General features: G+C 41.8%; 1 protein-coding gene and 1 long non-coding RNA gene across 6 annotated transcripts; one reads left to right on the forward strand and one right to left on the reverse strand.

Moving 5' to 3' along the window:
• Positions 1 to 3,771: 3,771 nt before the first annotated feature.
• Positions 3,772 to 56,789, reverse strand: GRHL1 (grainyhead like transcription factor 1). 4 transcript variants are annotated; one of them, XM_077844160.1, is made up of 16 exons: positions 56,692 to 56,789; positions 52,527 to 52,713; positions 49,729 to 49,799; positions 47,090 to 47,480; positions 46,009 to 46,085; positions 44,427 to 44,583; positions 44,123 to 44,234; positions 43,058 to 43,152; positions 23,213 to 23,371; positions 15,740 to 15,791; positions 14,296 to 14,435; positions 12,751 to 12,788; positions 10,527 to 10,618; positions 10,111 to 10,196; positions 6,607 to 6,671; positions 3,772 to 5,450 (listed from the first exon to the last, which is right to left on the reverse strand). In XM_077844160.1, exons 1-16 carry the CDS (start codon positions 56,772 to 56,774, stop codon positions 5,336 to 5,338), a joined length of 1,920 nt encoding a protein of 639 aa, XP_077700286.1. In that variant the 5' UTR covers positions 56,775 to 56,789; the 3' UTR covers positions 3,772 to 5,335. The 4 variants fall into 4 exon arrangements, with proteins under 4 accessions (XP_077700286.1, XP_077700285.1, XP_077700288.1 ...); XM_077844159.1 differs by having other exon boundaries at positions 15,704 to 15,791; XM_077844162.1 differs by lacking the exon at positions 56,692 to 56,789 and adding an exon at positions 56,027 to 56,215.
• LOC144281275 (uncharacterized) lies at positions 44,118 to 50,461 on the forward strand. 2 transcript variants are annotated; one of them, XR_013349815.1, is made up of 3 exons: positions 44,118 to 44,274; positions 44,355 to 44,510; positions 50,182 to 50,461. It is a non-coding gene; the product is annotated as an uncharacterized LOC144281275 (long non-coding RNA). The 2 variants fall into 2 exon arrangements; XR_013349816.1 differs by lacking the exon at positions 50,182 to 50,461 and adding an exon at positions 45,780 to 47,794.
• Positions 56,790 to 60,948: the final 4,159 nt, after the last annotated feature.

Genomic DNA, 60,948 nt, shown 5'->3' on the forward strand with positions numbered 1-60,948 from the left:
GTGCCCAGCAAAGCTCTCCAGCTGGTGATGGGTGAGCAGGGTCACAAAGGATGGAGATAGGAGCGCCTGGGTGGCTCAGTCTGTTGAGCGTCTGACTCTTGACTTCCACTCAGGTCATGATTCTGCGGTCGTGGGATCAAGCCCCGTGTCAGGCTCCATGCTCAGTGTGAAGTCTGCTTCTGATTCTCTCTCAAATAAATAAAATCTTTACAAAAGAAAAAAAAGAATGGAGGTAAATTCTCCAGCCAAGACAGGGAGGAGACCCTGAGGAAGCAGAAAAGACATGGGCACCAGTCAAGAGGAGTCGCGAACGAAGGGCAGGACTTCTAAGCTCGGGGATGGGCTCTCGGGCTGGGGGCTTGAGGACACAGCAGGCAGGCAGGATGAGCCATTTGTGGTTTATCCTGACAGCGTCTGACCCACAGCTGAGGGAGCCCGATAGCCCAGAGGGCCCGGAGGTGGGTGAGCTACAGGCTACAACGGAAGCTATTGCAACATGGAGACGAACGAGGAGGAACGGAGGAAGATACGCTAGCCCCAAAGGTCCGGCTGGAGGTGGGGGATGACAGAGAAGGCAGTCAGCAGGGACCACGGTTTCCGGCTTGGCGGTCATCACGGTGGGAGCCCCGGGAGGAGGCACATGATCGAGAAGGATGAGGTTCCTGGAAGCTCAAGTGTCTAGCGGTGAATGTCCAGGAGGTGGTTAGATCCAGAGCTGAAGGGAGGGCTCTAGATTGGAGAAAAGAATCTGGGAGTTGTGGCTGTTCAAGTGCCCGAGATCAGAGGACTGAGGAGACCACAGACTGGCCCCTGGGGACAGGGACACTTCGGAGCAGGAGTGGGGTCAGCAAAGGGGTAGCCGGAAGTGGGAGGACCAGGGAGTGTGCTGCCAGGTAAACATTCTTCCCTCCCTTCTCTGCCTCACTCCCCCCCTTTCAGTTTCCCCAAAGGCCTAATTTCTCTTCGTGAGGCTGTGCTTGAGAGAGGGCTCCCATCCCGGGGCCATGATGGTTCACCAATGGACATTAAGTGGGGATGATCCAATTGGAGAGAAACCCAGGATTTTTGCTGGGAATCCTGCATCTAGGATTTCTTCCACTTCCAGACTTGAAGCAGGGGACACGTAGTTTAAGGAATTGCTGGCAACCACCTGGAGACCACAGAGAGCCAAACTTAGGATGAGGACCCCAAAGGAGGAAAGAAATTAGGTTGCTGGTGACACCGAGCTCCAAGATCGAGCTTTGCCACTTTTTGTTGACTTCTGTGTTATGGAAGTAGTACTTCCCTCATTGTTTAACCGGCTTAGAGTATTTCCAACACCTGCAGCAACCCAAACCTTCCAGAGGACATGCCTGTCATGAAAGCCACAGTAATCGGAAAGGTTCTTCAATGGCCAGTGCCCCAGAGATAAATCCAGCAATCAGGTACCCGGTAAGCGGGGAAAGAGATTCCAGGGAAACAGCACAGGACAGTGGAAAGAAATGGTTTGGAGTCAGATGAGCATGTCTGTCTCTTCCTAGTGGTGTCATCTCCTGAACCTGAGTGTCGTCTGCAGGGTAGGGCTATGTCCCCCTTTCATTAGATCCTGTGAGGATTAAAGGGTGTTGTCAAGGAGCTGGTACAGCGATAAGTGGCAGGGCAATGTCGGGTTGCAGTGAACCGAAGTGCACAAGAAATGAGAGCGGAGGGATCCCTGGGTGGTGCAGCGGTTTGGCGCCTGCCTTTGGCCCAGGGGTCGATCCTGGAGACCCGGAATCGAATCCCACGTCGGGCTCCTGGTGCATGGAGCCTGCTTCTCCCTCTGCCTATGTCTCTGCCTCTCTCTCTCTCTCTCTCTCTGTGTGACTATCATAAATAAATAAAAATTAAAAAAAAAAAAAAAGAAATGAGAACAGATTATCTCCTTCAAGGGCAGAGGCACACAATTGGCAGAAAATGAAGTTAGCAAAAAGCCCCCGAACGTGCAGTTAGGCTCAACTTCGCTCACACAGAAAAGCACAAATCAAAGCAGGAAGATGTCGGGAATCAAACGCTCGTGCTCAGTAGGAAGGCGTGTAAATTGGTTTCGCTGAGGGCGACCTGGCAGTGTCTATAGAACGTTTACTGAACATATTCTGATTTGGCATTCTTCCGCCAAGAACTCATCCTATAGTTTCCCTTTACAAGTGTGTAAGGACAGACACGTCAGCCTGTTTCCTGCAGCAATGCTTGTGATGGCAAAACCTGGCCTGGACATCCGTCAGTGGGCTCGGATTAGGGAAGAACACAGAGGTGAGTACAGTGCGGTCATTAAAAACATATCTGAAAGATAGTGGTGAATGGGAACCCTTGCAAAAAAAAAAAAATAGTACACTATTTGTGAAACAGCATTAATAGCACATGAGTTTGCAGCAAGGACTCCTGCACGGCCGTGGAGAAATTATTGCTGGTTATCTATGGGGAGTGGGATTAGGGAGGTAGGAAATTTCCCCGAGAAATCTTCCCATGGAGCTCAATATTCATTCTAATGGCTTGGTTTTTCTTCTTTCTTAGCATGTGTTAGTTACATTTATAATATGACGATTAAGACAAAATTCGGCTACGAGAGTTGAAGGGGGTGATGGCTGAAGAAGTTGAAGGCCAAATGTGTGGGAGGCAGGAGAGACAAGAAGGGAGAGAAACCATCTGTGTGCCTTCTGTGCCCGGAGAGGCAGGAGGCGTGGGTCCAAGCTCTGACGACACCCTGCACTGACCAGGGGGCCTCCACCTGCTACATACTGGGGACCGAGATTTGCAGGGGAGATGCACACAGTGCTAACACTGGATGACACTGCTGTACTGCTTCCTTACGAGCAGGGGGCTAGAAACCGTGCCCAGGAGTGCACTCTGCACCATCCCACCAAGGCACAGTCCTGCGTCTGCCTTCTCCTGGGGTTCCTTCCCTACCCTGTCTCGTGGGCCTCAGGAAAGCACCTCTTCTTGAGCACACTCTCTTAGGGACTTCTGCTCTGTTCACTTGATGTAGGCAATGTCTACCCTGGGGCCTGCTGGTCCAGGTCGAGGCCATACTGTTTCATGAGCTTCTGACTTGTAAACAGTCTCTCTGCTGTCAAGGGAGAAAGAAACACAGCTGAATATGGGAAGTTCAGGGGAGCAGAAGGGAACCTGTGGAGCTCCTCGGAGCTTCGGTGAACGTGGAGTCCAGCAAAGGCTCCAAGCTGGGCTCTGGCACCACCGAGTGACGAGGAGTGGAATCTGCCCCGAGATTCTTGACCTGTGGCCCGAGGATTAGAGTGGAAAATGAAGAGATGTCACAGGAAATCTATCAGGGAGTTCACTTCATTAATTTGATCATGTATTCATTAGAAGTTTCTATTAGCGTTTGTCATATTTAGGCCTTGGGTTACCTGAATAAGCTCACAACTGCTGTTTGATTTAGAAAGTCTGGTGAACTGAAACATTATTGGTCAATTTTAAATCAAACATTTTCTGTAAAGCTTTTAAAAACTAAGAACACTGAGGATCTTAGGTCTGAAAGTGTATACCTTTAGCTTTAGTGGTTAAATTTTCATTACAAGCTGAAAAATTATTCAGAGCTCCCTTATTTAAGAGCTTGGGTCATTTCAGACATCCATAAGGAAAAATCAAGATGAAGGAAAACACAGGAGTATCCATTTGAGAAATGAGAAGAAAATGCTAAGGAGATTCCTTTCAGCTCTATTAGTTTAAGATCTCACATTCTGTATTACTAATGAAAGGATAACGTCAAACGGAGCAAGAAGAAATGACATGTTATGAAATAGACATATAAAATTTAATCCCTTTGGTTTAAAATACATCTTCAATGATACAATTAAAAACAATAAAGACAAAAACTTATTTCATAAACAAAATATAAAATAGTTATGACCCGTGTCCCATATCTTATCTTAGAAAACCAGCAATTTAGTTCACATACTTCATTAGAATATTTTAATGTAAAAATGTCACCATCAATCCTACTTATACAAATGACCTATTCTAGCTCCCTGAACCTAGATACCCGTGATTTTGTTATAAAATTACACTTTAGTACTTTCATGTATTTAAAAATGTGTACAAAATGTTCCCCTGCCATAGTAATACAGTATCATAAACTCATGAATGCTTTCTAGAATTGTTAGCATACAAGTCAATCAAAGCATGAAGGCTCTGAAACATGATAAAATAGAAATCATTTCCTACAAGAGGAAGATGAGAAAGGACTCCACTTTGGGTCGTATCACCTAGTACACAACAATTGCGTGTGTTTTGTCATAAGGACTGTGTGTTCACTCTCTTAGGTAGGTAGGATTGACATTAGCCTACATAACAGCTAGTAGTCGCAGTAGTGTTTTTTCCTATACTTCATTTGTTAAACAGTGCAGAAATCCGAGTAACACTCTCAAGAGCAAACAATCTATGCCATTTGAGAAGGTTTTGCTATGCTCTGGGATGACTGCTGTTTAGGAAAACACATCTTAGTGAGTTCCACTAGGCACAGTACTCAATCTGCTTGGTATACATTATCAAAAATAACTTAACCTTTCATTTAGGGGAAGTCTTCAAGGTAGACCTTATTGCATCTCTTCACTATATGTACAGACACCACCTTTATATATTATTTATTTGTATTAGACATGTATATACACATTTACAGACACAGGCCTTCAAAAATGTATTGCACTTATATACAATGCAGCGTTAGCTTAACTGATTCATACTGTAACCCATTTTTCAGTTCTTCATAAGAAAGGCGGTTGATATGTTCAAGAAAATTGCAAAGGAAGATTCAGTAACATGCCCTATTTGAGTAAACATTTTCTGGAGGCTGAGAGGCTGAGGGAGAAAGGGCGCATCCTCTCCTCTTTGGACGCTACTCCCGCTAACCTGAGGCAGGCAGAGTTACACTGAGCTCAGGCAAGGGCACGAAATCCTTAAACCCAAGCCCGCTGCCTTTTCTGACTTGCGCTAGTGAGCAGGCCCACCGACACTGAAGAGGCAAGGTACATATCCCAATATTTTTATAAATAATGTAGCAGATCTTCCAAAGGTTCCCAGAGAGTCTATTAAATCTTAGAACAAAGTTTTCACTTTTAATCCTAAGTATTTATATCAGAAAATTCAAACATAATGGTGTATGGATTTCTGTCATCTGAAAACGCCAATGTAGATGTGGAATGCTATCTATAAGCCACATGCAGCACCGTCTCCAACTCGAGAGGAGTCCCTTCCGTTGACATCCACCCATACCTGCGATGTACCTGCAGCTTGCCAAACAGTAGGAGCTACGTCACACCTTCCCTAAGCTCGCTGGGAGTGGCAGGCCAGTGTGCCCTTAGATCTCGGTGAGAGTGAGTCTGTAAGACCCCCCCGCTTCTTCAATCTGCAGCTGGAAGGTATCTTCATTGGAGTAATGCTTCACGATGTTGTCGTCCATGTTCACCAGAATACTGGAAGAGGAGAAGCAAGACAGGTCTACTCACTCCTGCCAGCTTGGAAGTCAGGCAGACCCCAAGGCAGCGTGGCTGCTAACCAGCTGCAACATGAGAGGTGCCTTCTTCATACAGCCTCCTGTAGCCCCGATTCCCTCATCTATGAAATAGAGGTAGTCTCAGGGCCTGTCCTGTGAGACTGTTTGAGGACTACGTGAGGGACTCAAGTAGAGTTCTTATAAGAGTGTCGGGCCAGCGATAAAACAAAGCACACTATCTTATTTACTGTTATTACTGCAGCATGTAGGAATCACTCATAAACAGGAGCTATTACGATGCACAAAATAAGTCTACAGAAGCACTTCATTGATCCAGCTTTAGAAAGTATACCAGTAAAATTAACCGATGGGATCTGAAGCCACAGCTCCCTGACCAATGATCTTCCCTGGTAAGTTATCCTCAAAGTTTAACTGAACTATTAGTAAGTCCAACCCTTCCCATTGGGTTCACCAATTAGGATTTGCTTTAGAATGAAGTCAAACGATTCTTAAGCCATACTCTGCTTATCCATATCAAACAGCATAGTCACTTAAATGAAACGGAACTAAAATATTGATTTCTAGACAAAGAAGCAATGTTCTACGATTGAAAATGTGAACAAGGGCAGGAGAATACAGTAGAAGGAGCATAAGTTGAACCTGAACTATGGCCTTGGCACTAACCTGCTACTTGATCCGGGACATACCTCAGACATTCCTCAGCTGCCTTGTCTATAAACTAATGAATATCACACCCAGCTCAGAGGATAATGTGAAAATTAAATAATATGTGAAGTATCTGATCCAGTGCCTGACTCATGACAGGGGCTCAACAAATGGGGTAGTGCTTGTTGTTATCCTTACTAAATTTCATAACGTGCTCTGGAATTTGGAGCTACTTCGCAGCTGCTAAGCAAAAGAAGAGCAAATAAAAATTGTATTTGAAAAACAAAGTCCACAAAGATGTCTTAGAAAGGTAGATCAATGTTGTGTGGATAATTTAAGGAAAAAATACATCCTTGCATTCACGTTTCTGTAACTTTTTCTAGACTGAGCACAAATGCATGTGAATCGCATTAATGTCACATAATATTAACATTATTCAGAGGTTACTAGGAATGCCAATTAACACTTACCCTTTTTTACATTTCTTGAATATTTTCCCAATCTTATCATGGGGCACATCATATTTGTCTGAGATCTAAAAGAACAAAGAAAAATAATTACAAAATGCTGATCTCAAGGCTTTATTTTTTTTTGTTTTGTTTTGTTTTTTTTTTGATCTCAAGGCTTTAAAACACAAACTGTAACTATAAATACTGTGGTACAATCACTTAGATTTCTTTCAAGAATGCATGTGCAAAAACATGCATATCCCAGGGAGGGAGTGTCACCTGCCTCTGGAGGGAGCTGCGGTCAGGTGCTTGACATCTTTCCCTAGCTTACTGATGCCTCTCAGTGTATTGTATGGTCATCTTTTTAAAAAATGACTACTTTAGGGATCCCTGGGTGGCGCAGCGGTTTGGCGCCTGCCTTTGGCTCAGGGCGCGATCCTGGAGACCCGGGATCGAATCCCATGTCGGGCTCCCGGTGCAGGGAGCCTGCTTCTCCCTCTGCCTATGTCTCTGCCTCTCTCTCTGTGTGTGACTATCATAAATAAATAAATAAAAATTTAAAAAAAAAAAATAAAATAAAAAAATAAAAAAAAAAAATAAAAAATGACTACTTTATAAGCAGTTTTAGGCTTACAGGAAGATTGTGTAGAAGATACACAGCTACTCACTGCCCCACAGCCCCCCCAGTACTAACATCTCGTATCAGGGTGGTGCTTTTGTGATCATGATAAGCCCACATCGCTACAATATTATGAACTAACACCCATAGTTTACAGTCAGGCTCATACCTTACGGGCTGTGAGAAATGAATAATGACATGTACCCACAACCATCACAAGTACTTTAAGTGCATAAAGACCCTGCTTTAGGGTCAGACACATCTAGTTTGAATCAGCTCTGATTCACTTTCAACACGAATAACTGTTGGGACCCTCAGCCTCCCATCATCAGGAAAGTGAGACTCTCTGTGTGCCACAGGACTGCTGCAAGGATTAATGCGTGTTCAGCACAAAGCAGGAGTTAACTTCAGATACAGAATTACGAGAAGGAAAACATTTTAATGTCCCACAGCCCAGAAGAAACATAAAAGTCCCTGATCACAAACCAAGACCTGTGCTACTGTCAGTTCTAACTAGAGCTTCTCTGAGAGCAGTGAAGACTTCGCAAAACCCCAAAGGCCTGGCTGACGTGGCTGCGGCTGCTGGGGTATGGCCCTCAGGCCCTCCTGAGCCTCAACTCTCCCACCCTCCCTTTTATGATCTGTGAGGATCCACACAGCAGTGAAATTAGTGCGGTATCAAGTGTTTAGGTTTCCTTTTAGAAGACAGAGGCTATCTTTAAGGAGACAGAATGAATTAATCCAAGAATAAGCTAATTCAGTCTACACCAAATGCTTTATCTGGAGTTGTGCAAACTACCCCCAAACGGGGGTTACTGCCAAGCCTCCATCTTACAAGACCAAAATCAGAATAGCACTGAGAAAGGGGTCTTCGGAAGCCCAGCCTGCAGACTGCCTTCCAGCTAACAAAAACACCCATTTCAAACCAAATCTAAGCTCCCAATATCCAAACAAATCCATTTTTTTTCTATCACTGAAAATAATTCCTTGTGGATCTGTGAAGCACCGATTAGGAAACCCCAGTCCTGAGAGACACATGACACTGACAAATTTTTTACGGGTTGTGAGCACATTTTATTTGCACAGTAAGTCTCAATGTTTTTCATTTCTTTTCTCTCCATAATTAAGAATTTGTGCACTTCTGAAAACATGAGGCAAGGTTATCAGAAGACAGGGTAGACAGAGTAATCTAGGAGAAACTGCACAATGCTGAGAAACAACAGAAAAGCAGAGGCTAATAGTGGTGTTGGCTTTGGCAGGGAAGGGAATGTGTTCAGAGATGCCTGGGAGCTCAGGGACCCCGAGAGACCATGGCTCCCCCAGTCTATTGTCCCCTCACCCTACTTTTTCTTCATTGCATTTATCAGTGCCTGGAAAATTACTTCCTAGTTTCTCTGCCTATTTTATTGTCCCTATGTTTCTAACTGGACCCTAAACTCTATTGGGCAACGTGTCACTTACTCCTGTAACTCTAGTAGCTAGAACAGAACCTGATACAAAGCAGGTGCTTAACAAACATTTGCTAACTGAGTTCAGCATGCTACAGTTGTCCAGGAAACCAAGGGAAACACATTTCTAGCCCAGCAATGCACATGCTTTGAGCTCAAAGATGTCTATGATTTAGGGGGTTATTCCTAGGATACATTGCTGATTCCTTGCCCTGTATCCCAAAGCAAAGCCAAAATGGCCTTCTTCTCATGATATCTCTTGCTGAAATTCCAGAAGGGCAGGCTGGGGTCAGCTCAATGCTGAGGTCTTAGTGGGAAGGATTATGGTTATCACTGGCTATACGTCTACACTTTCTCAAATAGGCTTTGGGTAAGGACTGGTCATTCCCCAGGATCAGGAGTTTCAAAAGCAGACCAAGGAACCACTGTTTTTATGCAGGAAGTTTTTAAAGATTTCTATTTGATTAATTATAAGTTTTGTTAGCTTCTAATGATTTGTTAAAGTGCAATTTCCCTTTAATCAAGTATATTAAAGCTTTGGGTAAGGACTGGTCATTCCCCAGGATCAGGAGTTTCAAAAGCAGACCAAGGAACCACTGTTTTTATGCAGGAAGTTTTTAAAGATTTCTATTTGATTAATTATAAGTTTCGTTAGCTTCTAATGATTTGTTAAAGTGCAATTTCCCTTTAACCAAGTATATTAAAGCTATTTCAAGGGTGCCTGGGTGGCACAGTCGGTTAAGCATCCAACTCTTGATTTTGGCTCAGGTCATGATCTCAGGGTCCTGGAATCAAGCCCTGAGTCACACCCTGTGCTCAGCAGGGAGTCTGCCTGAGATTCTCTCTCTCCCCCTCCCTTTATCCCTCCTGCTTGTGCTGCCTCTCTCTAAAATAAATAAAATCTTAAAAACAAAAAACAAAAAACCCCAAGAACCAAATTAACAAAAAACCTTATTTCAAAGATCATCACAAAAGCACTCAATTCAGTTGATAAGACATTACTCAGAAGTCACTATATGCCAGCTAGCGTACTGGGTGCGGTGGTGTGAGGCCCTGCGGTGATGGCCTTGCAGATGACTGAGGTCTACACAAGATTGGATGAAACATGGGCTGTATCACAGGCACAGGCCTCAGAGATTTCAGTATAACTAGGAATCTGGGTCTTCTGATAAAATTTGTTTCAATGGAATTCTACTTAAGTTTAACTTTCTAGGGATCCCTGGGTGGCGCAGCGGTTTAGCGCCTGTCTTTGGCCCAGGGCGCGATCCTGGAGACCCGGGATCAAATCCCACATCGGGCTCCTGGTGCATGGAGCCTGCTTCTCCCTCTGCCTGTGTCTCTGCCTCTCTCTCTCTCTCTCTCTCTCTATCATAAATAAAAAAAAAAAAACAAAAACAAAAACAACAAAAAAAAAAAGTTTAACTTTCTAAAAAGGGTTTCCAAGTTTATACTACTTACAGCCTCCATCAAGCCTTTCAAAGATGGAGTCTTGAGCATCAGGGCATCAAAGACTTCCTCTGACTCCTTTCGCACGTAGAGCAGCACTAATTCCCAGCCAGGAGTAAGGAGAGGGGAAGAAAAAGGACAGAGTTATTCATATAAGCAAAATAAGAGAAAAATCTGGATACTTGTTAAAATAGAGAGAGACATCCACATCAAGAACAGTAAACAGGAACCAGTTTCAGATGCAGCTTGAAGAATACAGCTTCTTTTAAGTCTGCTGTAAGTCCAAGCTTCAAGCCAAGAACTGGTCTAATGGAAGAATATTCAAGAAAATCAAGCTAGACAAGATTTGTTTGAGCGATTCAGGCCTTTGATAGATTCAGAATTCACCTCTATTTGACAACTCCCACAAGAAATGTAAACCAACGCACCTCTCTTTGGTTCTTCTATCCGAGTCAGCTTAGCAGGAGGTGGAATTGCAAAATCTTCCTCTGATCCATAGGGACCCCTTTTTAAGTTAGATCTGCAGGCAATCCAAATGATGTGATTAGTGACTTCAACTTAAATCACTTGCAGAAACAAAAAAGAACTTTACTGTCTATCACTCAAGTTTAGATTTAAAATGACCGTTCTTTTATCTGGTCCAGCTTCCTTAGTTGTGGATGAAAATCTGAGGCCAAAGGAAAGACACAGACTAACCAGCTCATACTATTTAATGGCAGAACTGGGACTATACTCAGGTCATCTGCCAGATGCCCTACCCCAACTGCTCTTACACTAGATCAAACTGGCTTCTTAGGAATGGAGGGCTTCTTTTCAGGAAGCATTTTATGGAGGTAGGATTTGAGAGAGAGATATATAAACAAAGGTGGTAACAAAGGAGAGAGAGAACATGTCAACAGCATGGGAAAGTGTGGCCAGCAGAGCTAGGCTAGATAAAACAGAATGCCCCATAGGAAGATAAATCCAGAAGGGCAGCCAGGAAGTTAGAGTGAATATCTTAATATCTTGATCATCCGGCTGTAAGGAATTTTAGACTTGTGCTGCAGGCTTTAGGAAATCTTTCAAAGTTTTGTGAAATGGGAATACTGTAATCAAAGTGTGAGGTAAAGACTGGAGGAGACTCCAGGACCCACAAGCAGAAGAATCTCTGAGAGGACTCTGGGGACGATCACAGCATAAAACTCAAAAGGATCTGAACACGGCTGCGTCAGTACAAATAAAAAGAGGAAACAGACACCAGTGTGTCTGAAGAAAGAAGTTATGGGGCGCAAGCTCCATGCTGTGAGGGGGTTCAGTGTGGGTGAGCAAGAGACTAGTATAGTAAGTGAAAATGAAGAAAGTGAGTGCTTGGTTGTGAGCAGAACAATCACTTCAAGAATAGAGGCTGGGCCTTAAAATACTGTCTGTCTGAGTTTCCAGCACATACCAGGCCTCCCATGAAAGCACCTGCAGGCAATGTCTGAGCGCACAGAGGAGCATGGCCTTCAGAGAAAAGGCTCCCTATGTAACACAGGTCTGAAAGGGGAGTCCCAAAGATGGGATCGACCCCTCAACATGGTGGAGCACTGATAAGGGTGGCTGCCGGTGTGGGCAGTCAGGGCCCACATGGGCCGGGGAGAGGGGTACCCACATGTCAGGGGCAGCAGCACCTCCACAGCAAGGAGCACACCCAGGGCCGGGTTCCTATTCCAAAAGGAACCAGGATTTCTTGGAGAAGAAGCTGATCCTCAGGTTGGGGAAGGGAAAGCACAAGTCCCTGGAAGACACTGTGCCTGAATGCGATGGAGTGCTCAAGAGGGAGGGGAGCACCCCAAAGGGACTCAGGAACAACTTGAAGGACTCCGCTGACCCTCGGGGACAATTTGAGCAAATGATAGCTATGATTTGCAACAGGAGTAAAGCTGGACACTATGAGTCCATACGATTAATAAAGAAAAAAATGAGTAACTTGAAAGTCTGATGAAGAATGAGATTTTTACAAAGCTTACAAAGCACCTCCCCGCAGACCACTTCTTACAAGAGGAGGACAAGTGCCCTCGCAGTGGAGAGGCCTGGGAGACACCACCTTGATCAAGTGATCAAAGTGAACAGCATTAGCAGGAGGTAAGTCAAAATTATGCCACCTGACAGGACACACTGAGAACGCAGCATTATGTCCATGACATTCCTGCCAAGATGCATAATTACCTGAATCTAATCACGAGAAAACAACAAATAGACCCAAACTGAAGGACATTCACAAAGCAAGTGACTTGTAATCTTCAAAAGTATTAGGTCAGGAAAGTCAAGGAGACATTGAGACTGTTCCAGACTGAAGGAGATTAAAGAGACAACTATCTACACGGTGTGAGTCTGAACTGGATCCGTTTCTGCCATAAAGGACGTTATTGGAACAACTGTCAAAACTTGAATGGGATGTGAGGACTGACAGATACCAACATCTTGTTAATATCCTGGCTTTGTTATGTAGGAGACTGTCATCCTTTTTAGGAAATACACACTAAACTGTTTAGGAATGATGGTCACTGAGTCTGCAGCTTACTTTCAAATGGCTCGAAAAAAATGAGTTCTTTGTATTGTACTTGGAATTTTTCTGTAAGTTTGAGACTGTTTAAAAGAATTTATTAAAATAAAATAAAACATAAACCTTACCCTTCACCCTCCAATTCTTCTGAGGCAATAGGAAGGACCTAAGACCAAAAAAAGAGAAAAAAAACAAAGAACAGATTGCTTTTCTAGCATATGCTCAAAATATTTCAAACCGTAAGTAACTTATTTCTAAAATGAAAACAATTTTAGGGATCCCTGGGTGGCTCAGCAGTTTAGCGCCTGCCTTCAACTCAAGGTGTGATCCTGGAGTCCCAGGATCAAGTCCCACATCGGGCTCCCTGCATGGAGCCTGCTTCTCCCTCTGCCTGTGTAGCGTCTCTGCCTCTCCCTCCCTCCCTCCTTCTCTCTCTCTCTCTCTCATGAATAAATAAAATAAAATCTTAAAAAAGAAATTTTTGAATTTGTCTAGTCCAGTACAAAATCCCTTAGTCTTGTTTTTCAGTAACCAGATTCTTACAGGTATCTTGAACTCTAAAGCAGGAGTTGGCAAACGAGGGCCCATGAGCCAACTATGGCCCAACGCCTATTTATATAAATATTTATTGGAATATAACCACACTCATTCACTGGCAGGTTGTTTATGGGTGTTTAGGCACTACAATGGCAGAGTGAAGAGTCACAACAGATACTATGTAACTCCAAAAGCCTAAAATATTTACTATCTGAGCCTTTACAGGAAAAGTTCACTGATCCCTGCATACCCCAAAGCTTCTCATTAGAAACTGGATACATGGTTGGGGTGCCTCAGTCGATTAAGTGTATGACTCCTGACTTCGGCTCAGACCATGATCTCAGGGTTGTGAGACAGAGCCCTATGTAGGGCTCTGCATTCAGTGACGAGTCTGCTTGAGAGTCTCTCTCCCTCTGCCCTTCCCCTGACTCACATGTGTGCTGTCTCTCTCAAATAAATAAATAAATCTTAAAAAAAAAAAAAAAGGAAAAGAAACTGGATACATTGGCAATACCCTCCCAACCCCAAGAACTGTAAAAAAATCATTAACCCGTATAAATCTGTGTATGGCAGACTATCTTCATATATTTTTGAGCTCTGCATAGAAAGCTCTGCATAAATATGCTCCACTCTATCCAAGCTGCTATCTGTACTAAGCTTCTGCTCAAAGCAGGCACGGCTAGTTGTGAACTTTTACATTAATTGCCAAGATAGGGCCATCTATGTGCCAACTATGATTCAGTAACTGGAACCATGAAAAGAGCCTTCGGATGTTCTTTCTGATGTTAAAGTGACCTACCCTAAGTATTCCTCTGGCTTTTCCCTCCTGCTCAGAACCATGTGAGGTAAATCCACAAGATCACAGATTCAGACTCTAAACTATATTACTATTCTAGCATTTTGAAAATGAACTAAGACATAAATACATACATACATACATAGTGAGGTTGAAAGGTTCGGTACTTCATTTTCAGCAATAATGCTTATACCTAGTTTACTGCAAGGACAGCATGTCACCCCAACTGAGTATTCCAAAGTGACCCATAACACTGGTCAAACCTCACTAAATTTTGGTTTCTGTTTACCATGAATGTCAAAGACTCCCTTGCAGCCACCCTGGGGTCCTGGTTACCTACGTGAGTACCCCGCTGAAGGTTGGCAAAGTGCACATCCGGAATGAAGAGGACAGGCTGAGTATCAAGATCAATAAAGGGCTTGAAAACCGTGATATCCATTCGTTTGTGAGATGGAAGCAGTGGCACTTTAACATCAGAAACTGGAAAAAAAAAAAAAAAAAGAAAACACCATAGTCAACCACTTACATATACATAATGGATGCAGGCCATAGAGATTTAGAATTTAGAATTCTCTTCATAGAATTTAAATTCTCTTCAAATTTAAGAAACTTAAATTGTAGCACTATATAAGGTACAGGTCATGTTGCCTAAACTAAGAGGAACATCACAGTTCATGTGAAGAAATATGCTGCTTGTATTTATACTAAAATCAACCAAACATCTTAGCAAAATGAAAAAAGGCTATTTTTAAACATACACAGAAAATGTGGAACAGAGGCAAAGCATATTTCATTTTTGTCTGAAAGGCTAAGACTTATAACTGTATAAACATCATTCAGAACTAATTTCACCTTAGCTACCCCCTGATTAAATAATTCATATTCTAACAGCAATGTACTCTTCACCTTGAGAACATACACCTTTATATTTCCAACTTAACCTCACAACTTAACCTCAGAGAGGATCATAGTAAGCGTGACTGTCTAGGCTTTTTATTAAATTATAGACTCCTCTTTCTCCTGTCATTTGCCCTGAAGTCCTCAGTGATGAACTCTCCTGGTTAGCTCTCTCTGAAGTGATATTGGGAGTCCGTACTTTGATGCTAGTTGGAGAACCTAACGTGCTGGGCTGCAGAGCAAATGTCTGCTGAGCCAGATACTAGCAGCCCACATACCACAGATGAAATACTACTGCCACACTGAACAGCATGGCATTCTTCCCCCTTAAAGCTGGGAGATACAGGATTTTGTGAATATGAGTACTGGTCACATAAAAAAAATAAAAAATAAAGAAACAAAGCTTTCCTGATGAAATGTCCAAACAGGAGAGCCCTACAGATTCTGAAACATTAGAATACTATACATAAGAAAACTGCACTCATTTAGAAGTAAGATATCCTAAAGTCTCAAGAGCATTATTATTATTCTTAAAAATCTAGACAAGTCCCAATTTTATCATCAGTTATTCAGACTAGAGGATATGTTATTTTTCAGGACTGGAATCAGTATCCCAAACTAAAGCTAAGAGCCAAAATAGTCTGAACTCTGGAAAAACTCAAGAATCCTTTTCTGTAGTTCCCCAAGAAAATTTCTTAGATCAGCCATTCATTTGATTTTGCCACTGGTAAAGGAAGGAATGCTAGCACCTCACACATTAAGTATCTACTACTGTATCTTTTACGTGAAAACTCTAGTCACCATTCTGAATGGAAAGGTCTGAAACACTTGGTGGAAACATTTCTACTTACAGGCATTCAACTGGGAGCTGGGGTCAGTACACTTGCCTTTTCTTTTGCTTTGTTTTCGTTCTTCATCCCTGATTTTCCTTTCAGCTCCCTATATGTCAAGAGAAGACAAGGCACAACTCTATTTAACTAATTCTCTTTAAAATAGTTCATTCTTATCTAATGGGGGAAAAAGATCTCCCCTTTGGAGATGAATTCCCTTAATTATGATATTTATGGAACTTATCATAGTAGTTGCCTCTAAAAGTCCATGTTTTTTTTTTTTTTTCCATTCCCAACCCCCCAGCTTTCTTTAAAGAGTGGAAGGGGAAAGGGGTAAAGGGAGGAAGAGAGATTCTTTTTTTTTTTTTTTGAGAGAGAGATTCTTAAGCAGGCTCTATGCCGAGAGCAGAGCTGTACTTGGGGATCAATCTCACAACCCTGAGGATCATGACCTGAGCCAAATTCAAGAGTCAGATGCTTAACCAACTGAGCCACCCAGGTGCCCCTAAAAAGCCCGTTCTTAAAACTACACTTAAATATGTGAAATCATAGGGAAATAACATTTACTTAAAAAACGAAAGCAAAACTCCCCTCAACAATGGATGTGATCAGGTTAAATGAAAAGCTGAGAAAATCTGCTAATGTACTACACTGCCTTCAAAAACATGAGTGGCTGTTCCCTTTGTCTAGTAGAGAAGTTGAACCTGCTTTGAGTGTACTTTCCTATATGGGCAATGTTATCGCTGAAAACTAAGATTCTGTCCAAGGACTTGGCATCAATCAACTGACAAAAATGACCAACTATAACTCCCAAAAGCTAATATTTAAGTAGAAATCTGAATAATCATTTAAAAGAGAAAAAAGTATACTCCCAACCCTATTAAGAGAACATATGTACACAATATATATCAACTATACAAAGAATGGCAGTGCCTTGCAATTGAACCCACAAAAATAAAAAACCATACTATATGACCTATAATCAAGTATAATAAAAATATAACTATTAATCATTTTGTTTCACCTGTTGGGATTTTTTTTCTGGGTAGTACAGGTTTCTTCACAAAGTTACCCAGTTAAGTATGAACAAGTAACTTGTTTTTCTGCAAATAAACTCCCTGATATCAAAGTGAAGCAATAAAAATCATCCCACATATCTTGGCACTATTATATAATAAATATAATAAAACCACATTTTGAAAAACAGAATACAAACCACCTTCTGCCTCTTATAGAAGGTGTAAATATACTAACATATTGGTAAACATACAACCTGCTTTTTTTTTTTTTTAAAGATGTTTTAATTTTATTTTATTCATGATAGAGAGAGAGAGAGGCAGAGACACAGGCAGAGGGAGACGCAGGCTCCATGCTGGGAACCCGATGCGGGACTTGATCCTGGGACTCTAGGATCATGCCCTGGGTCAAAGGCAGGCACCAAACCTCTGAGCCACCCAGGGATCCCCTACAACCTGCTTTTATACAGATTGCTCTGTTATGCTGATGCAAACATCATATTCTTGACACAGAAAAACAGGTTGATATCCCCAATCTCCCACCCATTACCATATAGTTGGTCTGTATCTCTCTCAATTCTTTCCAATAGTCTAACAATTACTTCATTTGGAAGGTAGTTTTAAAAACTAAGACATTAGAAAAAAAATGAAAAAAAAAAAAAAACTAAGACATTCCCCTCCATATTTATCAGCTACATCCATAAAGAATAAAGAACTTGTGCTTCTGTAAAGATGGGACTGGACTATCAAGGACCAGACTCAGCCTCTACCCTGAAACAACTTCAATATAAAACAGACAGATGCATGAGGATTTTTAAGGTTAAGGCCACCAGGCAACAAAGAACAGGGATCCATGAGAGAGAGGAAAAAAGCAAGATGTGAGCTCTTCAGGGGCTGACTGCCTTCACAATTCCCAGGCTGTAGCACAGGGAGGGATGTCCAGAGATCTGCTCCATCCAGGTTCCCTGGATAGAGAAATGAGTTGAAAATCCAGACAGATCATGGAAGCAGGACGAAGTAGCAATGCAGAAAGAGTTACATGAGAAACAACCCCAGAGATCTTTGGATGGTCCCCTTGAGTAGTCAGTATAGTACTGAGAAAGAAACAGGTATAAGGTTGGTCCCCCTAAGGTTGAGGGAAAGCCCTCAGAAAAGACTAGAGGACAGTGACTGAAACTCACACAGGGAAAATAGTGCCTCTTCCACTGGAAAAACTTCAAATCCCCAGGGTAATTGGTAGAACAGTCAGGAAAACCTCAACTCAGTAGTGGAGAATAATGAGCTGATACTGAGCACTATACCAGACTCACCTATCAGACTGTAGAAGTAAGACTTGAAAGGATCAAAATGTTTCCAAGTAACCTCACAACTTCACTAGCTCTCTCAGGACAAAGCTCAAGAAGATTCATAAGATTATAAAACCACCTAGAACTAGACAACATAAAACTCACAATGTCTATCTCATTAGGTTACTGGGCAAGTAAAGAAAGAAGCAGGAAAACATGAATGTATGAGGATACCAAACCACTGAAACCAACCCAGAAATGACACAGAATTCAGGCAAAGACATTAACATGGTTATTATAACTGTATTCCATATGTTCAAAAAGTTAGTGGAAAAAAACACATATTAAGACACAAAAGATGTAAAACAGACCCAAATTGATCTTCCAGAGACAAAAATTACAATGTCTGAGATGAAAAATACTCTGGATGGGATTAACAGCAGTTTAAACAGGGTGAACAGAAACACTGATGAACTTTAGGACATTACAACAGGAACTATCCAAAATGAAACACACAGAGAAAAAGTAATCCTAGAAAGTGAAGAGCAGAAAAAAAAAGAAAAGAAAAAGAAAAGAAAAAAGAAAAAAGAAAAGAAAGAAAGTAAAGAGCATCAGTGAGCTTGTGGGGACTTTAAGCAGCCATACAAGTACATGTATAACTAGCATTCCCAAAAGAGAATGAAAGAACAGCCATGTTTCAGGAAACAATGCCTGAAAAATGTTCAAATAGGTTGAATACTAAACTCAGAACATGCAGCTCAATAAACTCTAAGTACAAGACACTTAAAGAGACACATCAAATTGTTGAAAACCAGCAAAAAGAGAAAATCTAAAAAGAGTCATAGAAAAATAGACACATGAGATACAGAAGAACAAAGATGATGATGGCAGATATATCACTAGAAATGGAAGCTTGGGGCGCCTGCATGGCTCCATCAGTTAAGCATCTGACTCTCAATTTTGGCTCAGGTCATGGTCTCAGGGTCGTGAGATCGAGCCCCACATCAGGCTTTGCACTCAGTGGGGAGTCTGCCTGAGATTCTCTCTCCTGCTGTCTCTGCTCCTCCCCTAGTCATGCTCTTTTTCAATAAATTAATACATAAATAAAATCTTACCCTCCCCCCAAAAGTAAGCCTGACAACAGCAGAGTTATGTCTTTCAAACATTGAAGGAAAAAGTAGTCAGCCAGAATTTTATACCCAGCAAAAAGATCTTTCAAAATCAGAGGTGAAATAGTTTTCAGACATAAAAAAGCTAAAAGAATTCATCAGCAGTAGACCCTGCAAGAAATGTGAAAGGACGTCCTGTGAGATTACAGAGAGCCATTTATTCACACTTTTCTGCTCTATCTCTCTCTCTCAACAACTAAAAGAGGCTGATCTTGCTCCATCACCTCACCTTTTTAGGCAGTGACCTAAAAAGTTAATCTATGACATCCGTTCCTGATTATAGCCACAGTGGATATTACTCAGATGGAGAAAGCTATCTATCTGCAGGAAATAAAGGTCAATGACTTTTTTCTGTATAAGAATGAACCCTAAAAAAAAAAAAAAAAAAAAAAAAAGAATGAACCCTAGATATACAGATATATATAAGCCCACAGAAAGAAAAGTCACCAAATTTCCATTGGTTAGAGATCCAATTCTTGTTCCCGTTTTCTCTGAAAAAGTGTTAAACTGCTGCTGCTTCTGCATTAAGACAAAGTTCCATTTATTAAACCAGTCGACCGATTCATAATAAAGTACTGGTAAAACCTTCTTCTTAAAAAAAAATAAAAACAAAAAACAAAAAAAACCCTTCTTCTTAGGAGAGAAAAACAACGTAAATACCTCTGAAGGATACCAAAAGATGTCTTATTTCTAGTTTCTTATTGTGGATGTGGACCAGACTCATAAGATATGAGAGTTTTAAGAGCAAACACAGAAAAATGAATTGACGGGCACCAAATAACAGGTAAGTCAAATCTCAGAAAGGAGAGCATCAAGGAGGCAGGTGGGATATTCCACAGAGAAGAGGTAGCACCAGACAACCCAGAACACCAAAAGCAATCACAGTCATAAGGGACGACAGAAGTTAAAACAAGATGTACGAGGGCAGCCCGGGTGGCTCAGTGGTTTAGCGCTCCCTTCAGCCCAGGGTGTGATCCTGGAAACCCAGGATCAAGTCCCACATCAGGCTCCCTGCATGGAGCCTGCTTCTCCCTCTGCCTGTGTCTCTGCCTGCCTCTGTCTCTCATGAAGAAATAAAATCTTAAAAACAAAAACAAGATATACAAGAATCAAGAGTGGGTGTGAGGTCACAGAGGAGTTTCATGTGGTTCAAAGAGTCAAGGACTTTGAAAATTAATTATACACAGCAATATATAATATTTTCCTCCCATGCAGAGTTTTATATCAACCCATAACAGCTCTGAGATTAAAACCCAAGGATGAAAACAGGATGTAAGTTTACCTCCCATGTCCCCTAACCACCTGTGATTATATGACACACCACTGCTGTGTGCCATAAGGGCTGCAAAAGGGGAAAAGAGACCAACAATTGTCATCCCTGAGATGATCTCTGCTCCAGCAAAAAAGGAATAAAAAATGGGTCAGCAATATTTTTAGGGGCCTTAAAAAGAAAGCCATGCCTTTGGAGGCTGAGGGTATGTGGGCATCTAGATAGGCCACACAAAGCACTCTTAGGTGAAGATGCCTGGTTTCTACCAGGTTTCTACAATACCACGGTGTTGTATGATTTCCTTTTTACAACAGTCCAGAGCTTACACACATTATGAGAAAATAGTGACTGGCCTGCACAGTGGACATCATATGTGCGACCTTGGATAACACGCTCCTACGACATGGGATCTAAATGAACAGGTGAGGAGGCAAGCAGCAACTCCAGAAGATGAAGTCAGGTGTCACCCCAAACCACACTCAGTTTTGCAACTCTGAAGAAAAGGCTTTCTGCTTCACCAGTATACATTAGCACACATTCACAAAACAAAAAACTGGTTTGTAAATTTTGTACAACCACTGATTAATAACTTTGTAAAATTCATGAAACTTTCCCTCTGCTTCATTTTCTAAATCAGCTACCAATACAGGAGCTTCCCTCAAAAAGTCTCTCATTAAAACCAAATTTTATTTAAGATCGTGTATTGATACTGTTCCTGCTCTGCAAAACTGCTTATACAGCTTTTGCCATCAGATATAGAAAACTCCAGTTCGTGCTGATTCATGCTGACATCATTTAATACAGCCAATATTCTAAGTGTTTGATCCATGGACCGGAATCAGTCCACAAACTGTTACAGTCCGGAAAGATATATTATAAAGAGAGTAGGCACTTGGGAATTAAATAGAATAACTTTATGCCTGTTGAATCAAAAAATTAAAAATTGGGGGTTACCGTTTGTATCTCTTCTTCTGGCTCAAAAAAGGAATGTGGTGTGAAGGAAAGAAATCTGAGAGTGAGGAATCCCTGCTCCCCATTTGATGTGACTCGTCATTTGTCAAATGCAATGTATGTGGAGAGTGCTGTGCTGGGTAGACGAACAGTCCCTGAAGCTATCCACACCCAAATCCTCAAAACCTGTGAATATGTGAGCTCACACAGCAAAGGAGACATAAGGGGGCTAATCAGCTGGCATTCCAAGAGGGCAAGTGTCCGAGATCATCTGTGTCAGCCAAGGATAATGGCAGGGGTCCTTAAAAGCAAAAGAGCCAGATGAGGAGATGTGGCAATGGGAGCAGTGCCAGAGGGATGTAATGTAAGGCTCCTGGCTCTGAAGGTGGAAGGGGCCACAAGCCAAGGAATGTGAGTGCCTCTAGAAAGTACAAAAGCAGAGAAACTGATTCTCCTCCAGAGACTCCAAAATGAGATGTGGCCCTCTAACAGCTTGATTTTAGTCCAGCAAGATCTCAGACTTCTGACCTCTAGAACCATTCAATAATAAAAGTGTGTTGTTTGAGCCACTAAGTTTGTGGTATTCTGGAAACTGCAACAACAGAAAATGAATACAGCCTAGCACATTACCAGGCACACGGTACTCAATAAATGTTACTGAATCTGGGTGTATCAGAAGGCTTTCTGGGGATCCCTGGGTGGCGCAGCGGTTTGGCGCCTGCCTTTGGCCCAGGGCGCGATCCTGGAGACCCGGTTTCGAATCCCACATCGGGCTCCCGGTGCATGGAGCCTGCTTCTCCCTCTGCCTGTGTCTCTGCCTCTCTCTCTCTCTCTCTGTGACTATCATAAATTAAAAAAAAAAAAAAAAAAAAAAAAGAAGGCTTTCTGAACTCAGAAGGTCTCAGGCTGCTCCACTGAGGCCACATACTATGTTCTGGTCCCCAGTGTGAAAATCAGGACAGCAGACCTCTGATAGCACGTACACTTCCAGTTTTCTAGTACCTTCTAGAAATCTTAATAACAGAGAGGGCTGTTTTTTAAACAGGATAAAAAGAAGGGACTGGCCAAAAATATGGTCCAGTATTTCCTAAGTAAGAAAAGTTAAAGTCGCCTCAGTCTTATTTCATTGGAGCACTTGTTTCTCTGAGGCTGCTGCTGAGTTCTTGAGGAGAATACAGTCTCCAATCTTCGAGACACAGTGGGCCTACTAGCTGCTGTCTGCAGTTCATTCCAGCTGGGCCCCTGGCTCTGCACCTGGCAAAGTAACCAATTCTTCTCCAGATAAAAGAGATGACATTGAATTCGTTTAGGCTTATACTTTCTCTTCTTGCCTACCTGCTACTCTAGAGACGAATCTGAATCTCATCTGATTCAGTGAGCTGGCTGACAATTTACCAAAAGCCCAGAGGGAGGTAAGCTAGTTAAAGGACAGCCCTTTACAGTCATCATTCACATGGAGCCCTCAGACACAAAGCTCCAGAGCTACTGCAGCCCCTGCCTACAAGTCTCAGTAAGCAGAGGGGCCACCCAGGACTGAGCATAGCCCCACACGTATTCCATGTGCGCCACCCGGATTCTATCAGACATGCCCAACAGAATGGATTCATTGGCCCTTCAAATTTTTCAGTTAAAACAAGATTTTTTTCCCTCCCCTGTATAACGTGTCTATGCATGGCTAAAACAATAATTTCTAACTTTAGATAAGCTATTTCATATTTTATCAGCAATACATTTATATCAAACTTAAATATGAAAAAGACTCTTGGTCATTCTCCATGAGGAAGAGTATATCTCACATGCTTTATTCTTACTGTCCCTACCCAATCTGACAAGCTTACCTTATCACAGAAGACTTTTATCTGGCAGTATGCCCGATGCACAGGCTTATTGCTACGGTTGTTATAACTATAGGTGTCAATTTGAATATTAAGAGGCAACCCCTTCACGCCTTTCTGAGAAGAGAAATCTGTGCTTAAGCAGTTCACAGAGATGAAAACCTGAAAAGGAAAAAAAAGGTATTATAAACAATAGGCAGCAACAGTCAACCTTAGCACAGCTTGTAAAAATACCAACATCCCCAAAATTACTCAAATATGTTCTAAATAAGAGCTCAGCTGCTCACTCAAAAAAAAAAAAAAAAAAAAAACTACAACAACAACAACAACAACTTTTTTTTTTTTTTAAATGAAGGGCTTATTTTAAAACTACTTCTGGTCATAGGAATGGCAGACTTTATTTAAAGGTAAAAAAATAGCAGCTTTGAACCTGTTGATTTTCCCTTCTAGAATATTTACTTAGCATCAGACTATGGAAGAGTCCAGTTGTCTTTCTTGATGTCATTTTTACCAATGTTACCAATAGCACAGAGATACAGAGATGTTTTATAGCTTAGTACAAACTCTGGGAACCTGCCTCCATTTATGTCTACACTACCTCTAAGGATAACTGTAGCAACCAAAGCATGCCCCAGTATTCTGGAATTTATGAACTCAGTGAGTCACATTATTAAAAGTGGCATGTTATTAAAGAGGCATTACTTACATTATTAAAGTAAGTTGTTAGGAGAAACCCAAGTGAATCTTTGTACAGCAAAAAAAAAACAAAAACAAAAAAACAAAAAAAAACATGCTCCATTTCCCTCTTTCTTTTTAATTGAATTTCGATTTGCCAACATGTAACACCCAGTGCTCATCCCATCAAGTGCTCCCCTCAGTGCCTGTCACCCAGTTACCCCATCCTCCCGCCAGCCTCCCCTTACACAACCCTTTGTTCGTTTCCCAGAGTTAGAGGAGTCTCTCATGTTTTGTCACCCCATTTCCCTCTTTTTTTGTGATTATGGATTTTAACCTCGCCACACAAGGTCACAATCAATGTACAAGAGCTCCCTTTCAACCATTGAGCTTTGTAATTTATTTCTGATGCGTGAGCACCACACAGTGGGGACTATTGGAATTACAGTTGTAAAAATCAGTGCCTTTCATAGACCAGCCAAGACCCTCCCGCTGGATTCCTTCTGGTCCAATGGCCAACAACCCCTAAGCCCCAACAACCGAGAACAGATCTACCACAAGTAGTGTGGGGTGCCACTGGCTGAACCAAGACCCAGACACAGGGAGAAGTTTAAGCCAGAAAAGCTGGGGTAGGGGAGCTTCTAAGAATGTAGGTAAAGAGAAGGGGGTGGACAGGTAAGAAAACTGTAACCATAATGACAAAAAACGCTCTCTAGAAGGTTTGCAAATACTGAAACACAGGGTTTTTTTTTTTGTTTTTTGTTTTTTTTTTGAAACACAGGGGTTTTATTCTTGATCTAGTCTATATGCTATTTCCAAGAAGGAAAAGACCCAAACACCCTACAATGACTGAGAACTCGTCCACATGAACAGACTGAAAAGTCATCCCTTACCCTGTCCCTGCATTAGCTCTCCACTCAGGCCAGTCTACTCATGGCCCCTAAGAACACATTTTACTGCTCACTCCTGCCTCTCGTCTTTATCCTTGTCCTTCTCCCTCCTACTGTGTCCGTCCTGTCCCAGTCCAAGTCACCCCGCATGTCCTCTCTGCGTCCCCACATCTGCAGAGGTCCAGCTCTGGAGCCATCTCCACAGAGAGTTTCCATTCACCCCAACCTGTGTTGTAGATGCCACAGCAGTGCATACTTAGGGTTCCATACCGGCACTGGGCACCTGCTTTATACACATGATCTCATTTCACAACCTTGAGAGACAGTGTTAATCCTTTTATGGGTGAAGCCCAGAGAGATTTAAAAAAAAAAAAACTGTGCCAAGGTAGAAGGCGAAGGGCTGGAATTCATATCCACAACTTCCCCCCCTTTATGCCCTGCAATCTGTCTTTCCCAAATCAATTTTTTACCCTAATCACTTTTTTTCACTACGGGGAATGGTTTGCCATTTTTACATGTTTTATGTTTTATTTACCTGACTAGACTGCAAATATTGTAAGGCTAGGTCCATATTCTTCACGTGGAAGCTATCTCAACACTTTTAGCACAGTGCTGGGTCTAGGGCTACCTTTTCTAGCCCACTATGATTTTTCTTTCCAGTTAACCCATTTTCAGGAAATAAACAAAATGCTTTCATTTTTAAAAATACCGAAACCTAATATACAGGCAAAAAGTGGCACGTATACATTTCAAATCCATTACAGAAACTTTGTGCTTTGACTTTAAATCTTTTCCTATACTGTTGACCCTAGAACAATGCAAGGGTTAGGAGTACCAACTGCTTGCCCCCCACCAAGAGCCAAAAATCCACATATAACTTTTGACTCCTCTGAAACTTAACTAGTGGCCTGTTGACCAGAAGCCTTCCCAATAACATTGCCAATTAACACATGTTCTGTAAGTTATACATATTCTAAACTCTATTTTTACAATACCTTTTTCTTAACTTTCTCAGTTATCTCTAGGCTACGCAGTTCATCTACAACTTTTTTCAAAGTGTTACAAATCTCAAAAAAATTTTCCATTTATTGGAAAAGACCAACATATAAGTGGGCCTCTGCAGTACTGTCCAATGGTCAACAGTATGCTGTTAAGAAACACTTCATATACAACTTACAAATCTGGGTTAAGGAGGTAGGTTATGAAACAGACAAAAGATAAACAGGCACAAGACAAAAAGAAAGGCCGACACACAGTAGTCCATGCAAACTAAGCATATCAAGTAACCAAATCATCATATTTTTCATTTTACAACCAAATGAGAAAGCTAAATTTTTCTCTATCATTCAAGGCCACATGGCTCAATTTATGACTCAAAAACAGCAGCCTGGGAAAGTTACACTTAACCCTCAACAATTCCAGGAAGTCTCTGACCCAAAGTGATATTCCATTTACAAGAGGATTTCATGGTAATCCAACCTAAAACCTAACCTCCCCTTGCTTCCCAGTGTCGAGTTTCTATTCAAAGCAAAAATAAGCAGGAACCAAATCCTAGGATCAGTATAAACATGGAGTCTTCGGAGAGATGTTACCCTATTACCCAGGATTATTTACAATCGGTTTCTTAAACATGTTCTTCTCCTATTTTTAAAATCAATTCTTTCCAAACTTGGCACTGTTTCTAAATGCAACAAAGAAAGTTTACAGCATTTCTAACTCAACATTAAAAAACACCACCTTGTCTAGATAAATACATAAACACACCAATAAAGTGAACAAGATGTGCGATATAAACATGCCAGCCCAGGGACATGAAGTACACAGAGGACAGTGGCCAAAGACCTGCAGGAGAGAAATGAAGGCAGTGCTCATGAAGCCTCTTGTAGCAGGCTCCACAGCAAGAACAAACAGGACAGTCATGGGTACGTGCTGCTACCAGTGAAGGGGACATATTTGCTAGTTTAAGCTTCAACCAAAAACTAGCAAGGGTCCAAGATGCCTTATGTATCATGCATCAGTGGTCAACAGGAAAGGCTTTGGTCTGAAAATGGAAGCATCAGAGTTTTAGCTCCATCACTAATGAGCTGTGACCATGGAAAAGGTCCTTACCTGTTAAATGCAGGTTGAATTAGATGGGGTCTAGATCACTTCTAACTCTTGAGTCCTATTATTACATTTATATTAAAAGATTATGAATCCTTTATCCCTAACTCTGTATTTATTAGTGACAATAATTTTGTATAATACATTTATCAATTTTTTTTTTACAAATCATATTATTTTAAAAGAACCATGTAAAGTTTCCATTTCCAGTAACAACATGAACTACTCACATAGAATTAAGAATCTTATAAAGCAGAGATTCATAAAGCATGGCGCCAGGAGCATCAGCACTGCCTGGGAACCTGGTTGCTTCATACCCCTGACTCAATGAGAATTACCCAAAGAACATCAGCCCTTACTAGAGACAGTAAAGCCACATCTAGAGGTTCTGCTCTCATTGGCCTGGGCGGGTTCCAGAAACAAGGCCTTCTTGGGTGCTCCCTAGGCAATTCCAGTGACCAGTCAGGATAAAAGCCACTGCTGTCAGGTGATTAATCTTATTAATCTTCTATATACTTGTACTTTGATCCACCAAACATCTCCTTTAGCTCCCAAACTTTGAAGTGATTAAAATGAGCTCTCTCAGTTTCCTTTCTTTAAAGAATTCAGATATTCTTACATGTATTTATAGGTATCCTATCAAGTTTTTTCATTTAAAGAATGTTAAGAGGTACAGCCCTATCAAATAATAATATTCATTTAACCAAAGGAAAGATAAAGATTAAAGGGTCTGCTCAACCTTACTATTCAGTAACACGATGCAAATTTTCCTCAAGAATTTATACTTCATAAGATAGTGACCAGAAAATAAAAAAAACACCTAATAAAAATCTACCAATCTATGCTTCTGTTTATTCCTCACAGGACATTTAATTTTCGCAGGGGGTGAACCGTGTGTTTGGGTGACCTACGGTGTCATCCCACCAAGCTGCAAAACCCTGGAGACAGAATGTTCCTTCAATCCTGTTTGTTCTGGTGCCTGGCGCACAGCACATGCTTAACATGTATGTTTTTGACCAAAGATGGAAAATGCAGAGAGAGTAGTGAATAAATATGGCTGAGAGGAAGTATAATGCAAACATATATACGATGCAGCTGTCATTTATTTACCTAAACCAGGAGACGGCTGACTTTTTCTATAAAAGGACCCAATGGCGTTTCAGCCTTCATGGATGATGATGTGCAACACAATAAACCCCACAGTAACAGTGCAAAAGTAGCCACAGACAATAAGTAGACAAGTGATGCGGTGGTATTTCAATAAAACCTGACTTACATAAACAGCAGCTGGCTGGCCAAGAGTTTGCAGAGAGCTGCAGTTTGCTGAGCCCTGATCTAAACAAACCCTTCCCTAAGGTGCTCAAACAATAATTTACCCTTACATCATCGCACTGTAAGTTAACAGCAAGGAAGTATCATTTCCCTTTCTGTCATTCAATATTTCCACTTAGCACACAAGTGACTTCCTAAGAAGGACCTCTCGCTGTCACTCACACATGGAGCCATATTCTTTATCCATACCCACACTCACAGAGGGGACTGGGGTAGTTTTAAGGGAGAAGCTGTTTCCGGGAATCTTATTGAGGAAGGTGACAGATCTTTCATCCGTAGCACCCAAATGCGTGAGAGGACAAGTGTAGAAACATGAGGCAGAGCTCCCCTCTAGGTCCCGGCGCAGCCACAAGACAGGCAAGGTCTGTTCCTCACAGTGTGAACACTTGGGGTCGGTTCTACCCAATGGGCAGCCCCCCAAAAAAGCAGAACAGGCTGAGTCACCCAAATCTGGATAAAACAAAAGTTCAGGTCACAGTCACTCTGCAGAGAAAAATACTTTCTGTGACACAGTTACAGAAAAACTGCACCTCTCCTCTGAGGGTAGGAAAGAGGTAAAAACTAAGATAATTATTACAGACCTTCAACTCCTCTATAAAAACACATGCAGTGATGACCCTTTCTCTGCTTTCATGCTTCCTTGCCACTGATTTTGAGGAAACATTTGCTTTTATTCAAACAAATGAAACATAAATCTTACAAGATGAGCATCTAATGTTCCAACCAAAATTATTAGAAGAGAAAAAAACTAACCACAAAAGAAAAAAAACTGCTCAACAGGTCAAAGATGCTCTGCAAGATTCCTTTTCAAATGTCCGGCCCAGTTTTCTAACGTAGTTCCTCATTCTTGGCTGAGAATTCACACACTTAAAACTTTTCAAAAGATTTAATTTTGTTTTCAAACCTCAGTTTAAAAAGTGAGGAAAACAACAAAAATAAAGATTTATATTATCAAAGGATTAACTTGTATAGCTTTTTTTTTTAATTCCAAATGCTTACAAGCGCAGAACAAGAAATTGGATCTTAAACTAATTTATGATGATTCTTCCAGGAAGCATACGGCAGCCGTGCACTATTGTTCACACAGCTAGCTGGTCTCTCTACTGCTACTCCTCAAAAGGGAAAAAGGGAGTGGGCGAAAGACACCAGGAAACGGTAAACTCAAAACACAGGCTGCCACCAGAAGTTCATTTTCCCAGCCAGTGAAGGGAATGCAACTGAGGACACATTTTACAGACCCAACTCACTCTTTTTGGGCAAACCAAGGCACAATTCTGGTAAAATATGGTAAAATATGCTAAAATATGAAAGAGAGTAGTCAGATATATGAGCTTTAACAGGTGAATTTCATTTGTGGGGAGAAATTATAAAAATATTTTTCACCCACCTAATTCACAGAAGGTGTTAACAAAGCATTTAAAATTTATCAGTCAAAAGTCACAAAAATTTTAAGTAGTTGAGTCAGAAGCTAAAGAGTGAAATTGGCTGACTTAAGTACGCTAATTAGGATATTTTTCATCAACAAAAAGGCTGTTCCTTTAAAAAAAATCTACTATAACCATAATACTCGTTCTATATTATCATTCACATATAAGAATCTGACATCCAAATAATATAGTCTTAAATTTTTTCCCCACTGAGAGATTTGAGTAGAATTTTGCATGTTTTTATAACACTGCTGCTATAATGGTGAAGATAATTTTCTTTTACTTTCATAATTTGGTTTATTCAGTGAGTGGAATAAAAAATTTCAAAATGTGAATCTTCAGATTTGCTAAGAATATGAGCCACCCTTATAACAGCTTGGACAAAGTTTTCTTCTTAAGAGATCTGATTTTTAAACTAAAACAGTAACAAAGTGTGAGGCTCATCAGAGTATGTGAGAGGTCACAAGAACTCATCTGTGTAACATCACCCTGACAGCCGGGAAAATGAAAGAGGCCAGAAAAATCATGAACACTTTCGGTGGTCCTCCTCCCTCTGAAGGAATTCAAATTATCCAGAATCTAGCTCCAAACTCCCATTCCAGTTTCACCCATCATTGACAGGAATTTCTACACTTTGGAGATCTGGATTTTCTCTATCCCTCAACTTTAAAATAACTTTTATTCCATTCTCTACTGATGTGGCTCATTGAAAAAGACCCAGCATCAGTTGATAGAACTGCTCTGAGAAGCATCCCCTAATGACCCAAATAGAGTTATAGCCTCATTTTACTACTACTTAGCAAGTAGTAAGTAGCCCCCACTCCTCCCCTGCACCCAAGACTCTGCACTTCAATTAGAGTAAAGAGCCCATCTCTCTATACCCCCATCAATCACCTAGGTCAGGAAAAGGAATCAACAAGTGCCTTGAACATGCCACCTCTACTCTTCTGTCACTCTGTACACTCTAAGTGCTCTATGTCCTTCCATGGCAGAGACTGTTACCTACCCATTTTTAAAGTGCTTTCCAGTGTTTAGTAAGTACATTTTTTTTGTATTTTTCCCAATGTCTATTACAAAATGGTCCTGAATTAACTGTCAGTAATGAGAGAAAAATCATGGGAATGCAAAAAGTCACATATTACCTCCAAATCCTAACCTTCAAATCCTCACAAAATTTTAAATATACACAATAGTGCCCCCTACAAAACAAACAAAAACACTTAACAAAAAAAGAGCTAATATCAATTTGCACAAATTAACCCTTCTTTCTCCCAACCTCTAGTAAAGAGCCCTCTGAACAATAAAATGGCTACAAATCAGATAATGAAATGAAAAGAGACTGCTTCGACATTAGGCAATTGTCAACTATAGTATCACTGTGAATCTTTCATTCATACTAAAACACTTCCTATAGCTCACCACTGTCTACATAATAGGGACTAAATTCCTCAGCATTCAAGATGCCATATATGTGACACCAATCTACCTTTCTAGCCATGTTTCCTACTACCCTACTACACTACTTCTCAAATGTGAACATATATATTATTTATTTAAAGATTTTATTTATTTGAGAGAGAGCGAGAGAGAGAGAGAGAGAGAGTGTGTGTGTGTGTGTGTGTGTGCAAGAGATTACACGAGAAGGGGGAGGAGTAGAGGGAGAGGGAGAAGCAGGGTCCTCCCGAGCAGGGAGCCAGACACACAAGGCTTAATCCCAGGACAATGGGATTCTTTTTTTTTTTTGACAACGGGATTCTGACCTGAGCCAAAGGCAGATGCTTAACAGACAGAACTACCCAGGTGCCCCTATGTATCCTTTTTAAAAGAGAAAAAAATGGGGGCGCCTGGGTGGCTCAGTCAGTTAACATCCAACTCCTGATTTCTGCCTCTGTACTCAGCATTGAGTCTGCTTGAGACTCTCCCTCTCCCCCTGCCCCTCATCCATACTCTCTCTAAAGAAAGAAAGAGATAACACCCCACCACCCTCTCACCACTGCTCACCTCTGACCTCAGTCAAGGTCCAGCAGTCTCAGTTCTGCACACCTACCTGGCAAGACTACTGGCCCATTCTGGGCTCTGAACGCTTGGCTATCTTTTTATCAACAGTGTCATCTCACTTCTCTGATCCTTTTTAAAAAAAAAAAAAAGTTTTACTTTCTCTCTATTGAGACAGAGCACAAGCACAGGGGAGGGACAGAGAGAGAAGCAGACACCCTACTGAAGTTCTATTCCTATATGTTTCCTTCTATCAATATACTTACTATGGTGGCAATCTCTTCCACTAAATTCTGAGTTTTCTGAGACCTGGGCCATGTCTTCCTTATCTTTACATTCCCAAAGCACCCTGGCAGTGCCTGGTCAATATGAACCACGTGTTCACTAAATGAATGACCCCAAATTCCTAAACTGTAGTCAAATAAAACAATACACTGCCATGATATTTGAGCTATATTTACTGCATTCTTACAGTGCACCTGACTCTGGCCCTCAAAACAACCTATAAAATCAGTACTATTGTGACCTCATTTCACAGATGAGGAAACTGAGGCATAGCGCTTACATAACTTATTGCCCAAGTTCACAGATTTTTTTATGTTCACAACTTTCCTCCAAGTGGACCTCAACACCTACATCATCTTGGTAGAGAGCAGAATGTCAAGCAACTTTTTACACATACTAGACATAAAATAAATTATCTGTTGAATGGATAATTAAATAAACATTTCAAGGCTCACTGACCATATACATATCTATAGATAAATAGAGAAAGAGAGAAGGTAAAAGATAAAGCCACATCATAAGCTATGAGGTGATTTCCCATTGCATTTATCCACTTTTACACTTGAAAATGTTATCTACAGTGACCATATATTACGGAAATTGCAGGTAGCTGACAATTTTGCATTTGATAAATAAATATGTTATCCCTCACTTGCAGCTTCATGCCATACTAATGGACGTGGTACTTTCTACAACTTTCTTAGATTCGAGTGTTGTAGAAGACCAGTCCCAGCTCTTGTTTTTACTCGACACAATGTCTAGGCCTCTATATGTCAAAGCACCTCTGTAGACTAAGCTATTCCAGTTGCCTCCTTTCCACTTAAATTCACAACAGGTAATCTGTGAGGAGGGGGAAATAAGGAAAAAAGGAAAAAAAGATCCAATCAAATGGACTTTGCAAAAATATTCAGGTCCAATCTTTCAAAAAATCACATCAAGAGCATTCTCTGCCATAAGCCTTCTCTGATTCCTTCAGTTGAAAGTACTTTTTTTCCTTAGACATCGTCAACATTTTTTTTTTAACCTCACTTATGACCTGTATCATTACAGAGACAGTATGATCTCTTCTGAGGACAGGCTTTATGCTTGAATCATTTATTTATGCCCTCACAGTTCTTGCACAGAGAAGTACAATAAATGCTGAATGAAAGAATGAATGAATGTATAGTTAATAAAGTACAACCCTTTACTTGACTTCTTAAGCTAGTTCTTCTACATAGTAGCAACAGATTAATTACTTTGTTAGAATTTCCTGGAAGGATGTTAGAAATAAATTGGTCAATAATGATTGAAATAAAACAATCCTTCAAGAAAGAATGGTGTTTTGCTCCTGCCAACCAGATTACACTCAGTAGACTTTTGGAAAAGCATAAGCATATGGAGCTGAGAGCATGCCTAATTACCTACGTCAATGTTATATACTGCCATTTGTGTATTACCATGCACAGATAGTTCAAATGAGTTTCAACTGTCTGGTAAACATAAGCAAGAAAAGATCTGTTAGAAGGAAGAAAAGAAACAAGAAAAGTGGGTTCATTTATCTATGGAAGATGCTTCAAAAAACTGGTAACTGAAAAATATTTTATATTCCAAAAATGTACTTCTTTATTTGTTGTATACCCTAAAAACATTTACCTTTAGCATGAGCACCATATGGTTCAGACTCTGGCTACTCCACACCTTCTAACTCAACAGAGATAATGTTCAGTTGTCGCGCTCTGAAGATACAGTGAAAGATATACGGGAAATAGAAGGCAAAGACAAAGCCAGGACCCATGTCTCCTACTCCAAACTCAGGGCTCTTGAAACCACACTGCCACCATAAAGCACAGAGAGCTGAAGAAGCACCTCATGGAAAAATTATGCAGGGAAGCAGAAAAGCAGGGAAAAAGTGACCCCCAAATGGCTGTGAGCAGAGGTTGTTTTTTGATCATAAGGTATGAAATTAAAGGTCCCTTTCCTTCAAATCAAAGGGCATTCTACGCCCAATTCCGATTTGGCTTCATATAAGTCAGAAGGTTTAGCTGATGACGTGGGTCCTCAGAGAAAGCTGCAGCCACCTTGGATATAGTCCCAGTTGCCTCTGGGAATCTTTATTATTTTAATCCAATCTGGTATTAAAATTCAGCTTAGTCAAATACAGATATAAAGTTTATAATTCTATTCCTAGGATGTAACTGATCTACTAAATTGTACGTAGACACCCTGGAACAGATTTTAATTTAACTGCTTCCCAGATCAGTCAGAAGATCACTCCAAAACATATCTAAAAGAGCTCTTCTTAGTTAGAAAACTCCTGACATATGAAATTACAATGTGAGGTCAAAAACAAAGTTTATTTGCACCTTAAAATCCAATAGCTCTAAAAAAAAAAAATCCAATAGCACTAATTATTGAGAATAAATCACTATTTTTCCACTATGTTGATATGAAGTTATAAATGTCGACTGAAGCCAATGATAGCAGGAACCAGTGTAAGCCAAAGAATCAAGATCCAATTCTTGGCTAAAGTCTAAGTCGACAGGAACATTTATTGAGCATTATATAGCAAATGCTTAATCCTAAACAACATTCCTCCTATCCAACCAAAACCACACAACTAAACTAAACAAACTCTGTTTATTGTAGTTCTGTAAGATCCCTATAGCTCCTCTACTTATTCTGTATGTGCAGGCCTAATTAAGCAAGCCCAAGAAGGTATCAAAGACTGAGTCATAAACTCAGAAGTAGAATCCAGTTCGGCTACTGATATATTGGATAGTCCTAGGAAAGTCATACTTCCCCACTACTCTGATGATGTGAGGTGATTTAAAAAAAAAAAAAAAAAAAACCCTCTTACAGAATGCTCACAGCCTGAACTAGAAGCTTCCAAATGTGACACCAGGATTTGCGTTGTTTCTCAGACTATCAAATGACCATCTAGAGGTAAGAAAAAGAGTTGAAGGACTGAGGGTAAGAAGGAGAAGGATCTAGGAAGAGCAAGGCACTAACCTAAACTCTTCTCACCTCTACGTGGGATGTTTCCCTGAAGAAAACACAGGCTCTGGTAGTCCTCACCCTTCCTGTGGCCTCAGTTCTGCCTTCCCACACCGCCCACATGGCAGCTCCAGTTTCTACACAGACTGCAGAGAGCCAGGGGAAAAAAAAATCACAAAGACAAAGAGAAAAGGGGGAGAGAGAGAAACAGAAAAGATGATGGGAAGAGACACACGCAGAGACATTCCAGAGGTTCCCGCATACTAACTTCCCTCTGTCATATCCTTGAAGCAGGACCTGATGAACTTAAGGATACTTGGCAGATACAGTGATTTGGCACCTGTTGTCCCAAATAAGTAGGATGTTTGTTGTGAAATATGCAGAACTGGATGCAGGTGTGACACAAGACAAACACAGATCACATTCCAGCATCTCTAGGTTTAGAACTGACGGGTAAGCATATGGGTCATAAGGGTTGACTTTGGCAGCAGGCAAGCTAACTTCCAATCAAAATTCCTAATTATAAGATATTTTCCAACTTTAAAAAACTAAAGAAAAAAGTCCTGAAATGAGTAATTAGAGAGTTCACTTATATTTATTAAAGGATTTGGAGTCTTGCATGAAGATCATCAACCATCTGAAAGAAACATGAACTCCAAGGCCCCCTACTGCTCAGATAAATGCAGTCACTACTAATACCAGAGTCAGAGCTCTCCAATTATCTCACAAGGAGCAAAATTGGTTGAAATGACAGATTTATAAAACCACTTTAGATGGAATTTCTAGGAAAGACCTGGAAAGGAGAGTTGAGGTGACAAGTTGTCAAAGGACAAAGTTCTGTAGAGGAGCTCGGTGTTTCTTGACAGTAGCAGGGTGGTAAAAGGAGCAAAATTTGACAAAAAAGAAAAAAAAGAAAAGAAAGAAGGAAGGAAGGAAGGAAGGAAGGAAGGAAGGAAGGAAGGAAGGAAGGAAGGAAGGAAAGAAAGAAAGAAAAGAAAAGAAAAGAAGAGAAAAGAAAGAAAAGAAAAGAAAAGAAAAAAAAATATATAGGTGACAGCACAAATGGTGGCTAAGCAGACATGATGCCTCAAACCTGTTTCTCAAGATACAGGTTTCACTACCAAACCAAAGCTTTCTTCAGCTGCCAAGTGTCTCCCTTATCCAATCAAAAACATCATGCGCTAGGCTCTTACCCTCAGGCATGTGCTACAATAAATGTGTGCTATTGTTACCTGCGGATTCTGAATTTCCACCAGCATTCAGTGCATTTTATTTTCCATCTAGTTGAACCTCTCGCTTAGATGCTAGAGTATACTAGTGAAATACTTTCAAGCCAGAGTCCAACAAAAAGAAATGTAAGAAGTTTCAAAGAGAAACCTTCCTTACAATCAGACCCAGAACAGTTTCTTCAAAGTAAACTTTCTAATTGCTAAAAATTTACTCCGTACCAGCTAATTAAAGGCATTCTCCACAATTTCCAATTAAAAACTTCTTGCCATTTCCAAAACTGATCAAACTAAAACTCTAAAGACTATTCATTTCCTATAAAGGAATGTGACTATGTTTCTGGCACCAAAAAAGTTTATTTTTTACTTTGATAAATATGTACTTTCGAATTGCATGAACGGAAACCCCTGGAGTCAAAGGTAGGACAATTCAGAAGCCCGCTCAGCTACCACCCTGTGTTCCCCCTCCTCACCCTCCCCACCACCTGGGTTCCTTAAGCCAACACAGGGATAATTCCACTCAGTGGAGTCAGCCTTGTATCTGCCTAGACATTACAAGTCTCTTATCCTTTGTTTTAAAAGCAGCAATGCTTCCCGACTTCTATTTAGGCCAGGGAGTATAAGCTTTTGTTTTAAATCACCTGCGTGCATTTAATCGCAATTGCAAGTAAAATACTTGACTCACTTCTCTCCCTCCTCCCTCCCATTCACACTGGAAATTTAAAGTTGTGAAACAAACCGAACCTGTCCCTACTTAATGCAACCAAACATGGCAACACCTTACTTTAATAGAGCACTTAATTGATGCTTCACTAGAATGGAATCCCTATAAATGCATGCAATATGCTCAGTCCAAACAAATTAAAAATTACTCTCACAATGAATTCCAGATATTATGCTTAGACAAAACAACAAACTGTTATTAAACTCATAAACCCGCATCCCACAAGCACCTACAAAAAGTCTTAAGTTCAAGTTACCAGAATGGTTACACCCCTCTGACAGAATGAACTCTGCAAGCCTCAATAATCCCTCAGCAGGAACTCCACCACTTTCTGCTGAGATGAGAAGACAAAAGGAAAAGATACCAATACTGCATCCACACACAGGCCCCTCATGGTAAAACTGTTCAGAACCCCAGTCAGGCTGTGCATTCTATTTTAATCCTCTTCCTTTTGTAACATGAGCCTCTCCATGACACATAAAACACTTGGCTCAGAACGCCTCGGCGTTCCTTCTTAAGAGTTGATCGATCTAATCAAAAGTAAAAGCACAAAGTGCTCTCATTGATAGGTCTTTTTCCTCTAGAGAATGGGAATGCTCTGGTTTTATCTTATTTCTGACTGCCCCTACCTTCCCTTCTCACTGACCTACAAAACATGTAGAAATTGGTTCTGTCACCCCCACAGGTTAAGATCAGGCCACCAAGAAAAAGATGTCGTTCTGTCCATCTGCAAAAAATCCAATCACAGACTGAAAAGGAGCGCTGCCTTTGAATGTCTAACGAAGACTCTTTACAGCCCTGCAGGTAAAAGGCCAGGTTGTCTTAAGCCACGGATGCACTAGACAATGAAACGAAACGAAACTCCACATCTAACTTCTTGATGTTGCAGGAGCTTGATGCACATCTGACAGTAATCTCTCTGCTGGGGAGTTTAAAAACCAAACTTGTCAAGGGCAGCTGCACCACAGAACACCTTCTGGTGTAAAAATTGAGAAGTCATTTTGGGAAAAAAATCTGTTAGATATTTTGTATCCCTGGGGTCCATTACATCTTTAAAAGGTTTGCTTTATATTTGGGGTGCCTGGGTGGCTCAGTCAGTTAAGTGTCTGACTCTTGATTTCAGCTCAGGTCATGATCATGGGCTCTCTGCTCAGCAGAGAGTCTGCTTGAGGGATTATCTCCCCCTCACCTTGCCCCCTCACACACATGTGCACATGCACGTGGCTCTAAATAAAAATCTCTAACAATAAATAAAAGATTTGCTTGATATTCATGGAGATCATAGCTACATATAGATGATCAAAGAAAGCTTGAGCTCTGCTCTGAACTACAGCTATTTTCCTATTGCCACACTGTCTAGGTAACTATAACTCATTATGTTCCTATTCCATCAACAGAGATCCCTTCCTATTAGTGTTCCCCTGGGTGGAACTGGCTGGCTGGCTGAGTTTTCACTCGATTCCAGTACAACTATAATTTCTATTTCTCCGTAGTCAAACATCACTTATCCAATAATCAACATAAATTATTTCCTGTTAGCAAAGCGCTCTTCTACTACAGAAATTTTTATGTTTTCTTTTTTTTTTTTGATAAGCACACAGTGAGAGAGAGAGAGAGGCAGAGACACAACAGGCAGAGGGAGAAGCAGGCTCCATGCACCGGGAGCCCGACGTGGGATTCGATCCCGGGTCTCCAGGATCGTGCCCTGGGCCAAAGGCAGGCGCTAAACCGCTGCGCCACCCAGGGATCCCTACAGAAATTTTTAACAGTGAAGCCATAATGCTATTCTATTAATAAGAATTGTTATACTTTTAAAGATTTTATTTTTTAATGTAATCTCTACCCTTCAACATTGGGGCTTGAACTCACAACCCCGAGATGAGTCAAGATGAGTCGTATGCTTCACTGACAACCAGCCAGGTGCCGGTTTGTCAAAAGCACTTTCTGTCCATTTCAAGGTCTAGATTCTTGCCTCTTCAGACAGCCTCACTGTGATGACCAAGTAGCAAACATGTACTCATCCAAGGGACTAAGTGCTTTTTTTTTCTGGGTACTGAAAAGGTAAGCACTGCCTCATTAAGTACAAACATAGGTAAGACAACTCAGCACAGTGCCTAGCATAAAACAAGCATTCAAGGAAGTTAATGAAGTTAATTCTCTCTCCCTAACTTCTGTTTTCTCTATTTATTTTAGATCTTCAGGCTTTGAGAGGCCCTTACCTCCTATCACTAACCAAATCTCAACGCTGTTGTAAACTCTTACGTTTACAACCCAAGCAAGAAATAAAACTCAAGGCCAAGATGTGCAGGCTATCCAGAATTAACCACTGAGTTCTGGAAATACTGTAATTGGATAGGATAGATAGTCCCAATTTAAAAATTATTAGTGTCTCCGAAGTTCATCTGTGAAGTGGCATAAACACCCTTTCCCTTAGAAATCATGATGTTCTATTTAGGATCTCAGGCTTTCCCACAAAAACCTATTTAAGCCTACAATACATCTGAATTATAACACTGGTGTCATTAACCTGGATTTAGCACAGTGCCTTGTTCATGGCAGGCACTAGCTATTTGCTGACGTCATGAATCCCTGCGATGCAGGAGGTGTACAGTGAACTCTGGACAGAATCTTTATATAGCCCAAGAAGGTGTGTACCTTCTCTTATCTTCCTCATGCACCCTTCTCACTTCCTAGTCCTCTTTCCCATGTGACCAATGCCCTCAGAACTCACAAATTCTAAACTTCAGCACCTTACCAGAGTTCGACCTTTTACTGTTTCAAAGGTAGATGCTTCTCCCTGCCAAAATTACCTCAAGCAGCTGATCTCACATGTACATCGGAAGGAAAGAAATCTGATTATAAAGGTATTCCACAAGGGATTTTGAGTGTCTGATGGACTTTAATTTGTCCAGAGATTTCTGCCTCTTTAAAAGAAACCTGGCTACTTAGACAAATCTAACTTCATGTGGAAGACAGGTAAATGAATTCAAATAGGTCTGCACAGTAGAGAGGTTAGGGCTACCTAGGGGACTGTTCCTAAGCTATCTCTGCTTTCAAAGCAGCTTCTTCCTCCTTGCCACTTTGAAAACTCATGATTTTTCACAAGTTCCATAACTCCTTCAAGTTCCTATGGTAATACAGGTATATGATAACACTGATGGATGGGAGCGTATACAGGGACAGCGTGAGGTAAGTGTAGTTTGGGCAGTGTTCTTCCCAAACTGGAACATAGGCCATGGCATTCAAGATTCAACCTCTTATGTCCTCTAAACAGTCACCTCCAAAGAGAGATACAGAAGCTAAAGGAAGATTCAGATGTCAACACTGGGCCAGAATTCTGGTTTTACTCATCCTGGCATGGCCAAAAGAGGATATGAGATTTTTTTTAAAGCATACTGGGGGAAAAGGGAATACCACATATATACAAAAAACCCTTATGTTTATGGGGGAGAATGAACAGGAATTAAGAATCAACAAATGTATTCTAAATGAGAAGAAAGTGGGCGAAGAAAGTAGGTACTTTTGAAAAAGAACTAAAAATAAAAAAAATCTACACAAGATTCTGCATGTACACTTGTTCACTCTAGCTGCCCTGGGGCACCAATTACTTTAAGTGTAAAAACAGAAAACATCAACTTGGCCAGGACAAGCAGAGAATCTAGGTACTGAATTCCACCACACGCTTGAAGCTATGCCTGATAGCAGCATCAAAAGGTTAACAGCCTCATTAAGAAACGGCACCAACTCCTTCTGGTAGCAGGCGTAATTTAAAAAACCAAGTCAGTGCTGGGGGTCTGGAAGGCGAAATGAAAACTGAATTTACCTACATCAAGGAACAAGTAGCTATTAAGGCTACTTAAGACACACCTCCAGCAATATCTCTCCTTAATACCAATATGCCGAAGGTCCTCAGAATAAAAGCAACCATTATCCTGGCCCATCATCTGGGCTTTCATTACTCCCACCCTGAAGAGTGACACATCAGACAAACAAAGCACCCTGCCCACATGCAGGGCCTTTCCGCCCAGATCTCCAGGCACTCTGACAAGTGCTTATTAATCTTGATGACATGCCAGTGAGAAAGAGAGTTGGCCACCACAGCCTTCTTATTTTCCTAGGGGGATAAAGGGGAGAAAATTGAGCTAGTGAACTAAGGGACTAAAGCTCAGGTCACAGATAGGACAGAAAAGTAGACTCAGGACTTACATGTTCCCAATCACTTCCTTCACAATTTCTCAATTAGTCCCTAATGGCAAACAGGAAGTCCATCTCTATTTTGCTTTAAGAACAGAAGCACCCAGAGGGCACAGGGCCAAGCGTTCTGAGTCCTCCTATGATATTTAATTTCAAAATAACTGTAACAACAATTATGTAAAATGAAAAGTTTCCTTTTCCTCCTAACAACTCTTCTGTAGTGAATTCAGGGTTTAATCAAGCGCCAGCCTCTGGATACAACCTGAGGATACTCGTATAGGATTGGGGTGATGGTTGGCAAGAAGACCTCAGCGCAACTGCAATTGCCTGTACTTCCTTACAGACTGGCAGACCTGACTCGCCACATCCTCCACTGAAGACACACTTTTGCCTTAGACAAGATGTCCCCAATAAGAAAGGAAAGCAATTCTAAATTATAACACCAAGTTAACAAACATGGTTCTCAAGAATCCAGTCATATGATTTTTTAAAAAGCAACCCTATGGACGCCTGAGTGGCTCAGTGGTTTAGAGCCTGCCTTTGGCCCAGGGCGTGATCCTGGGGTCCCGGGATTGAGTCCTACATCAGGCTCCCTGCATGGAGCCTGCTTCTCCCTCTGCTTGTGTCTCTGCCTCTCTCTCTGTATCTCTCATGAATAAATAAATAAAATCTTAAAAAAAAAAAAAAGCAACCCTAGGCAGTAAAAAATCAAATTATGCAACAATACCTAATGCTGTCTTATTTCATCATTGCTAAAATTCCTGTTGAGTAAGTAAAAGAAAAAATAAAAAGGCTGAGAAGGACAGGAAGATGGTCCTCCCTTTGCACCTGGTCCCTGACGTAGAGCAGTGCAATGCACAGTGCATGTCTGCAACATGTACTAACCATCTGCGCCACCTGGACTGCCCACAAATTAATATGTTTCTATGGTGATCCCTGAGTTCCCAGTTTTTAAACTAACCTAAAGAAAACACTAAACACCAAAGCTCTAATAATTCAGTGAAAGAGGAATTATACCGAAAGAATGCTGTAGGAAGGGCAGAGATGACTTAGTATGCTTAATTTTTCTTACAAGGACCAAAAGCTCTGAATAGAATGACCCAAATGACCATATGAACTGGAGGTAATTCTTCATGAGGAAAAGCCTCAGAGAGGAAAACCGTACTCCAGCTGTATGTGAAAGTAACAGTAGGAGAGTAGAGCTATCAATAACTTGTATATAAGGGCCTTTCTGAAGAACTCCAACAGCTTCACAACCCACACAGCGTGCCCGCAGGAGACAGGAGGCAGGTATTAACGTCATTCTGCAATGAGGATAAGGAACACAGGGAATGAGGTGTCAGGCACCCCAATAAGCAGTGCAAAGTGGCAGGCTCCCCCCCCCCAGTCTGTGGGATCACACATTGCAACACATGTGCTGACGCAGGTCGACAAAAACTGTCCCTTTTGGAGGAAGGAGAGGGAACAAGGACAGCTTCATAACATCTGGGAGAAGCTGTACTTTCAAAAAATGTAAAATAATGAAAAGAGAGAAAGTTGAGAACCCAGCTGGGTCTGCTGACTCAGAAGGACAAAGCTAATGAGACAACAGCTACTACTTCTCCCAAAGTCTTGTCTCATTTTCTTTTTTTTTTTTTTAATTTTTTTTAAATTTATTTATGATAGTCACAGAGAGAGAGAGAGAGGCAGAGACATAGGCAGAGGGAGAAGCAGGCTCCATGCACCGGGAGCCCGACGTGGGATTCGATCCTGGGTCTCCAGGATCGCGCCCTGGGCCAAAGGCAGGCGCCAAACTGCTGCGCCACCCAGGGATCCCTTTGTCTCATTTTCATGCACTTCATGACTTAATGGCTCTGGTCTATCTTCTTATCCAGCTTATTTTCCCTATTCCTTAGCAAAAGAACAAAAACATGTAAAACCATTAAAAAAAAAAAAAAAACAGTTGTCAAATCATTAAGCTTCTCCCAATTTCCTTCAAAAAGCTGGAAGCAGAGGTGGAGCCCCTGGACTCCGTTACCTACCTTTGCTTCATCATTAATGTCCCAAGTGAAGGAAATGGCATTATACGCAATCTCCTCAATGTTACTGATGGTATTGAAGCTCTCTTTATAGTCAGCTACATGAGCGATGAAAAAGAAAGAGAAATCATGATTTCTGATTCCATTGTGAGATTCTAGCGGTTCAAAGTAAGATTCCACTCCCCATATTATTGCCTCTGAAAAATTTAAATTAACATTTTGTTGATATTTTTAACCTTTTTTAGGGTTCACAAAATGAAGAAAAAGAATCACAAGATATTTAAAATAGAGGTAAGCTTAGACAGATTTAATTTTTTCTCATTATGTCAAAATTGAGATACTTGGAACTAAAAAGTTTAAGTAATTGTCCCAAGGTCACAAAACTAGCCTGGAGAACCAAGATTAGAACTCAGCTCTTTTACATTTTCTGAAAAGAGAATATCATGTTACAAAAGATGAAAGAGTAATGCTAAGATTAAGGGCCATCTTGTAATATAGACAATGGTTTTATGCAAAAATTATACACATGGCAAAAACAGACATTCTCATCAAGCCACTTCATTAAATATGGATTTGCACAGGTCTGTTGCTATAACCCAAGAGATCCATCTCTGGGTCTCTTTAAAGACAGAAGAGTCTAGCAGTGCAGTTCAACATGTAAATGAGAGATTGTTAGGTAAGTGCATGCCAGCAGTATTTGCTTTTACTTGTTTATTTAGGTTGTTTTCTCCACTCTACCATCATCTACGGATAATCTGGTATCTCTTAAGACTCTTCACCTCAAAAACTCTGCAGACCAAAGAGCAGGACACTCTTATGTGAGCAAGCTATAAAGCTTCTGGTCCCAGTGTCATTTGGAGAGCCACCGCCTGTGCCATATGTCCTTATGAAGGAAGTAATGTTAAATGCACTGATTCCAGGAGGCCGAGAACAGGGTTTGGAACAGATCAGTAGCTGGCATAAAAATTCAAATGCTTTCGGCAGGAAGCTGATCACTGCCAAAAATAATTGGAATGAGAAAACTGGATGCGTGCACCTCTGGGAATAAAAGGCCCCACAGCTCCTTACCTATATCAATGCATCTTTGTTTAGCTGTGTGCTGTCGGGAGTGCCAGTACTTCCAATGCCTTAACTGATCTTCTCTGCTTTTGTCTTCTGCAAAAACCACCATGATCACACTCTATGAAAGAAAATGCATTATCACATAAAGACACTAAACGGTGAGTCTCTTTTGGCAATCTTACTCAGTGTTATATTTTACAGTTAGGGCTAAAAACTGCAATTTTGGATCTTCATTTAGATCTTCTTCAGACCTGGGACTATTAAGCTCTGATCAGCTTTCCCAGAGAAGAGAACTAAGAACAGAACTTACTCGGACTTTGCTGATGGGCCGGTGGATCCCCTCACTGCTGTTCACCTCTTTCAGAGTGACAGGATAAAACTGGCCTTTGTTCAGGTATGTCATGGTGCTATCTCCTGGTTTCTGTCGAAGTGATTTTGAGGCTTCTAGGGTATATTCAAAGTTGTTTCTAAAGAACAAAAAAGAGTCACAGCTCTCTAATCCACTCTTTTGGAAACTTTCTTTATGCTTTAGCTCAATCTTGAAATGCTTCTATGTGGATGTATGCAAATAGCCAACTATCAGGAAACATACAACTGACTGTCGTATTATAAATAGCATTCGCTACTTCTTACACCATAAATATAACCTTAAGCAATGCAGATATTCTCAACTCTCTCATTTGCGAGGCTACAAAATGCCAGCTAGAAATTCTATGAAGTAATAAAGTCAAAAATTCAAAGTTTGGAAGCTAAGGATATTAAAGATAGTAAAGTAGCCAAAAAGGACTTTGGAAGGCAATCTCACAAGATACTACTGCCAATTTGGTATTTACCCAGCAAAGGTTGTAAACAGGTGGCTGGTAGTCCTCTGATTAAATTCGATTTGGTCTGCACAGCCCTTTTTTTTGTTTTTGCTTGTAATTTAAATGTCTTTGGATGAGCACTGCACAGTTCTCTACAGCTAGTATCACCTTAAAGTGACATGCATGTATCTCCCTCAAGTTGTTTAATAACCTTCCTAGACCAGGGATTGAAAATTACACCTATTCTTATAAATAAAGTATTATTGGAATACAAACATACCCTTTACTTACGTACTATCTATAGCTACTTTTGTAATGCAGTGGCAAAGCTGTGCAGTTGCAACAGGGGCTCTAAGGCCCACAAAGCTTAAATATGTATTAGCTGATCCTTTACAGAAAAAGTTTACTGACCCCTATCTTAGATCCTACAGGCATCTGAGTTTGTGACTCCTGCACCTTGAGGTAGATCTTTAAGGGAAGTCTAAATTTCCATAAAATCCTAGACTTTTAGAAATCAACTGTTTTTACTTCAAGATATAACATACAAAAAATGCATAAAACAAAATTATAAAATGAAATCGTAAATGCTTTTAAAAAGCAATTGAAGGTGTTTGTACATTTTCATAATTAACTTGGAAGATATTCATATTCCCAGTGAGAAGTACAATTTTGTGAGGTTTTAAAAGAAGAGGCTTTCAGGTCAGAAAAAAGCTGACTTCATTTATTTTACCATGAGTGAGGCTAATAAATAAAAGCCTTTATCCACTTGATGTTATTCCTAAATTCTCACAGAATTATATGCTTTAGGAAACAGAAGGGAGCTCAGAGATCTAATTTAATCGTCTCATCTCTTCTTTTAGACTCCATTCTACTACCATCACATAAAGAAACTGAAGGAAAGAAAAAGCACCAACACCAGGAATTAAGGAAACATGAAACACAGTACAGAGTTCAAAATTAAATGCACTAAAGCAAATGTCCTCTAGCAAAGCTAATACCACCAAAGCCACCTCTGATTTTCCAGTATCAAATTAACAAAAAAGTCATAAAAGCTGAAAGTTAAAAATCAAATTAAAAGACAACTATTACCCAGAAACACTGTCAAAAACATAGTCCTCTGAATTCATGCCAGGCATCCGGAGACTGAGATCCGAAGGGAAGAAAACCTGAAATATCAACGTAATAAGCCACAACTATTTAACTGGTTATCAGGCTTACTAAAGACCAATATGTGGTACAGCACAGAAGTATGTGGCTTACAGCAACCCACTACTCATTCAATATTCGTTTTAATAAGAATTTTAACTCTACAAAAAAATTCTGAAAGAAAAATATCCGTTTTTATATGCCACTCGATTAGATGAGGACAACATGCAGGCACTCCCCCAGAGTGCTGTCTTACTCCCCTTTTCCCAACTTCCCCACACATCTCAATTCTGTTCAAACTCTAGAATCTGCAACCGAAATCCTGCGATTACAGGGATCATCACACCAAGTGAAGGTACAGTATCAGGTCTGCACCACCGATGATGGACTGGTGCATTCTTTCAGAAAAGGCTATTCTATTCCTAACTCCATAAGCCAGAGGGATGTTCCTTTCCCCCATGAGACATTAAATATAGCTTCTTCACTCCCTAACTTTTTCATCACCACAAAACCCCCAAAGCATTTAGAGTTAATCTGTAAATTTTACACAACGCATTTATCATCAAGACCTACTGCCTCCCTGACTATACTACCAACCAAGAGAGACCAAACAAATACATAAGAAGTCATTTTATATTGAGACCAATTACAGGGATCTTGTTTTGGTCTAGGACAAAAGCTGAAAACAGACTTATGTGGAGATATCTGTTGTTGATGGAAGATTATGTATGGGGTTCTCTTTTTCCAACAAATCACTTAGCTGAAATCATAATTGTTAACTCAAATGCTGGTAAGATTAGCCATGTGCCCTTGATAATAATTTCTGGTTTTGTAGGTTTAGTTTACAAATTATACCCATGGGCCTTTTCTCGTTTAAAAAAAAAAAAAAGGAAAGAAAAAAATCTTTTGTTCCTAATCCATTCATTTCAGGCTGAGTTTCAAGCTTACATAACAAGGAAGAGGTGGAACCCAATACTTATACAAACACACAGAAGTCTTAGGAAGATGCTTGCATTTCCTGTACCTCCTGAACGCCTTCCTTGAAGGTCTCTGAGAAGGTAGAGTCTGGAGTTCGCCTTTGAGCATTTGGGGGTTGAGCACCAGAGCTGAACTGGTCAGCATTAAGATTCCGGTCGAAAACCACCACCCGCTCAGTGGGCTCAGGATGATACACTGCTGGAGAGATTCCCACAGCAAAACCATGGGGCTGGGTTTCTGTCTTGATGGAGTGAGTAGGCATTGTTGCTATGGAGACAGTGACTGTAGTATCAGGAGCTGTTAGATGGCCTCTCTTATCAATGCCCAGTTGGTTGCCATGGGGAAGGACAATGTTAAATGGCACATTTTTCAGTACTTGCACTCTGTTTTCTCCAGCAGAAATGAGGGACTGCTCAGTCACATTCGGTATGCTGTTTCTTTAAGAAAAGAAAAGAAAACTGTGTTTTCAAACTCAATGAAACTCACTACTTCCCCACACATACAGTTCTTTAACAATTTTTATTTTCCTAATGGCAATGGGCCATTGGGTCCTGTGCAACAGTAATAATAATTATTATTATTAATAATAATAATAATAATACACTTGGAAGAAACCAAATAAATAGAAAATGGCAATGACAACCCATTACGAGAACAAGAAAAAGAAAGACTTTGTGGTCATAAAATCCAAAAGTGTCAGGCAAAATTTCATTGAAGTATAGAGAACTCAGAGCTCTCCTCTACTACACTTTATTTTTATTTTTTTTATTTTTTTATTTTTCTACTACACTTTATTTTCAATAATCCTAATACAATGGTCATATTTCACTAGAAGCCTGAAGCTACAAATGTAACTGGCTGGAGCTTCAAGCTTCCACTTTGGTTCAAATTCTGTGACACTTGGTGAGCTATTTTATCTCTTCGTAAGTACACATATTCATCTATAAAATGGGGGTAATAAACATATCTATCCTCACAAGGTGGTGATGAGGATGAAATGAGATGATACACTGAAATATGTATAATAATGCCTGGCACACAAGAGTTCAGGAAGTATGAACTATTATCACTTGGCCACCACTTTTCCTAGTACCTATGCCTATTGGGCTTTCTCTACCACTAAAGAAAAAAAAATACCAATGTTTACACTGTACAGGTAGATATATTTGCATACAATTACTTTTGGTTTAAATATCCTGGACAACAGAAGATGATTTCTAGTCCACAATAAAATTAATGAATTTTCAAAGCCCCCTCAAACAATATAGGCTGATACCTTTAAGGAAGAAAGCAACTTGGCAGTTTTGTACATTTCGATCAATGAAATGTTCAAACCTGAGAATTTATGAAAGAAAGAAAGGAAAAAGCTTTCTAGAAAGTTGTTTGTTGAGCCTCTGTAGTAGAAAAAAATCACAGCCTTAATGTTAGGATAACTAAGTTTTGCTTCAAACTATAGCAAAATAAACTAATTGTTAATTTAAAAGTTGGAGAAGAGGGAAGAGTAGATCAAACAGGAGGAATTACGTTAGTAACTGTTGAAGCTAATAATGATACACATAGGCTTATATTTCTTTACTTCTGTTGTTTGAAAATGCCCATAATAAAAAGTAACATAATAAAAGCCATAAGCCCTTCTCTAAAGGGTAATTATGAAGATTAAAACAGCAACATGGAAAACACTTATGGAAGGGATTAAGTAGAAGAACACCAACTAACAAATGTTATCTGTGAATACAACCACAACCACATAAAATGTGCACCAATACCCAAATAGTAAATAAATAAATGGTTCAGATAGTGGGATTATGAGTGATCACTCTTTCTTTAAAAATATTTTACTCCTGGGGTGACTACTCCTTAGTGAGTGACCCGTTTGACTCTTGATTTCATCTCAGGTCATGATATCAGGGTCGGGAGATCGAGCCCCATGCCGGGCTCTGAGCTAGGCATGGAGTCTGCTGAAGATTCTCTCTCTCAAGCAGCCCCGGTGGCCCAGCGGTTTAACGTTGCCTTTAGCCCAGACCCTGATCCTGGAAACCCAGGATCGAGTCCCGTGTTGGGCTCCCTGCATGGAGCCTGCTTCTCCCTCTGCCTTTGTCTCTGCCTCTCTCTGTGTCTCTCATGAATAAATAAATAAAATCTAAAAAAGATTCTCTCTCTCCCTCTGTCCCTCCATTCTTGAACTCTCTAAATAAAGAAATAGATAAATAAATTCTACTCTTCTATTACTAATAGAACACAGGGAAATTTAAAACGTGTGTTTAATTTTCTTTTTTCATGGCTATAAAGTCAAGCCTTAATGTTCTGAAAGTTTTAACCTAAAATAACTTCAACAGAAGTATGGAATACTGCTGTGTCGTCAAGTTTTACTTAGACCATTATTCAACATCATTGGTACTTAATTTGTTTTAAAGGACCCCCACCTTTGCCTTAAGCCACACCCTTCTTAAGAGAAACTCAAAGACAAATAAGGGAACAGTTCACTTACATTATTACTAAAAACATTCCTCCACAGAAAAAGAAAGTTAATGCTTTGTTTTGCAGAAAGGATCTAAAGACACTGGCAACTTCTCAGAGCAACAGAATCATAATTATCACCTAGAGCTTTTTCACTTAAACTCCTGCTTTATTTTCATAGGAACCTGTAAAAATACAATAGTACTATTCTATGCTATTAGACATTACCTTTTGCTGTGGTCTGGTTCTGGGTGCTCAACATCTGGCTTTGCTGTTGAAGACCTCCTCTCTCTTGGCACCTTAGATATTAACAAACATAACAACAATTTAGTTCTCACTTAGTGGAGTATAAATACAGCCTCTTAATTTTCAGTTAGTTCAACCATTCATGTCTACTTGATTGCCTACCAAATGCCAGGCTGCAGGGATACACAATGAATAAGACAGTGTCTGTCCTCAAGAGCTTACAAATCTGGTCACCAGATTAATATGTAAAAACTGACAATTCTTTAGTTGCCAGATAAACTCAGGGCATCACAAATTTACTTTGTTATTGAGTTTGGGTTTCATCTCGTAAAAGACATACCTCTGGCTTGGTTTTACCCATTTATCCACACAACAGAATAAAGAAGTTACTGAAAATACAATTGGACTCTCAGTGTTCTCACTCCTTCCTTTCAGATCAAATGCACAATCAAAAGGATCAGCTATACCAACAGTTCATTTCCAAGATACAAGTGCTGGCTTCAAATGACAAATTTCTTCAGATACTCTGGGATTCACACTACCTGGTACCCAAAGGACAAATCGAACTCAGTTTGTTGTTTTCGATTCTGCTCTTCTTTACACAGGAAGTGAAAGGCTAACCTTACAGGCGTAATGTAGACATCAACCCACCTGAGACTAACTCCAAACATATACCCCAAAACTGTTAAGTGTTTGAAACTGTTTTCATTGTGAATGTATGAATATAATTACCTTTAAACACAAAATAAATTGTTTTGTGCGTTAATGTGCTTTTAAAGCTTTATCAAAGCTATTATGTAGGGGTGACTGGGTGGCTCAATTAGGTGTCTGACTCTTCATCTCAGCTTAGGTCTTGATCTCAGGGTCATGAGTTCAAGTCCCAGGTCAAGCTCCACACTGGGCATGGAGGCTACTCAATTATTATACAAAAACAACAGAAATGCTTATATCCAAAGAACTGAAACAAATCAGTTCATTTAAAAAAGAAAATATCACTACACCTATCACAGGAAGCCTGACATATTAGTACTAAGATTGTTTACCTTAATGGACAGACATGATGTATAAAATATTTTTTTAAAGATTTTATTTATTTATTCATGATAGACATAGAGAAAGAGAGAGAGGCAGAGACACAGGAAGAGGGAGAAGCAGGCTCCATGCATGGAGCCTGACGCGGAACTCAATCCCGGGACTCCAGGATTGCGCCCTGGACCAAAGGCAGGCACCAAACCGCTGAGCCACCCAGGGATCCCCTATAAAATGCTTTTAGGATCCTTTATTTAAAGCACATACACCTACAACCCCAGCAATCATTACATCAGTCTTTGTCACTAAACTTGTTGGTCTTCTCTCATTTTCAAAAGTTTAGTTAAAAATATGTAACTTCAAATTTCATAATTAATACTTAGAAACTTAGGATTTTTACACTGATTGAGTCAATAAAACAAGCCATATGAAGAACAGGTATCTCGTAAGTTCTACTTCAAAGGAATTCTTTGGCTCTACTTCCCAGGCAAAGATTTCTTATAGTTATCATTAGTTACTACACAAGTTTCCCTTCACATTCAAATTAAAAACCAAGACAAAACTTACCTCAGTCTCTCAAACACAACAAGCTGGATACATGTCCTCATATCAGAAAATAATTAAATCTTTTGTTTAGGTCCCACCCTAATTTGGTAATCATAATCAAGCTATCTTCTTTGCGTTTTTCCCTCTGCAGTTCTTATATTCAGGAAGGAACATAGTGCCAGAATGTAACAAAAGGCAAGCAACTGGTGAATCTAGGTGAAAGTATCTGGGCGTTAATCATCCAATTAAATTTAAGTTTTCTCTAATCTGGAAGTTTTAAAAACAAAAATATGGCAAAAAATAAGCTGTGATATATAGCCATCACCACATACTATTATTGGGCAGAAAGAAGAATGCCAAAGAATAAATCAAGCAAAGTACGTTCCATAGGAGACAGCATGGCAGCTGAAGAGGATGACTTTGGCACAATCCAGACCAGGCCTGAAATCCTGGATGTAACACATACTAGTTGTGTGACTTGAGAACTTAATTTTTTTTTCCCATCTGCAAAACAGGGGTCATACCACATATTTTGCAGGCTTTCTGGAAATCAGAAATAACATGTATGCTGATAACATGTCTAGTGTGATACAAATAATCAGTAAGTGGTAGCTAGTATTATGAGGACGATGATGAGGATACAGATCTCCAGACAGGAACATCACATAAAACTCCAGGCAGAGAACAGATTACTCAAGACTAATCTATAGAAAAGGCAACAAAACACATCCCACTCTTAGAACTAGAAACTCCAAGACTAGGAAATAGCTTTTTTTACTTCACAAATCCTACAATCAAATCAAAAGGCTCTGTAATATCATGTAAAGAAAAGGAAATCATCCCACATAAAGGTTGGAGCACAGGTAAATGAACCACTCTCTACTCTTCGGGGCACCGAGAAGCACCTTTAGTAAAACGTTCAATCCCAATAGGATACATCTACCATCTTCTTTTATGATAGCTTCACCTTTCAGATTGAGCTAGAACAGCTGGCTACTTCACCCATTTTAAAAACAACCCTTTGATTCTATGATCGTAGATTTTCAGCTTTGAACCACAGTAAGTCAAAGCACTCATTAAACTATTAATAGTCACTAGAGAAGCAACTTGCATTACATTCTACCAGCAAATTACTGTTTTACACGCTGTTGAATCAAGTGCATCTTGGACTGTCGTTAGGTTTTTAAAAGAGGAGGCACGTCTACCTTGTAATAGTCATAGAGCAAGCCCAGTGCAGCTGCACTGTCTTCATCTCCATTGATGCTCATCATCGCTTTGGTTGCTGCAGTGAGAGGGTTTTCCAGGAAAGATTTCCAGGCTTCATCCTCACTCGTATAGGAGCGCCGCTGTGGATAAAGTGCTTCATTCTGAAGAACCAACACTGGCCGTTTGCTTCAGAGAAATTAAAAACATATATACACATATATCTCATACTTTTTACCACAAGGCACCATAAGCTAATTTTTAAAGACCGAAACAACCAATTCTTTGATATTTCAATAAAACAGCCCAGTGACCCACCCCAGCAAAGTAAATGAAGACAAGACCAGTAGACAACCCACTTGAATGAATGCCAACAGGTCCCCAGTAAGATATATGGTATTGAGGCAGCCAGGGAGCCTGAAGTCAACCTATATATGTGACCCAGGATATACTATTTGGCAAAAACAAAACAAAACAAAAAACACTCCAAGAAAATGCCAGGCTATTCAAACATTTAAGTAAACAAACACAAGGACAAAGTAAGGCAAAACAGAACATTTATTCTCCTCAGACATCTGCAGACAGGACTGTACCCTCTTAAAGAGAGTATACACGATTCAGTCATCATGCTGCTACATGTTACTTCCCTCTTTCTTCTGTTGATACCATGCCTTAAAAACTTTCCTACCCACAAACCAGGGAGAGAGGAGGAGGGGGCGGAAAGAAAAAGAGCTATTTCGTTTAATCCTCGGGGGTATATGAGAAAGTTAGAATATTCTACTGATTACCAGCAGATTGAGATGGAATGTGGCCAAAGGGGACTGTAAATCAATAAGGAGGCATAATTTTCTGGCATGGGAGTTAACTGTTTATCTCAGAGATAAACACTTAAGAATCTACAACAATAAATAAAGCCACTGAACAAAAAGAGCTTTTTAAGAAAATAGGTGGGAAATCTGTTTTTAAAAATCTTTACTAGATTTTCACACTGGGCAAGAACGGTTTCATTTTAACACTGTAGTCTGGTGAGAAAAATCCAGAAAATCAACGGAGATCTTAGTCAAGTCTTACAGAAGATTTAATTTTAAAGATTAAAACAAACATTACTGATTCCCAAAACTTGAAATGTAAACAGTCTCAACAACTGTTCAGTTGGTATTATTTAATAAGTCAATAAGAAGAAAAAGTGGAACATGAACTCCAGCAAAATGAAAGTTTTTTTTTTTTAAGGGAAAAAAAATTGTTAATGTCCAAACCTACTCTGAATTATCACTATCCTAACAAGTATATTTAAGGATCAGCTCTCATTGCAACACACAAATGAAATATGCAAATGGCCTAAAGGTGACCTACCTACTCTAAAAGTGAATGTAGAAAGACTGATTATCTGTTCAAGTAATCAACAAAGGTTAGGGTTTGTCAGTCACTCGGGCCCTTTAAAAAACAGATACAGATTTTCAAAAAGGAGAACATCTTTGAAATGGGGTGGGAACTCGGACCAACAACTTAATTTATCCTCAAAATTAGGTTTTATTTCAAAGTCAATGTTTTAAACTCATGTCTCGGCATAAACTCCAAGGCATAAAATCCAAATACTAATTACATTCAGTAGGAAAAGCAAGCACTCTTGAGGGGGTATATCATTCTAACACAAAACAAACAAATGAAAAAACAATGAAGCAGTTTATTTAAAAATGAAGGCTGCGTGTATTAATCTCAATTTCACAATAAATAAACACACACACACACACACACACACACACACAAAGGGGCATTCCCTACACCTTTAGGAGCAGTGTGTAAGTAAGAGCCACTGAATCAGTGGTATCTTGAGGTGATTTACTGGTGTACTGCTAAGCTATTATTAATAGTGTAATAGCTACTTCCAGAAGATTATGACAGCACTTGGCTCATTCGATTCCCGTAATGCTAGTTTTTCAGCTTCCCTCTCTCTCCCACCCCCATCCCAAATTTGTACAGGCAACAGAAAATATTTTCTGCAAATGGTTTTTGTTTGTGATCACCCTGGAGGTGTCTTACATTTTCAAAGCATGCCTAAGGCCAAAATTTTAGCTTTGGAAATTTGCCTTATCTAAACCATAAGTCAAGAAATAAACAGTAACCAGGAGCCTTAGTCTACTTCCTCATATGACAGTCAGGCAGTTGCTAGTCCCTAAAGGCCCATCACTACCTCTCCTGAGTCTTAAACTCCCTCCACCAACGATCTCTCAAAAAACTTCTGAAATGTATTTCAAGTCATGATTTAACTGCACATTCTACAACACGAGATCTAATCCACTTACGGTGTCCCATACGGTACCTAACCTCCCAAATCAGAAAAAAAGAGCACGAAAAAAAGAAAAAGAAAAAAGAGCACGCTTAAATAATAATTCTAAAACTAGAAGGAATACCTCTGGTCTGGATTTACTGAAGTATACGGATTGGTTTGGTGCGCAAGTTGCTTTTTCCTTTCCTTAATTCATGCTTTAAACTCGGAACAATTTTACATTTGCAGAAAAGTGGCTAAGACAGAAATATGCCTCCCCCAGGGTCCCTTTGATGTGAACATCTTTACATGGCCACCTCGCGTTTGTCAAAAATATTTCTTTAACCACAAACTCCGAAAGACGTATTAGTACAGTACGTTCTGTTTATCACGGTGATTTCGAAGATTTCACCCTCTTGATATTTTCTGAGGATTTTTAATTACAGTAATCTGTAATTACCATCAATGATGCAAGTGGCAAAGTAACTCCTACAACAATTTTCTCACTCACACAGCCAGCGGGGGGGGGCGGGGGGGGGGATGATGCCAGGACATCAGAGCACTTCAACTTTTCCCTCAATTTCTCCTTTTGGAAGTTCTAGCAGGCGGACCGAAGGACACGGACAAGGGATCGATCACCCGAGACGTCGTCTACCTCCCGAGCCGGGGAGCCTGTCCCAAAGAGCTGGCCGCGACCCCCTGATCAAAGGGGACCCTGACCGGGGCGGGGGGGGGGGGCAGCGGGACGCCCACGCGTCGCGGCCGCAGCCCGCGGGGCGCCCCGTGTCTCCCTCCCCGCACCCCGGCCAGCAGCAGGGCGCAGACGGGGGGCGCGCCCGCGGGGAGGCCCCCCCCAAGGCCGCTGAGGCGGAGGGGGCTGAGGAGAGAGGTCTCCCCTCCGGAATCCAGTCTCCAACACAAGGGCCCCCCCAGGGGCTTCGGGGGAACAAAGGCGCGGGGGGGGGGGGGTTGCCGAGCGCCGAGGCCGCTGCGGGGAAGAAAGTGGACGGCGAGACGCGCGCCCCCACACGCGCGGCCTGCTCCGCGCCCCCTCCACCCGGCCTGCTCCGCGACCCCCCCCGCCCGGGCTCGCCTCGCACCCCCGCCCCCCGCCCGGGCTCGCCTCCCCCCCCGCCCCCCCCCGCCCGCCGGGCCTCGCGGCAGGTGCGGCCGGCCCTGCGCGCCGCGGCGGCCTGAAGCCGCCTGGCCGGACCCGCGCGCCGCCGCCTCACTCACTTGTCGTACTCCTGTGTCATCGCGCTTGCTCGCCGCTGCCGGGCCGCAGAACTGGACTTTCGGGTTGGGACAGTACACCCGATCCGGGGGGAGGAGGCGGCGGCGGCGGCGGCGGCAGGTCCGGAGCGGCGGCCCCGACGGGTTGGGTTCGCTTTTCTCGCTCTGAGCCGGCTCGGCGCGGGCTGCGCGCTCTGGGCGCCCGGGCTCGACCGCCCATTGGCTGGCGGCGCGCCGGCCCGGGGCGGGGCCTCGTGGCTGGGCGGCCGGCGGCGCCGCCTGATTGGCCGGCGCGGGGGGTGCGGGGGCGGGGCCCGCCGCTCCGCGTGGCCGCGTCGGTGCGGCGCGCCCCGCGCTCCTGGCCTGCCTCCCGCCGGGCCCGGCGTGGCCGCGCGGGCCCCGGCGCGCTCCTCCCGCCCCGCCGCCCGCCCACTGCCCGGCGCTGCAGTCGCGGCCCTTGGCGGCTCGCCCGAGGGACTGGCCGTGCCTTGGCGCCGCCTTCTCCGGCCTGTGTGTGTGTGTGTGTGTGTGTGCGCGTGTGCGTGCGGGGGGCGGGGGGTCCTTCCTCCGCCGGCCCACCGGAGCCCTCCCCGCTGCGGCGACGGAGCCCCCGCCCGCCGTCCCCCCTCCGTCCGCGCCCACTTATTTACGAGGCTCCTGGCTTTTACCTGCGAAAGCTCAGACGTCTGGGTCCTCGCCGAGCCCCCCGCAGCTGTCGGGCAGGAGAACCGCCCGCGCGCCCATCTTCCATTGTCCGCTATGTGACGGCCTCCTGACCGCGGTTCCCCCTCGCGCGGCCGGGGTGGGACCTGCCGAGCGGTGGCATCAGCCTCCAGCCGCGGCGCCGGGTCCGGTGCCCGCGCGCCCTTCTTCCGCGCCGCCCCGCGCTGCTGGCCCTGCCCGTCTCCCCCCTCTCCTCCCTGCGCACCCCTTAAGCCCGTCGGAAACCATCGCCCCATCGGGGCTTGCACCTCTCCCCCCTCCACCCCCCCCCCCCCCCCCGCAGAGCTCCTTCCTGGGGCTGCATCTGCCGCCCGCCGCTGGGCCTTCCGCAGCCCTGTAGCCGGCCCTCACGTCCACCCTGCCCTGGCCCCAACTGTCCTGAGCTGAAGCTCTCTCCTTCTCCAGGGTCTGCTCGCTGGCTCGACGAGTCTGGGTTGAGAGAAGTCCTGTACGCCAGGCATCGTTGTAGATGCTGGAGATAGATCCTGAGCACGTCTCCCTGCCTGCCTGCCTTCAGCATCCTGGGGTGGAGGGGGGGCGCGGACAGACCATAAACACAATGAGTAAATTGTATGGTGTGTTGGACAGTGGCAAGTTCTGCGGGAGAAAAAGCAGAGCAGGCCGCTGGAGAGCACGGGTGGAGCCCGGGTTGGAAGGCTGAGGAGGAAAGTCCTTCGAGGAAGAAGTGGGGGAGGAGGTGGCGGAGAGGCAGAGGCACACTTTTGCATAAAGTTGTGAACAGTGCACGTCAGGGGTCCCCCGTGGCCAGAGGGGGACAAAGTGGAGGATGGGGAGATGTAGGACTTCGTGCCCACTTTGGTTTTTACTGAGCAAGATGGAGGGCTTGGAGTAGAGCAGTGACCTGATCTCACCCTTTTCTTTAAATAATCTGGGTGGTGGGGGCACAGAGGTGGGGGCGGTGAGCCCAGACCAAAGATGACAGTAGTGTGGCCTTGGGTGGGAGAGTGGAGTAGTGAGAACTGGTGGGATCTACTCTGAAGGCATAGCTGGCATGATTTCCTGAAAATTTGATATAAAGTATGAGGAAAAGGGAATCCGGATGCCTGGGTGGCTCAGCGGTTGAGCATCTGCCTTCAGGTCAGGTCAGGTCGTGACCCCCGGGGTCCTGGGATCCAGTCCCTCTGCATCAGGCTCCCCACGGGGAGCCTGCTTCTCCCTCTGCCTATGTCTCTGCCTCTCTCTGTGTCTCTCGTGAATACATAAATAAAATATTAAAGAATAATTTTTTAAAAAATTTTAAAAAGAGAGTCAAAGACAACTATAAGGTTTTCAGGTAAAGGCTGGAAGGAGTGATTTGCCATCACTGAGTTGGGGAAGATTGCCGGCATATGTCTGGGGGAAGTCAGGAGTCCCATTTTGGACATAAATTCAAGACTTTTATTAGAGATCCAAATAGATGTATCGGTAGGTTGGAAGTGAGTGTGGAGTCCAGGGAAGAAGGGGCTGAGTGACTGTGGGGGAGTCATCAGCACAGAGATGGTCCTGAATGTCAGGATTAGAAGCATCTCCACTTTGGCAAGGGAGGAAACAACGGGACCAACATGGGATCCTGGAGCTCCCTGGGAAGGCTGGGAACAAGAGGAGCCAGCAGAGGAGCCAGAGGAGGAGAGATGACCGAGGCAGGAAGAGAATGGAAGCACGAGGGCTGAGTAGGGAAAGTGAGGCAGAAAGCATGGTCAGCTGGGACACGTGCTCCCTGGAGGTCTCATGAGGTGAGGATTTAGCAGCACGGGAGGCCCCTGGGGTCTTCATTCAGCACCAGCTGCCCCTCAGCCATTCCCACCACTTTCCTGTTCCCCTGGGGCCCTGAATCAGCATCCACAGACACTTCTCACTGTCCCCTTCCTGCTGTTTCCTGCTTCCATCCCCTAATCTTGGGTACAACACTAGAGCATGGAGTCTGTCCTTTTTTCCCCTTATTCATTAGTTTCCTGTTTAAATAAATTGTACTTTTTAAATGAGAGAATGTAGGGAGAATACTGCTAATAGGATAGGCGGGAGTCATCAGGGTTGCTCTGCTTGAAACGACTCACAGTGGGAAACTGTCTCTGCCTCAACTTTCCTCTTCTTCCTCTGCTGCACCTCCAGATGTGGCCAGGGTCATCTTTATAAAGCACAGAGTTTAGATGGCGTCACTCTAGTACACTCAGATGAAGTTCGAGCCCCTTAGCAGCCTGTGTAGATGAACAGCTCCACCTGCCCTCTTGCTATGCTGCTCCTTCAGGTGTTGCTCAGCACTGAGAACCACCCCTGCCTCCAATTCCCTGCTCCTCAGCTTCCCACTTGGCCCACCCCGCTCAACCTTCCAGACCCAGCCGGGACTCCCCGTTGCTCCAAGGGGAGCTCCCTCAACTCCTAGGCTGGGTCACACGTCCTGTGCGCACCCACGGTCCCTTCTGCATCACTCCATTACTGCGTTTACCACATTCTGTTTGTAATAGGCAGATTTTCTGTTTGTGTCTCTCTCCACCATGTGGGGGCTCTTCATGAGAGGGCAAGGATTGTATCGCTTTCATCTGAAGGTCCCCAGCCTCGTGGTATACACACAGAAAATATCCAGTAAGTGTTCATTGAATGGGCACATTCCTCTGCAGGCACCTGTTCTGACTCTCTTCCCTTCTCCATCATGTCTTCAATGGATCTAAACGGCCTTCCTGTTACAAACATTCTTGCCTCAGTCCCACTGCCTGATACAGGGTAGGTAGGCACAAAGTAAATATGGGATGAATTAATAAATATCAAGCCATAAAAGCAAAAAGAACAGTAAGGGCCTGAGGTTGTTAGACCTTAGGTGTACTAATAAAAACATAGGGTCTATTTTGTAAATTTTAATATAGGCTTATTGAGCTTGTCTCTAAGAGTTCCCTCAAACAGAAGTTAAGATCCATATATCTGTTGGCAATACTTTTATTATTTTTATTATTTTTTAAGTTATAAAGCTCATATGTGGTCATAGTTTAACAAAAAGAAGCAAAAAAGAAAGAGAAGTAAAGGAACAACAAAAAATAAAGAAAAAGTAAATTTAAGCAACACAGAAGGTTTACAGCACAGAGCCTCTCCTTCCTCCATCCTATCCCTCTCCCCCCGAGATAATCCCTGTGAACAGTTTTTGTTACCTTCTTAGATAATGCCTCCTTGTATCTACAAGCATACATATGTTTTATTTTCTTACATGAATGGGATTCACATGGTGCACGACCCTCGTCAGCTTGCTTATTTCCATCTCTTATGGTTTAAACATTTTCCACGTGAGCACATACACATCTACTGCACTTTAAAAAAAAAGCTACATATTATTTCTTTGTATTGATGTGTGATCATGAGACCCTGTGGGTGAGCAGTTAGGGTTTTTCTCCTTAGTTTTTCACAATTATAAACATTCTGCAATAAACATCCTTTTAACTATCCACTTTGCACACTAGGTTGGGTATGGCTACTGGGTAAATCCCTAGAACTGGAGCTTCTGTGTAAAAGGCATGCAAAGCTGCAATTTTTAGAGATCTTACCAAATTGTCTTCCAAGAGGTTGTCCCATTTGGATACCAACCAACAGGATATCGGAGAGCCTAGAGTGCCTTACCCTCACCAACCATGGCCATTATCAAACTTTGCTTTGCCAGTCTGTTAGATGAAAAATAGTATCTCATTGTTTGATTTGCATTTTTTAAAATTATGAGTGAGGTTTAGCACCTTTTTATTTGGTAATAATTCTTTTAAGCTCATGGATGGAGTTGTGGGGGTTTTGTTTTGTTTTGTTTTGTTTTTTTGTTTTCAGAGAAGGAGGATCTTTAAGGCACCTTCACAAGTCATGGGTTTCCAAGCAGAGAGTGTGGAGGTAAGAAGGCAGGGCTGATTAGCTTACGTGGGCTCTGGCCCAGGTTCTACTGCTTTCTGGGCCTCAGAAGAAGGAAGACTGGCCATCTGGTCCCTTCCACCTCCATGTCTCATGACTCGAAGGATGGCTGCTAGGAGTAGTTCTGATCTTAGCTCTCCACGGTTTATGGAATTGAAGTCCAACCTCCTTAGCCTGGCATTTCAGTTCCTTCTCCATCCAGCCCCTACATTCATTTCCAAGTGTATGTCCCAGTTAAAATCCCCCGGTCAATGCTCTGGACCCACTCACAGTGTTCCCTGAGATGTCCTGTGATTCCAGGCCTCTGGTTGCTTCTGCTTTTCCTTTCC

The sequence above is a fragment of the Canis aureus genome, chromosome 12, assembly GCF_053574225.1.
Source record: "Canis aureus isolate CA01 chromosome 12, VMU_Caureus_v.1.0, whole genome shotgun sequence".
In the NCBI taxonomy this organism is placed as follows: domain Eukaryota; kingdom Metazoa; phylum Chordata; class Mammalia; order Carnivora; family Canidae; genus Canis; species Canis aureus.

Bases quoted from the DNA above. Each gene is read 5' to 3' on its own strand.
- GRHL1 (XM_077844159.1), bottom strand. From the start codon at position 56,774: ATGGAAGATGGGCGCGCGGGCGGTTCTCCTGCCCGACAGCTGCGGGGG. The intron at 44,235-44,426 runs GTAAGTTCTGTT...TTTCTTTCATAG, and splicing joins GGCCCATCAGCAAAGTCCGA to AGTGTGATCATGGTGGTTTT. The intron at 43,153-44,122 runs GTAAGGAGCTGT...TCGCTCATGTAG, and splicing joins ACAAAGATGCATTGATATAG to CTGACTATAAAGAGAGCTTC.